This window comes from Mesocricetus auratus, unplaced genomic scaffold, assembly GCF_017639785.1.
Source record: "Mesocricetus auratus isolate SY011 unplaced genomic scaffold, BCM_Maur_2.0 Super-Scaffold_100018, whole genome shotgun sequence".
Taxonomy (NCBI): Eukaryota; Metazoa; Chordata; class Mammalia; order Rodentia; family Cricetidae; genus Mesocricetus; species Mesocricetus auratus.
Window position 1 is genome coordinate 13,632,083 of NW_024429199.1, and position 72,089 is coordinate 13,704,171.

Genomic DNA, 72,089 nt, shown 5'->3' on the forward strand with positions numbered 1-72,089 from the left:
ACCCAACAGAGTGGAGACTCATGAAGCGATTTGAAATAGCTAACAAAATATATTCAAAAATAGAACTAAAGTGATAAACTACAAAAAGAAATGAAGGGGCCCTTTAGAAGTACGTTGCCATCCTTAACACTGAAGATGTTGCTGTAACTGACCTTACATAGAGGCATGCATTTATTTTATTTAACAAACTGGTTCCATGTTTCTTTTAAGTTATCTCCTAAAACATTTCCCACAGAGCCCAAACCAGCCATAATATGGAAAGACAGAAATGCTAAAGCCAGCCTGTGATGGAGGACGGGGCTTATATTTATCGCAGTTTTACTCTTATTTACAGGAAAAGAAAAACAAATGTTTTTAAAGATTGTGTTGTTCTATTTTCTCTTTTTTAAAAAAAGATAAAAATACAGAGTTACTCTTTAAGGGGTTAATAATATGTGAGTGTGGTTAAGACAGCTGGTTACTGCATTTACTTAGACACTCCAGAAACAGTAAAACACAAATCGAGTGTGTAAACAAGGCCTTGAGAAGGAAGCAGGGGCTAGAGAGATGACTCTATAGTTAAGAGCACAGGCTGCTCTTCCAGAGGACCGGGACTTGATTCCCAGAGCTCACATGGTAGCTCATAATCCATAATCATCCAAAACTTCAACTCCTGGGGATCCGAGTCCCTCTTCTGACATGCACTGGCACCTGCACTCTTGAATGTGGACGTGCACGTGCACACGCATGCACACACAGCGAACAATAAAAAAGAAGTAAAGATAAATACGGAGAAATAATAACATTTAAATGAGTTATAGCCGCTTAAGTTTCTTCTTTTTTCTTTAAAGGAGGGAGACCTGTTATTATGGTCAAAAGGAAAAAAGAACTGTACTCAGATTGATGGTGAAAGTTAATGATACCTGTAAATTTTTTTTTAAAGACTCTATTTGCAGGAGTCAGCGCTATGGCCTGGGGCTATCTGTAAAGGAGAGAGGTGGGGGTCACTCTCTTTCTTGAGCTACTGAACTATTCCAAGAAAGAGAGACTCAGACAAGATTGCTTGGGATTAGGCATGAGAACTAATGGCTTTCTTGATTGTTCCAAGGGGTCCTGTGATTGGGCTTGAGGCCAACACACTTTGGCCAACAAAGCCTCTCAATTAAGAACAGTCTGTATGCCAAATTCCTCAAAAAGAGCACGTGAAAGGGCTTCTTTTGACTTTTGGTCAAATCCATTTAAAATCTTTGCCATGGGACCCTAAGTATGTCTGGAATTCCTCATACCTGGGCAGTCCTTTGTTCTTAGCATGCAGTTTCTGGTCAGTAGGGTTACAATGCCCTCAAGTAAATGTGTTCACAATAAAATTCTGCTGTGGATCTGGGTAGAAGCCAGGCATTTGTCTACATTTGTGTCAGCTCTTGGAGGCAGGAAACTTACCTAACACCCCTGTGTGGGTACAGAGCTGGATAGAAGATAAACACTTGCTGAATTTGAAAACAAAAGACAAAACAAAAACAAAATCCCTAAACACTGAAAAACACTAAACAGTGTATTTCTTGAGCATGCAGAACACACAAAACTACAGGTGGTGGAGGTTTTCAGAGACTCCTTTCCAGGCCATCTTCTCAGTTACCCATGGTGAGGACTACAATGCTTGTGCTCTTAGGCGAACAGAAGTTTTTCACCCTGGGAAGCTCAGGCTGATGGCAGTGTGCCTGCTTCATGGCTCTCCTCTAATCCCTCCTGCTTTGAAATGCTTATTTGTACCAGGAAGGCAAGTCTCCTGCTTGGATCTGGTCACAGGGCTGTACAAAGGGCTTTCACTTGAGTGCATGTCATTCTCTCTTCAAGTCTAAGACAAAGGAGAGTTGGCTAACATCTAGTCCTGAAAACATTTTTTTCAGGTCTTACCCGTGTCTTTTCTATAGATTTGAAATGATAACACAGCATTTAGATAATCCAGATGAAGGATTTAGATGCGTTCTCTTTAGAATAATACTCCCCTATTTCAAGTTGGAGGAGTTAGATACAATAAGTGACGTGGCTGAGCCGGTCAAAGCTAGAGGCAGAGCACTCTGGCAATTTCTCTAGCACAAGCACACCACCTAGGTTGCTCTAAGTTCTCCTGTTTAGGGCAAAGCACATCTTCAGGGAAAGGAACTAAAGTTCCTGATATTCTGATGAGGAATTCAGGGATTTGGGAACTAATGAGCACTTCAATGTCAACCATGAAGATCTGGAGAACCGGAAAAAAGAATTTCTCCTAATTGAAATAATATTTGCAAACTCAGACTTCAGAAATAGCAAAAACCTGTGATGCGGGATGAGTTGGAAGAAGGGAGAGTGGCCATGGCAAGAAGACACGTTTATGGTTGTTGGAAATCTTGACATCACCAGACACGCGTGCATACCTTGAGCTAAGAATGTCAATGGCTATACGGAAAGCCCTTTGGTCCTTTAATGTGTAAGTCCTACTCTAGAGTTGTCTGTTCATTCGTTTGTTTTTCGTTTCATCTTAGGACAATTTTTCTAAGCAGTAGGAGAAGAGCTCAAATATGTTTAGGGCCATTGGCCGTTCATGTGACTTTTTTTAAAAGTCATGTTTAAATAAAAAAAAAAAGACTGAAAATTAAGCCGTGCTGAAGCAATACCATTTTCATTCCTTCCTAACAAAAAACAAAACAACAACAACAAAAACTTAACCCACTACCATCACCACCCTGTCAAGTGTTTATCTTGACCCTTGCTCAGCACTCCTCTCTTTGAGCTCCCCCTGGAGGTCAGCATCTTCTATTACCCGGTCTGTCAATCATTGCCTTCTGAGTGAGAGGGGAGACTGGAGCTGAAGTAGGAGTCATCTTAGCCCTCTCAGTGCTAAGAAAAAGGCAATGGAAAGAGAGTAAGAGTGATATTTATGTAAATCCCTCCAGTGTCTAGTTAGATAAGTACTCAGAGCATCCTCTATTTGTCGAACTTCACAGGCACTTCAGAAAATTCAGAGACCCGGAGAAACTAAAGCCCTATAGAAGCAACCACTCTCCCATCCTCGCTGACACTTAAATTCTCTTTTACCAACGCTCCTGCTTTGATCTTTTAAAGTAATTGTGTCACCAGGATTCATTTCAAATTCTCCCCTTTCTTGATTTACATTTCCTCCTTTAAATACTCCCGTTCTTTCTCCTGCTTTCAATTATAGTCAATTTTCCAAGGATTTCTACCTCACAAGCCCTCTGTCTCCATACTGGATTCTTCTGAGTGACAAATCATGCTTCTGATTTTCTTTTGGAATTTTCAGCGAGGATGTTTCAAAGTCGTTTCAAATCCAATACAGCTGAACAGCAATCAAGAGCTCTATTTCTTGGGAAATGAGCATGGGCAACACTGAGAGCTGCTAATCTAGATGACCATTGGGCTGAGACCTCTGGGGATGCTCAAAGCAGAGGTAGATGTGAGGCTTCTGAACAATGTTGTTGGTGAGCAACAGTGAACAAAATCAGTAGCCACACCCACCGCTGCTTTTTTTGGGCCATTTCCTTCAGCCACAATGCTTCCAAGCTGAGTGTACCCTAATGCAACTCGGTCTTAAAGAGCTGGGTTTATGCAGGGTCAGGGTTGATTGTCAAATGGTGCTTTCTTTTTCTCACATTATCTGTCTTTCCCTCCTTTATCTAAGGAGACTGGAGACTGCGGCCAGATGAGCAAACAAGGATCCAGCTCCATTCAACCCACATTAAATTCTCTCTCTCTCTCTCTCTCTCTCTCTCTCTCTCTCTCTCTCTCTCTCTGTCTCTCTCTCTCTCTGTGTCTCTCTCTCTCTCTCTCTCTCTCTCTCTCTCTCTCTCTCTCTCTCTCTCTCGGCTTATATGTAGTTTGTAGATTTCACAGGGAGAGGACTACCCTTGAAAATAAAAAGGGCAATCTTCAATCCCAGTTGAGATTCAGCTCTTGAAAAGCAGGCATTTTCTTTGTTCATTCTGCATCAACTTAAGGCACAGTGTGGCTGCCTCTGCTCTGCCAAGCCGCTGAATGCAGCCTCTCAGCCCTGCCCTGCCACCTCCTAAAAGGGCTGCAGTTGTTGCCACCCCACCCTTTCAGCCTTGCAGGGATTCCCAGCCCAACTGGACACTCTCCTAATCCAAAAGGCAACCTCTTTTGTGCTGACTTCTCAATACAATAGATGCTACTGTCTTTATATCTCACATAGTGTTGCTGTTTAGCCAGAACATGGAGACTTTCCTGCAGGAATCACAGTAGACTCTTCCCTTGTAGAGAATCACAGATAATTAAGAACACGGTTTTGGTTTTTAATGTACAACTGGGTACACCATGAAAATCTTAGCTATGTGGGATTTTTTTTTTCATGAGAAAGAAGCACCCTCTTTACTGGGATAGCCTCAAGGGTGAAGTGAGTTACACTGTGACAGCTTACAAAAAAGGCCATACAGTGGTGAAAATTCAATTAAAAACAAAACAACACAATAGGCTCCATTGAAGAATTCTAAAGTCTTATGTTTCTTTATTGTTTTCTTCACTGTAAGTTACAAAATTTGCATCCTTTTCCATGTTTATGGACTTTAAATAGAAAATATGTCCATTTACAAGACAGCTAATTTAGATATTTAGATTTTTGAATTTAGCATCATGAAAGAAATCTTTTATTATTGCATCTACTGCACTTAATTGAGCAGTACTGTATATTACTTTCATTATTTTTAATTGGAGCGTTATTTTTTGAGTTAGTTTATTAAAGGGACATATGTTTTATTTTGTAATGCTAAAATTCTCTCTCTCTCTCTCTCTCTCTCACACACACACACACACACACACACACACAGTCTAACAGTCTAAATGAATGAAGGAAGTTAGCAAGGTTTGAAGACTGAAGTTTCCCAATTTTTGCTAGTTTACATGCACAGTGTTTGTGTTGGGGAGTACTGAAAAATGTCTTGTGTTTAGAGGTAGAGCAAGGCAGTGTTCCACTTGGCTCAGGCTGTGATGAGTCAATCATTAGGCTTTTGGAACTGCATTGAGAATCTAGTGCCCATCTGTAAAGAACATGTAGAGACCAGGGACTAGCATGACTCCCTCCAAATCTAGATACAATCGGTTGTAATATCGTCATGTACATCACTGTCACCGACTCGCTTGCATTAGACAGCTTTTCATTACTGTGACAAAATACCTGAGACAATCAACTTAAAATACTGAAAAGTTTATTCTGCTCATGATTCCAGAGCCTTCATTTCACAGTTGCTTGGTCTTGTTGCTTCAAGTCTCTGATGTCACTACAGTGTATCACGGTGGGAGAATGTGGGGGAGGACAACGTTTTACCTCATGGCAGCCAGGAGGCAAAGAGACAAAGGAAGAAAGACCACAGCCCTAACAACCCTTCAACAGTGCCTCTCCAAGGATCTAAATTCCTTCTACGGGATCACATCTCCAAAAAAGGTTCTTTTGTTTCCTAATGGCATGGCAGGTAGGAGACTGAACATTTAACATGTAGGTCTTTGGGAGACAATTGAGTTCCAAACTATAGACTTCCATAATCAATCATGTATTCCCTTCCAGTTCTGTTTAGAGAAATAAAATAAAACAAAATGATGTGTTTCTTTAAGGCATTACCCCACTGGGAATTTTTAAAAATCTGTGAGGCTTAGGAATTTACTCTAAAGGAAATTACTAAGAGGATTTGCCTGACTCCAGTGCCAAGAACTAGATAGCCTAATTAGTCACTTCTGCCATGACTGTACCCTAGTCTACAGCATTGATTCTAAGGATCAAGTTTGCACAGTTTGAAGGAGAGTGTTTGTATACCGTTCGTTGTCGCTCTTTTGTTTTTGAGTAGTATCACATTTTTTCGTTATTTTCTTTCAGTCAGAATATAAAACAAAAAGATTATCATGACATTTAAAGACATACATATCCTTGTACTTAACTGATATCTTCCTCATCACCCTGTTCCACTCCCTTGATTTTTTTCCCCTCCCAGGTTGCTGGGTTATTCTTGTACACATACATATACACATAGCCATATCATCATGCTTCAGTAGTGGGAAAAAGTACTGCAGGCAAATGAAACAATATGTGTTATTCCAAGAGATAAAAGAGGTATAGCAACATCTGTGTAAATAGAGAAAAACATTAGGAATCTAATTACTTTGTAACCTAAAATAACTGGGCTCTAAGATTCTGGGAAATTTTAGTCTTTTTCTTTAAATTTAAAGAAGTAGCTTGTCAAGCTAGCACACAAACTAATTGGTTTCAGCGTAACATTTTCATACATACATGTTAATCTACTTTGATTTCATTCTTGCCCTGTTCTCATTTTCTTATGCCATTTTCATCTTCCTTAATTTTTACAAGGAAACCATGCTGCCCTTATTAATTATATAATTGCTTAAGGACACAAGAAGGTGAAAAGAAAACCCATGACATTGGGAAAAATTAACCCTAGGAGAAACATTATTTTCAAAAGTGCCATAGAGCACTGTTCAAAGTAGACACTAGAAGGGAAGGCAGGGTGATGAATGCTCATATCTCTGTGGTCAGTAGAGGAGTCCAAACACAGCAAAGGGTCAGCTGGATATCTGCTGAGGGGGATCCAGAGGAGAGGGTCTGAGAAAGGTTCTCAGCAGGTCCCAGCTACTAGAGAATTTTGTTATCCTCCTTCTTCCTCCTATTTCAAGGGTCTTCTTTTTATTTTGGTTTCTGATTTTTTAAAGTTGTATACTGCTTGGTATTTGCTACGCCCCATAAATCTGCGGTTTTGTGTCTGCTGTTAATTTTGGAAATTTCTCAACCATTATTCATTAATCTTTCTTTTACCCCATTTAGCTTGCCAACTATTCATACATTGCATCTTTTGAAATTACTACATTATTCTTTAATGGTCTGGTTTCTATTTACTGTTATTATTTTGTTCTTCCTAATTCAGGTTGAGAAATTTCTGTTTACTCATTTTGAAGCTCATTGCTTCTTTCCTCAACTATGTTCTAGTATATCAATACATCTGTAGAAAGCATTATTAGGTTCTTCCAAAACTTGGTGAGAACATACATTGCTGAAGACACCAAGTTATAGAACATGAAGAAATTAAGCTGCTACTGATCTGGAAGTTTTATCCCCACTAGCCAACTTCCACAGCACTGGAAGTTGCTATGCACTCCACTAGGGAAGAAAAGTAATCATCAATCATACCCTGCTGTGAAACCTCCAAGCCACAATATTGACTGGCTTGGCAAGACATGTGGACTTCTGTTAATAATGGCTGGATTCAAGTCTGTTCCACAAGATGAAACTCATACCTGGCAAATTACTGACCTAAGAAACTGTAGCTAGACAGGTCACAGACCTTAAGGGAGAACATATGCATATTATTCTGCCAAATGAACATAGTATTAAACTAACTCCTAATTAATGACTAGTTGTTATATGCACAGATCAATATATCTCTCATTCAAAAAGCTTCTGTTTTCAGGAGATTCTGATTAACACAAAGGCCCACAATAGGCTACAGTACTGAGAATAAGAGCTGTAAGAATGCTCAGCCCTAAATGGATTATGTATACCATATCCCAAACTCAGGGATCATTTCAAAAGAGTGACTGGGAAGAGTATAAACGCCAAAGACAGTAGATAACTGCAAGGAAACTTTCTTTTGGATAAAATAGGGAAGTTGTACATATGAATGCACAGTGGTTGTGACAACACACTCAGTATCTATGGAATCCTAAACCAGAGCAAATTCCAGCATGGTAGGTGGATATGCAATCCCACTCCTAGCTGTGGAGCTATTGACAATTGTTAGCTTCTGGGAGATACAGAGACATTCTTCTCTAAGAGTGTGATCCCTGGTATGGTGACATTACTCCAGTGGAAGATCACACATCAAGAATGTTTCCATAGCACAAACTAGCCTTGAAGGATTTTAAAAAAGGGACATAAAGTTGGCTGGGTATAGAAGGGGGTTAGACCTATGAAGAGTTACAAGAGAGAGGGTGAATATAACCAAAACACATTGGGTGAAACTTTCAAAGAACTAATAAAAAATCTTCAAAATTATATATTTTATTATTTTAATTATGTGTGTATGTATGTGTCAGTGCTCATGGAGCTCGGAGTCTTCAGATCTCTCTGGAGTTGTAGTTTTAAGTGTCTGTGTAGTGCTTAATGTGGGTGCTGGGAGCTGAACTTGAGTCCAGCTGGTACATGCTCTTAACCACTGAGCCATCTCTCCAGACCCAGGATTCTAGAATCTTAGGAATAAATCTTTCAACAGGCCTGTGTTGCAAGGCCAGTGTCCCACGAACCTTCTCACTCTTTTCCTTTATCTGTATGAAACATGAAGTCTGAATAGGCAGAAGTTGAAAGAAATGCCCAGAGTGGAAGTAGCAAGGGACTGTACAAATCTTCTTTCCTAGAAGTAGGCCTGCAGCTTCTTTGGAGAGACCTGTTCTTCTCTCCATACCAGAGCCACAAAGAGATTCTGTTTGCTTGTCATAGAAGAATTGAGTGGGTTTGTGGAGGGAGAACCCATGAAGGTGTGGGTGGGTTCACAGAAGGCTATGTCCTTAAGGACATTCTTTTTCATGTTGGGTCACATTAAACCCTCAGCAACCGATTGAAATTACTATTTATGTGTCTAGACTAGCCAACGGCTCCATAAGCTTCCTCTGAGAGGTTTTTTTATTTAGTTGTTGTTGTTGTTTGTTTTTAAGATTCATTTATCTATTATGTATGCAGTGTCCTGTCTGCATGTATGCCTGTAGGTCAGAAGAGGGCACCAGATCTCATTACAGATGGTTGTGAGCCACTGTGTGGTTGCTGTGAATTGAACTCAGGACCCCTGGAAGAGCAGTCAGAGCTCTTAACCTCTGAGCCATCTCTTCGCCCTGACTCTGAGTTTTAATGTCCTGTTAGAGCTGCCTTGCTGTGCAACCTCGTTTGTTTGTGATGTGTCCAGGAACAGTCACTGGTTTTCAGTTTGTTATTTTTTCCTCTAAAAATGACGGAGGCATGTTCTAAACTTTAATGTTGCAGAACCGACTGCAGCATTTTCTTTTATGCTTCATCACCAATGTCACACTCCTAGTTTCACTCTGTGATTCTGAAATACACACATTAAAAGACAAAAGCAATAATGTTGCTTTCTTTCAGGCTTCTTTGTCTCAACTTAGATAATTTTGAAGCTTCTCCAACTGCCCTTGGTGGCCCCCACATTTCCTCAAATTATGGTGATCTAGTTTTCCAGGGATGGTCCCAGTTTATGCCTGTTTTAGAAGTCGGATGATTACAGCATCGCCTTTCACTGTCTCAAAGTGTTCCAGTTTGGCAAAAACTATGTGGCTGTCCTAATTGTAGTAAACCTTGCCTTGAAGCCGTGTCATCTTCAAACGATCTTCATAAAATATGAGCATCTCCCTCTCCTGTAGTGGGCCACTTAAAACTTTTTTCTCAGTCCATATGGTAAAGTCTCAATCTATCATTTTATCAGCATGTCTAAGATCTTCCATCCATAAACCTATAATGTGTGGATTTTAAACATTTGTGTTTTTTACTATGTAAAAGACTAGGGAATGGTGGCAGTATTCTAAAAAATTCTAAATGGAAAGCGAGCACAAGGACACAGTAACAAAGGGCTTTTCATCCTCTGAGAGGTTATCCCTTTGGCATAGAAAACCCCAGCCACTTGAGACTGCTAAACTGTAAATCTGTGAACAGAACAAAAGACTTTAAATGTTCAAAAATATTTGAAGCCCTCATCCTGATATATTTTGGCTTGTGTATATATGGATGCATGCAGGAATCTTTAACTTAAAAACAGGGCAGAAGCTTCATGGATTTAGGAAAGTTTGCTGTTTTATTGGCATGCTCAGTTGATTTTCTTGGAAAGAATAAGCTTGCAACAATACTCAGGGAACATTTTGCAGTGTAGCCAGCATTGACACTCAGTGATTGTAGTGGTTTGAATGGTCTGCTCCCCCTCCCACACCCACAGACTCATGGGCTTGACTGTTTGGACCATAGGGGAGTGCCATTATTAGGAGATGTGATCCCATTGGAGGAGGTATGTCACTGTGGTGCTTTGGGGTCTAATATATGCTCGAGCTATGCCCAGTATGGTACACAGTTGCTTCTGTGGCCTGTGGAGCAAGATGTAGAATTCTCAGCTCCTTCTCCAGCACCATGTCTGCCTGCATGCCACCATGAAGATAATGGTCTAAGCCTCTGAAACTTTAAGCCAGAACCAATTGAACATTTTCTTTTATAAGAGTTGCTGTGGTCATGGTGTCTCTTCACAGCGATAGAGACCCTAAGACAGGGATATACCTCAGGATAGCCATCTCTGACCTTCAGAGATAAACCTCAGAGTAGCCTCAATGATTGTCTGGAGTATAGACCACTCACTCAGTGTAGTGTTGTGTCACTGACAGTCAGATATATACACACTGCAGTGCCCTGTTTATTAAATTCTGAGATATTTTCTGCTAGATAGGAAATTGTGTTAATATGGTGTTAATTACCATGATAAGCACCAAAATTAATGGATTTCTGTACATATGGTGTCTCTCAGAAGTCACATACTACTGTGATTCTAATTGTTTGGGCACAAGACTATGGGAGTCATCTTATTATGCAGTTCATTGGTAGAAGAATATTTTGGATCCAAACATACTCATCTCAGAGAAAGAAGGCTATACAATTCCACTGAGAATATATGAATCTTTTAGATAATGGTTGAGGAGTTTGGGAGAAGCCTGGGGCCTTGACAGGTTAACATTCACAATGGAAGGCCTTGCTGGCCAATTGAGGTTCAGTCTCTCAAAAGCTCAGCAACATGGGAACTGCCTCCCCCCCCCCAGCAAAACTCCCTGCCTCTACCTGCCCTTATGTGGAGAATGTCCCTGAGCCTGAAGGATTGACCTTATCTGAAAGCTGTCTCTAAACCAGATGCCTGATTTATCTTTAGCTCAAAACTTGGCACAGATTCCTGCTAGAAGACTTATGTTAGGAGCTCTGCTCTAGGACCCTACTGCTACATATAAAGCCTTGTGACAGGAGCATGCCACTTAATGCAAATTAGCATTTGTTCCCAGGCTCCCCAATGCTATAGATTACTTGTACTCTGGAATAAAGCTGAGTGGATTTACTGTAGTCTGTCTTTCTGCTTCTCTCCCTCCTGCCTCGTGGACCAATGCAGCCAAAGAGGAGGAAACAGAGTGACACATTCAGGATGAGGCTAAAATCTCATGCAGTATTGATCACTCATTTATACTTTGGAAACTGTCCTTTATTGGGAAATTCTTTGCCAGGAAGCATTGAACATCCTTGACCCACATGAGGAGTTTTACAAGTGGAGAATTCATCAAGGGTCCCTTCTCAGGGTCAAGTGATGCTGTACTATGAGATGACAGCCAGAGCCTTTTCTGTGTCCCCTCTCCAGTGTATATAGACAATTGTCTCAAAGGTGAGACCTCAGGATGCACCATTGATTGTTTTTGCAAGTCCCCTAAACTGGTGTTTACTGAGCCTGCCAACAATTATCGCTTATTTATTTTTCCTCTTCATTTCCCTTTGGGTTTGTCCTGCTTATTGACTAGGCTTCAATCATTTGCCCCACCCAGACAGGAGTCACACCTGACTTAGAATCTAAATGTGTACAATCATCTTTCCATTCCTGGGTGGATCAGGTTAGACAAATGTGCTGATTCTGTTTTGAAAACTCTAGTCAGCCAGTACCCACTCACCTCATCTACTCTGCCTGCCCTTGGTGCTGTGTTATTTGCTTCCTTCCTTCCTTCCTTCCTTCCTTCCTTCCTTCCTTCCTTCCTTCCTTCCTTATTTCCTTCCTTCCTTATTTCCTTCCTTCCTTCCTTTCTTTCGTTTCTTTTTATGTTCAATAGCTCAGGTTAGCCTTGACCTCACAATTCTTCTGTCTTAGTCTACAATCTGTAATTACAGGCATGTGTTATTGCATGTGGCTTATGCCCTCCATTTTAAAGATACTTTGTTGCTGTTGTTTATTACAATTATTTATGTATGGTAAGGACAAAGTTCAGGGGATGACTTCCATAGACAAGATGGTGTGTTATACTACAGATCTCAACAAAAGAATGCAGGGCACTACAGGGACACATGGAGAAATCCTATCTGTGGTCACTACCAGAGTAACAAACTCTGAGCAAGAAACTTGATCACAGTTCTTGTGGGAAATGTGTGAATAAGCCAAACTAGTTTGAAGATTCATAGCAGGTTAAAGTTGTCTGGCATAGACCTTGGGTTATTGGCAAGACAAATCAGAGGAACCTAACCCTCCCTAAGGTCATTGCTTCGAAATGAAACACCATGGAGTGCTATCAATAATGTTAATTCTTCATGGCAAGTCTTTACTACCTGCAGTCTTTAAAGCTTTATTCTCTTTAGATACATTATGAGCAAGCCACGCCGTCACTTGAATGACAGCTACTAGGCCCTTGTCTTGTGCCCAGCTGTTTTAAGTGGGGCACTAGCAATTAAACAGTCAGTACCTCCATCTTTGATGATTTTCCAGTCTGATTGTGTGGGACATCCATAGACATTCTGAGAAGACTCCAGCTGTAGAGGTCACCAAAAGATACCTGAGACTGAACCCAAAACTCCTGCTTGAGCGCATGCTAAAGTTACAACCATTACAGGAAACCTGAAACTGCTTCACAGGACTCTCCTCTCAGTATGACAAACTGGGAGAACCCTAGGTGACCCTGTTCACCCTGCAGCTATTCTCACTCACTCCAGGAAGACTGCAGCTCCTTGGCTTCAAAAGACTGTTATTAGTGTCATACCAGGCTTGTGGCTGACTCCTAAGCATGGATTGTGATTGGTCCATAAGTTCTGTAATTGGTAGAACTGAAAGCTGTGCACGTGACAAGCTATGATTAGCGAAATTATAATTTGAGTACAACATACCATGGACCTTTTCTAGCTATATCAGCAGCTAGCAATCTTGTTAGATTAGTTTGGAAAATTTCTGTCCCAGTGTAGCAACACTTGGCCTCAACAAAGGTGTCTCCCACAACATTACCTATGTATGCATTTGCATGTGTGCCTGTCATGGACAGGCTGGGATAAACTGGTTTCATAAAGACCAGAAGTGTCCCTGTGGCTTTCAACGCCACACCTGCAGAGCATTCCTAGGAATATAGTTGAAAAGTTCCAGAAAGGGATAGGAAGCAAGTGCTGTGAGACGGTGGAAAGCAATGAAGCAGAGGCCAGGAAGTGGGATTTCTAAGCTTCAGCCATTTTAAGAGTTCCTGAGACCCAGTCAGGGTTAAGACCCAAGGGTCCTCACTCTAGAAGCTCAGGCTGTGGTTACTTAACATCCAGAGCAACAAACATCCGACCTGAGTACCTACTGTTGTAAGTCTCAGGCTTTGAAAGCTTGGAGTAACAGGCTTCTAATTCTTAGGGTCAAGAGGTTTGAATTCCCATAGCTTTCTCTAGCCTGAGCACAGAAAGTTGGCATTTACAGTCTGACTTTTAAAGTCTAGAGCCATAAGCCTTTAGTTGTCCAGGTTTTGAGTTCTGGGTTTATAAGTTCAGCCAGTAAGCCTCCAGCACTCATGAGCTCAGAGCTGTCAACACAAAGGGGGCAGTATCCATGATTTTATTTGAACAGAGAGCAAAGATGCTCAGAAAACAGTGTATGAATTTAGGGTGGGTGTACAGGGACCTGCAATGTGTATCTTATACAGTAGACAATCAAGAATGCAGATTCTAAGTTGACTACTGTTTAAAAAGTGGGTCTGTGAGGAGGGAGAATCCTTCTACAGAGAGAGGGCACAGGAGGTCAAAGTGATTAGGCATGTCACAATGTTGTCGGATTAAAGATTCCTGACTTACACATGTAAGTCAGGTGCTGAAGTGTCAGGCTGCCTGAAGCCAGAAACATGGTTATGTTCCAGTCCTTTCTCCTGTCCCTTTGCCATTCATGCTCTCATCAAGAGGCTGTAACAGAGGCTCATGATTCTCTGATGTTGGATAGTGGCTACAAAGAGATTTAGGTTTGAAGTTGGGATACTGCAGCAGGACAAATCTCTTCTTCCAAAGGCTTTATAGCATCCCCAATCTCTAATAACCTGAATTGTATTGAAAGAGCCTTTCTGTCGCTGAGCATTAAGCATTATTTAACCACTGATGCTTCTGAGAGTTGAAAGTTTCACTCATGGACTACGAGAGGTGACACATGCCTATAATTCCAGTTGAGGCAGGAGGATCCTGACTTTGAGGCCAGCCTGAACAGAACAAAGCTACATCACAAACAAACAAAATCACCCATGTTGCTGAGTAATTCAAAATCATTAAACTAACCAGACAAATAATGTTTCATGAATCTAAATATTTAGCAAGATATTTAGGCTTCACATTCACATTTAGAGCAGCGTTTCTCAACCTGTGGGTCAAACAACCCTTTCATAGGGGTCGCATATCAGGTAGTTTCATTAAGATTCATAACAGTAGCAAAATTACAGTTATGAAGAAGCAATGAAATAATTTTATAGTTGGGGTCACCACAAACAACATGAGGAACTGGAGGATCTCAGCATTAGAAAGGTTGATAGCCATTGATTCAGAGAATAAAATGAATATATTTTATGTGTTTGATTATGTGCAAACTCTGTATCAAATGTACTACATAACATATGCAAAGTATATTATTCATACTTTGCATATTAATTTAGGTGACTACTCATTAATTGTTCAAAAAAGCAACAACTTTTGGTAATCTCCAACATTTTATATATAAATAGGCATCGAAAACTGATGAGAGTATCTGATCCTTTTTATAAACTTACCTATGATCACAAATTGTATCTCTTCTGCAATTCATTGGCCATTACCTCCTCAAGTTTTGGGATAGTATAGTCTCTCTCCTCCTCTGGACCTAGAAAAATTACACCCTTCCCAGGTTAGAGCCATAACAAAATTACTGGGGAGAAAGAAGTCCATCTGAAAGGATACATTTCTAGCTGAGCCCTTCATTCAACTTCACAGCCGTAAATGTGAAGTTGGATGAGAGTTAGCTTCTCATTGCTGTCATCAAATACTTGACAAGAAGCAATGTAAGAGAAGACGTGTTTTGCTTGACATGCAGTCTAGTAAATACAGCCCAACAGGGTGGAGAAGGCATGGTGGCAGGGATGTGAGGCCAGTGAGTGTGTTATGTCTGTCTGCAGACAGAAGCAGACACTGAACAGGAAATTTGGCTGAACTAAGAAACCACAAGGCCCGACCATAGTGACCAGTTTCCTCCAGCTAGCCGGGTTCACCCCCGCAGTGAACCAACAATGCAAATATATGGGCCTCTGGGGGAGACATTTCACATTCAAGCCACAAGACTAAGGAAATATTGGCAACTAAAGTGTCATTTCTCAAAGCATATAAAACTCACTTGGAGACATATAAAGCAAGAGAAAAAGTTACTAGAGAATTTAAATCCTTGCTTCCTCTTCCAAATTAGGGAATTGGAAGCAAGTACCAATTCTTAACAGAATAACCTAGGTCATAGTGTCCCGGCATCTTCACACCCATGGACCCAACCTAGATCGCAGTCGGTTCTGGCCACTGAACACACACAGTGTTTGTTCTCCAAACGAAAACTTTTCCTGAATACTTCTGATAATGTCCCTAAACCCAAGGTTTTATCTCGAGCTTCATCATTCAACCTCTTTCTCACTCACCATTTCCCAGCATTGCAGCCACCAGAATTCTGTATGGACTTATGTTTTAAGTTTGCAATGCATCCTGCAAGTTAGACCCATGGGCAGACCTGTCAGTGCAGGAGTCCTGGCTTGGCACATTGTGCATTCCTTAAACGGGTGATGGGAAGCCTTGTCCATGCTGCTTCAGTCCTCCTCTTCTGTTGTTGGCTGAGGCTGTAGCTTCCCAATCAGCAAGTCAGCCATAATGAATGAGTGTATTCCTAAATCACTGGCTCTTATCTGAATTCCAGTCTCACCGTGAGTAACTCTAGATAATAAGTTACATGATAATATGTTCAACATCCTGGCATGACTTGCTGTCTTCCCACACCTTTTAGGTCAAGCACATTGGTTTGTTTTGCAGTTAATTGGGTTTACAGCTTTGCCCTTGCTGTTCCATTGGAGAAGCAGGACTTCCTGCTGTCTGAAGTTAGTCAGTTCACTTGACTGTTGAATTTTCCCCAGGCTTCCCCATTTGATTATTTGATAAAAGTATACCTCCCACACTAGACTATAATTTCTAGATTATCAGTGAACTTGTTCTAGTTTTTAAAAATATCCACTGTATTCCTAATGCTTGGTAGAAAGCTTGGGACATAGTTAAAGCTCAGTAAATATTTGTTAAATAAACAAGTGAAAATGTTAACACCCTTGAGAGTATTGGATCACGTAGTTTGTTTTTCCTTTTTTAAAATTTAAATTAGAAACCAGCTTGTTTTATATGTCAAACCCAGTTCCTTCTCTCTCTCCTCCTCCCCTGCCCCCTTTCATCCACCCCCTATCCAATCCCATTTCTGCTCCCCAAGGAGGGTGAGGACTTCCATGAGGGATCTTCAAAGTCTGTCATATCATTTGGAGCAAGGCCTAGTCCCTCACCCGTGTGTCTAGGCTAAGAGAGTATCCCTCTGTGTGAAATGGGCTCCCAAAACCCATTTGTATATTAGGGATGAATACTGATCCACTGCCAGATGCCCCATAGGTTACCCAGGCCTCCTAACTGATACCCATGTTCAGGGGGTCTGGGGTCTGGATCAGTCCTATGATGGTTTTCCAGATATCAGTCTAGGGTCTATGAGCTCCCTCTTGTACAGGTCAGCTGTTTTTGTGGGTTTCTCCAGCCTGGTCTTGACCCCTTTGCTCATCACTCCTCCTTCTCTGCAACTGGATTCTAGGAGTTTGGCTCAGTGTTTAGCTGTGGTCATCTGGTTCTGCTTCCATCAGCTACTAGATGAAGGTTCTAGGATGGCATACAAGGTAGTCATCAATGTCATTATAGGGGAAGGACATTTAAGGTAGCCTCTCAACCACTGCTCAGATTTTTAGTTGGGGTCATGCTTGTAGGTCTCTGGACATTTCCCTAGTGCTAGATTTCTCTTTAAATCTATAATGGCTCCCTCTATTATGGTATCTCTTTTCTTGCACTCCTCTATTCTTCCCCCCACTCAATCTTCCTGTTCCCTCATGTACTGCTCTCCCTTCCTCTTCTCCCCTTCTCTTTCTCCTAACTCCCTCTCCCCCACCCCCATGCTCCTACTTTGCTCAGGAGATCTTGTCACTTTCCCCTTCTCTGGTGGACCATGTATGTCTATTAGTGGACCATGTAGTTTAACCTCCATCTTAGAATCTATTATGTTATTCAGATTTGCTAAAAAGCTTAAGTAATAAGCTGAGATACTCTTGGGGAAATAATGTAACATGTTAGAATTCATGGGCTTTAGATGAACATTCAATTTCAGAGAAAATGAATTTGAAGACCTTCTGATCTAAATATCCCTGGACAAAAGTAAAAACAAATTCCCGTTGCTTAGAACATTCCTAAGCTCATCTTGATGTGAATATTCAGACTCCTCTTATGAAATCTGTTTAGATAATTTCCTCCGTTCCATGTTGGCAGCAAAACAGAACTGGATTGATTAAAGAACTCAACACAGTTCCTAACTATTGCACAGTCAACAGAAGGTTCATTCTGGGGGCATTTTGGATTTGACCCTTAACATCCACATTTATTATAGAAATTAATTGGTATTTCTTGATTCCACAAATGCACTCAGATCCAAGTTGATACATCAGGAACTCAAAGGATTGAGGCTGTTTCCTCTCTCTTCACTCATAGAATGAAGAATTTTCCTTTCTCTACACAAAAGGTGAAAAATAAGACTTGGAAAGGCCTGATGACAGTATCTTCATTTTTGTGAGTTGTTCTGTAACAACAGAGGTGAAATGCTAGCCCAACTGCAAACTACATATATAATTTCACATTTTCTAGGAGCCACATCTAAAAAGTAACAAGAAATAGTTTTAGTAACTTAAATATTAAAAAACACAGTTTCTGCATACAAACAATAAGAAAACTTTAGATATTTTCTATCTTTTACTGTCTTTGAAACTTAGAGTGTACAAAACATTTATAGTGTATTCCAATACACTATTTCACATCATGCACTCCAATCATGCTCACCTCTCAGTCCCTCCATATCTTCCCCTCACCCTTACAGCATCCCCCCAGACCCCCTGAATCAATGAAAACCAAAGAAAACAAAGAAAGAAACAAACAAAACCCATCTTCTGTGTCTTTCCAACACCTCTTCACTCCTCCTAGTGGCATTGGGAACTGCAGTGTGTTGTGTAGCATACCCATTTGTCCAATCAGTCCCACCCAAAAAATGCTCATTGCAGTGAGCCATTGGCATGCTTCAAGGCCTCTGACATACCATCACCACTGGAGATCAGTCCTGTTTTAAGAACTGAATAGCCACTCATGGGATGAGCATCATACACTAGGCAACATACCTCTAAAATACGCTTTTGTGCTATAGCTTCATACTCATTCTAAAGAGATACTCAGATTTGCTACTACTATTGAAGCTATTAGCATCCCTGTGAAGAAAGACAAGCTGTGAAATTTCTGCTGATTTAGTAGATTTGACAAGGGAGACCCATTTAGAAGCTTCAGTGGTCACCCAGGTCCTGCTCCCAGCTTTGGTACAGTCACTGGGCTCATGCTGTCGTTGCTGCTGTAGTTAGTACTCTATATCTCATTTTTATCCAAGCCTGGTGTTGCCTAGAGGTGGGGAGGAGTCCCCTCCACATCTGTTCAACACAACTAGAAATAATCTAGTCCAAACCGACCTTTTCAGTGCATAGTCCTTTTGTAGTCACTCAGATTTATTTTTGTATTTCCTACTCTGGGTCCTTCATAATATCAGGTAGCATCCGTCTATGTCAGTGGTTTGCGACCTTCCTAAAGCTACATCCCTACAACATGCTCTTCATGTTGTAGTGGCTCCCAACTGTAAAATTATTTCTGTTGCTACTTCATCATTGTAGTTTTGTCGTTTTGCTAATGCTATGCATTATAATATAAATATCTGATACATAGGATGTATTTTTATTGTTACAAATTGACCCGAAGTTGTCCCAGCCCACACATTGAGAACCATTGTTCTAGGCCAAGAACCTACAGACGTTAAGAAAGAGCTATTTTAGATTTAGAATTTTAATAGAGGTGGACAGTGAGTTGGTGAAGAATGAATGAACTGACCCTGTTGTCATGAGGACTGCATACAATTTCTCAGCTTACATTTTTTTGACTTACGAGATTATGCATGTGTGCTCGCACACATATATACCTACCTGAAAGTGTATGCACAAATGTGTAAGTGGATGTCTGCTTGCAGCTGCTTGTGAACTGCCTTACAGGTTGCTGGGATCTGAACTTCAGTTCTCATGATTGTGTAGCAAGTGCTCCTAACCACTGAGATTGTCCCATCCCTTTTGTATTTTAAATTCAACAAATCATAAAGGTTGCACTGTGAATTCTGACCTTAGTCTTGCAAACTGTGTAGCTTAGATCTACTGAACAGATAGATGCCTTAGGCAAGTCTGGATAAAGAGGTGGCTGGTAGTGGACTCCAGCATCTTGTCCCATTCTCTCTGCAATATCTCCATTTTTGTCCTTGGTCATTTTATTTTAGTACTTTTGGGGGAAAGATCCGGCATGAATAAATGGGTTTTGTGCCAAATAGAAAACCACACACCTGAGGGAATTGTCTCTGTTGATTTGTTGGAATCTTTCCCCAGCACTTCCCACATAACATTCTTGTCCTCCCAACTGGGCTGAGATAGCCACTCTTCCCTTAGAGGGTTTGTTACTAAGGATTCAGTCCTTTCTTGTGCAATTGCTCAAAGAAAAGTCTTTTAATACCCCATCGTTTCAGTTCGAATCTATTGTTTCTGTTTATTAAAATAATACGTGCTCATGGTAGGCAGACGAAAAAAATAGGATAAAAAAATAAAGTTGACCACAATGGCAGTACACAGAAACTCTGTTAATATTTTGTTTTATTTCCTTGTAAGTTTTAGTGTGTATATATTTTAAACTTAATTGGAATCACATTTTACATGGTTTGCATTATCGTAACCTCATTTCTATCTCATGAAAGCATAATTGTTATTAGCCTTTAAATTCTTAAGTCATGTATGTTTCATGATTTATTTAGAAGTTGTTCTATTGTTGGAAATGGCAAGCATTTGTGATTTTTCTCCATTAAAAGTTGTATTTTAGTTAGCATTCTTGTACCAAAATGGCACTTCAATGAACATTGTTGGTCATAAATTTTTAACAACTTCACTGAATTTAATTTCTAGGAATGGAATTGCTAAATAAAGTTTCTAAATGTTTACTATGTATCTCCTTATTGAATCTCCTTATTGTTGCCTTTTTGAATCAAATGTAACCTCAACTGGATATGTCAATGTTAACTTAAAGTCACCCTTTCTGATTTTGAGTTCTACTCTTCAAAACAATCTTTTTCAACTACAATTAGTTTTTCTTTTTTCAAAAGACAATTCTCTTTTGTTTTGTAAGGCATCATAGTTTACCACTAAAATCACACACACACACACACACACACACACACACACACACACACACACTATTCTCCCATTTTTGAGAACATAGAGTTCTATAACCAACTGCAATAGAATGGGTGACTTATAAATAATAGACAAGTGTTTCTCACAGTTCTAGAGACTGGCAGCTTAGGATCAGAGTGGCAGCTATGGTCAGGTTCTAGGTGATGACCTACTTTCTATCTGCTGACCTTTGACTTACAGGAAGGAAAGTATGAGAAAGCTTTCGGGGATTCTTCTTACAAGTGCTCCTCCTATAACCTAGTCATTTCCTAAATGGCTCACATCTGAATACCATCATACTGAAGGGTTAGGTGACAACGTGAGCTCTGGAGGGACACTGACCCTCAGTGTGTAACAATTCCTAGTCAAATGTTCTTCTGAGATGTTAAAAATTAAAAACATCATCCACACGAGTACTTGATGTACTTAGACTAACAAGTCTTGGTCTCCCAGACTCATTATGACTGCAAATGAGCTGCTTCTCTTTGTATACAACTACACAGGAATTTGCTAGTAAACACTCTTCTTATCACTTTCCATTCTATCCCAAAGGCCTTTTATCCTATCACGGAGCTTCTATTACATGGAACACTCACATACGTATCTCTCCAGCTCAAGGGGCCAGGGTAGAGATCTTAGGCATGTGTAAAATGACTTTTATCTGTCAGAAGGGAAAAGTCATTGTGTAAGAATAAAGCCCACCACATTTCAAAAGGAACTGTATCAAACTGAACTAAAAAATAATACAAAATTAAGAGAGCCCCATCTGAGCTCTTATGAGTGGGGGAAGATAGAAAGGTTTACTCAACTGCAAACACAGGTCACATTTATGGGAGAGGAAATATAATAAGGATAGCAGAGCCAGGAGCCCAGAAGATGGCCAAGAGCCTTGGAGAAAACTTATTTTGCTCCCACAGGTCCCAATGAAGGGAGCAGAAAGATGCCCTTTCATGTTCTTCTGAAGCATTAGAGATCATGCCTGTTTGAAACTCCATCCGATGTGAATGTATATTGCAGGAACATAGTGCTATGCTATGCTAGGTATTTTGCCATGTGACAGCTAGTTGTGTGCATCAGAATGGGCAACAGGGTGCCTAGATATTTCCTCAAACACTATTCTGAGTATTTCTGGGAGGGCATTTTTGGGATGTGTTAAACATTTAAATTATGGAAGCAGATCTCCATCCTTAATTTATGTGAGACCCATCCAATAACAGAATATCTGAGAGTAGCAACAGGTGCTTTCCCAGGAACAAGAGACACCTGACCTGACTGGCTTAGAGGTTGGACACTTTTGCCCTTGCTTTCAGAGCTGAAATGAGATGGTGGCTCTTCCTAGGCTTCAAGGTTGGCGACTGTCAGGTTGACTATGCCAATGGTTTTCTTTCCCCTCAGGTTTTTCGGCTCAGACTGGAACCACACCAGTAGTTCGTGTCTCCAGCTTGCTAACTGCAGATCTTGGTACATTTCAATCTCTCTAATCACATGAGTCAATTCCTTATAGACTCACTCTTTACAACACCATGTGTATGTGTGTGTGTGTGTGTGTGTGTGTGTGTGTGTGTGTGTGTGTGTGTGCGCGCACGTGCACACACGTACATACAATCTACAGATTCTATTTCTTTGGGGAGTCTACCCAATCCCAATACAGTAGCATATAACTTTACTTTTAGGCCTTATTGAGAAGTTGAATTCAAGGAGCTTTACCCAAGGAACTACATTTGAGGAGTCTCATCTGTATGTAGGCCTGACTCAGAGTATATAGAAACTAAGCCAGACGACGTAGATGGTTTGTCAAGGTCCTAAAATTGATATGTTACTCAGTTGTTGGTTTTTTTTGCCACTGAAACAAAATGATGAGAAACAATTTTAAAAGAGATAATGTGTATTTGCACTCATGGTTTAAGAAGTTTCAATTCATAGTCAATTTTTTTCTAGACCTCTAGTAAGCCAAGTACATCTTGCTGGAAGGTGTGGTAGAGCCCCACCTCCAAAAATTTTCTATCACCTTATCATAATGTCGTCATGTTAAGAGACTTCTGGTAAGCCGGGTGTTGGTGGTGCGTGCCTTTAATCCCAGCACTCTGGATGTAGAGGCAGGCAGATCTCTCTGAGTTTGAGGCCAGCCTGATCTACAGAGCAAGTTCCAGGACAGCCTCCAAAACAATACAGAGAAACCCTGTCTTGAACCCCCCAACCAAAAAAAAAGAAGAACCTTCTGGTAGATTAATCCACTGATTAGGTCATAGTTCTCCTGATCAATCACAAATCCAAGACTGGATCTGACATCTGAGGACCAAACCTTCAGTGCTTTAGCCTCTATACCTAAAAAACTGTGAATGAGTTTTGTGTCTGAAAATAATGTAAATAATATATGGTGGTACTTATCTTACACCAGTTGAGGTATATCCATGTTCCTTCCCCTTGAAGCTAGGTTGAGTTGTGATCTGTGCCCAACCAATGGAAAGCAGCAGGAAATGAATCTCTAGTTTTCAAACCTAAATCAGAGAAGACATGAAGTTCCCACTCCATTTTCCAAAAATATTCTAATTTATAACTCTTTGTGTCAATGCAAGGCTTCCATGCTGTGTGGAAAAAGTCTACCTCTTACCCTTCAGTTTGAGACTCTCCATTGAGTTTAAATATTAGGTATGCCTTGATTGATAACATCTCTTATTTTATTTTATTTTTAAATTTAAATTAGAAACAAGGTTGGTAACATCTCTTACTGTAAGGTTTCTTAAGCATTTATTACCTCTCACCCTACCCATGGCTTCATCTCTCCTTGACTATGTTATTTAGTTCTGAAAAGCAGCCCTTCAACTCCATGTTGTCTTCACAATTTTGTATCCCTTTATTTGAAGCCATTTCTGTTCTTGTGGACTTCAGGTCTCTTATTTGGTGACTTTCCAGGATTTTGGTATTTGATTCAGGACCACAAGCAAGAACAAGACCCATTCACTTTCCTATCAGACACTTGATCCTTAACCTTCACACTTAGCATAAACCAGGATGAAACATACTATCCATCTTCTGGCCATATTTACAGATTACCATGCTATACCATAGCTCTCTATTGTACAAATGTAAGAGGCATATTATATAAAAGTTCATTTTTGAAATATTTACATCATCTCCACAAGACTATCAATAATTCTCATTTCAGTGCTCATTCTTCTTAAATTTCTTTGTTTTCTCTCTCATTTTTAACTTAGACATAAATATTTCCAAATTTTCTTCAATATTCATTTTTGAGTTTACTAATTCCATGATATTCTGATTTGTCAAATTCAAAATTCCATTAAACTATGTATTGTCATGAGGATGTGGCTTACCTGTAGTGCTCCGGCATGTTACTCCTTTGGCAGCTACATGGCGTCTCTCCTGGTCTCACTGCACTCTTCTTCCCAGTCTTCTCTGAGTCTGGTATCCTTGCCTCTACTTCCTTCCTGGCTAATGGCCAATCAGCATTTATTCAGCAACCAGTAAGAGAAACATACATTCACCATATTCAGAAGGACATTCCCCATCACTAGATTTTTAGTCTAATAAAGCTTACAGTTTCTAGATTGTCATATCTTTGTTGCTTGTTTCCCTTGGATTTTGAGTTGACTGCATGATTGGTACAGTTGTTACTTAGCTTTTTAATAACAAATATATTTTGTTATTCATTTTTTAATTAATAAGGTTTTAGGAGAAAAACATGATATTCTAAAAGATGTACATATTATTGAGTAACTAAAGCACGACAGTTGACACAGACATCATCTCTCATACTTGATTTAGTTCTTGTGAGAACACCATATACTCTCTTTGCAACTTTCAAGAACACAATAAACTTTTATGATTATGATGACCCCATTGTACAATAAATGCCTTGAAGCTGTTCCTGTGTGAGAATGAGGGACTGAACTCAGGTCATAAGATTTGGCTAGGAAAACTTTTATCAGGATCCTCAACACATGAAAAATTCTTGAAGGATGAATGCTTTCTTTCCAAAACAACCTTTTAATTTTTGAGATACTTTTAGGTTTATAAAAATATCTTCCATAATACATATGTATATTATATATTATGTTACCAAAATGCATTTGTCATAGCACAAAACCAACTCTAGCAAGTTACTAGTGACTATGATGAAATCTCAGACTTTAGTCAGATGTCACAATTGGTTTTGCTGTTGTTGTTATTGTTGTTTTACTAAGGTCCTTCTTCTGCCCTGAAATTCTACCCAGAATTCCACATTGCATTTAATTGGTCTGTCCCCTTACACTTCTCTGTTATGTGACAGTCCCTTAGCTAGCAAGCTCTTGGCATATTTAGGAAGGCTGCCTGGTGATTTTTAAAGTGCACCTGGACCACCACTGTTTAATGTTTTCCTCACTATTAGACTGGAGATGACCTATGGCTGTTGATCTGCTTCATCATCCAAGCATAGTAGTGTTGCTCAGTTTTCTCCACTGCAAATTTCCTCCTCTTCACACCCTCCTCTCTTTGTAAGCAAGTAAGTAAGTAATCCCACCTTAGGACTTGGATAGCGGTTAAGTGATGCCTACTCGAAAATTGATGTTTTTCCACATTTAATTGTATTTGGAGGCTTCCTTAATTCACATTTGACGTGAGAGCTTTCATCCATTCAGCTTTTGGTTAACTTGTGTCATTTTTAGTATTCTGCTTTTATGACAGAATATGTGCTCTTGTTTGTCTTTTACCAAAGGGATTTCTAATTAATTTTATTGACTATCATCTAAGGGTTGCTGCTTGCTTCTGACATGTTCATCATTGGAAATGCAGACCCCAGGACAGCTCATCAGCACTGAGTATTAGGGAGCTGTTCTTTGCAATGGTGGAGTGTTCAGTGGTCCACTGCCTGAGAGATGAATTACTGATGGGATCGGCTTAGCGCTCATGACACTGTACTGAAAGAGGACACTTTAAGCCTCGATTGGCACAGTGAGTCATTCCTAAGCTGAAAATGTGACCTAAAAAGAAATCTCTCATTTGGTAACAGCATAATCTTTTTGGTTCAAATTTTAATAGCTACCATTTGTGTACTTGGCATTATCCCGGACTCTTTTTGTGGAACATCTTATTTTATCTTCCCAACATTCTTTGAGGGTAAGCCTTGTTCCCATTTTACAGAGTAGAAGTCACGATGTGAAGTTAAAAGGAGAGAGGGGGTCCTACCTTACATGAACTAAGCCACTGAGGATTAGTACTAGCATAGGAGAATCCTATGGAGACACAAGCCCAAGCAGAACACACATTTTTCACGTAAGGAAGTAGCTCTAACATTCTGATAAACATGATTTACATTTCATAAGAATGAAAGCATGAAAACCATGCTATTATATCATGAACATAAGGCTGCCTCTGTTGGCATTCGAACATCATGCTTTTGGCCATGAATTACTCAGTCTAGAGGAATGGACTCAAGTGGAGTATTATTTTTCAGCCAGGAAATTACAAGTTTTGAAATACTTAACAAGATTCATAGATATTTAACTTGTTCCTGACACATGAATAAGATTTTTTCATTTTTAAAAGAGCCTATTTGCATAAATTTTAATAGATAACTAAGACAGGTCAGAAAATTACCAAATACAAACTTGACATGTTAAGACATATTGTCTTGAGATGGATAATAAAGGACAACATGAAATTATAAAAGAAAAAAATCCCCCACACCTAACTACAATATATATTTTCATTTTTGAAAGAAAGGTTAAATTTTGAAGACTAAATAAATGTGCTTTTAAGGGAACAGGACATATTCTTAATAGTTCCATTAGTGTTTTCAGAGCGCAAAGTTTGGAAAAATGAAAGCTTACCATACTATTTTCCAGAACTTGATATTCAGCATTCAGATTGCGCTCACATTTTAGCCTATAAAATATACTTGAAGCAAAATTGTTTCAGTCTTTTAAAAGCCAAACTTTATCTGCAATCTTATATCCTGTAGGGTCATTGTATTTCAGACTTAAGTGAGAGTATCTTGAAATCTGATAGTTGTTAAAACAGTATTTACTGAAAGATTGGACATCCTGCCACATTGTATAACAAGGTAACATTTCTAACGTTATGCCAAGTTCCCTGCACACATTCTGTCTCTGTGCACAGTATATAGTCAGCAGCCATTGGCCGCGGTGAGCTGTTTTAAAGCCCAGTGCACTGAATTTTAAGAATTTGTGCTTCTATTTGTTAGGGTGGGTAAGAAAGTAGTTTATTTGATTGCTGGACACAATGTTAAGCTTGGTTTTATGTTTTTATTGTATCCCAAATTGGAACAAATCAGAAAAGATAAACCTTTATGAGACTACAGTTTTTTTTGTAAGACACTTGCTAGTAAAATTGTTCTCTGCTTTCATTTATTTTTATTTTTAGTTTAAAAGCTACAGCCAAGCCAGGAAGAGGAAGACAGGACAAGAAACCTCAAGTCAAGGTAAACATTACTGCAGCAGAGGTCAGCAGTATGAAATAAACCATACAGCAGTGCATGGTGCCTGAGATCTGGGATACTGCACTCTGTCCTTCCCTGTCCTTCTTGCCCCAACTTTCTTGTGGATATTCCTGCTGTGAAATAGATTCTATCAAAGGAAACACTTTTTATACTTGTCTTCCAAATATGTGCTTCATATGGAATGTGTTTCTTTTTCTCATTTCCAGCTGATAAAATATGAAAGCCATTTGGGTCTTGCGTTAATTGATAAAAAGTCAAGGGCTTAAATTTGACAGTCACTTCCACTTGACCTTATTCTGTGATAACAGAACCTCTTAGGTTTTAAACACACAGGAAAGTGCTGGTGCTGTGAAAGCCAGTTCTGATGCTTATGACTGTAATCTCAGCACCCAGGAGACTGAGGCTGAAGTATTATTGTGAGTTCACAGCCAGCCTAGGCTAGAGAATGAAACTTTTTCAAGAAAAAGAATATATATATACATATATATTCATAAACAAATTATATATAATGTATAAATTATGTATCTCACTGTGAAGGTTTAAAAAGATTGTTGAATTATATCCTAATTTTCAGCTGAGTGAAAGGTATTTCAAAAGTTTTAAAAAGCTATTCATTTGACATTTTTCTTTCTAGAAGCAGACGGCCAAAGTGGTTATTAAGCACTTATGCTAGTTTTGTATTTTTGAAACTGGCTACAAAAATGTAGAGGATGTTTAAAAGGAGTAAAACACAACATTTAAAATAGTTTTTTCTAGACTATTCTGAGAAAAGGTTAATAGTCCGAAAGACCAAGAAAACTACACATACTAATGATCATAAAGCACCATACATATCTTCAGTTAAAAATTATTTCAGTGAATAAATCCCGTGAATAGATTACCTAATATAGACAATTGTTCTGCAATCCACTACAGGGACAAGAATGTAGGAACTGAATGAAAATAGCCATTGATGAGCAATTGTAAATAAAAGTAGGATACACAAACCATTGGGAATACAAGGTATTCCATCATTAACATTACTATAATTTTTTTCTAAGATATTTCTTTTTGTAACTCTGGCTCTCCTAGAAATCACTTGGTGGACTATCATGACCACTAACTCATGGAGATCCTCCTGCCTCTGCCTTCTGAGTGCTGGGATGAGTCAGCACTGTCCAGATTAATATTATAATTTAGTCATGTTGCTCCTATTCAAAACTAAAAGAGTACCTTCTCAACTGGTCACTTTCTTCTTCTCTTTCAAGGTCTGCACTGGATTTAAGACATCTCACACTACGTAAGTAAGTACTCAATGCAGGTGAGTCCCTTCTCCAGAAATCCTGGTTTAGCTGGAGCAGGAAAAATGCACAAATTAACATCTTACCACATAGTATCGCTATGAGCTCTAATTCAACTAGTCAACCAGATTGTTAAATTCCAAGAAACATTAGTTACTCATCAATTTAGAGCAAATTATATAACCTAATTACTATCTATATCCCAGTTCAATGTGTATCTTCACACTCAAGCACTTGGCAACATTTGTGGGCACAGCACATTAGTTTAAGAAAAAATAAGGTAGAAAAAGAAGAAAAAAAAGGTTGTTCACCCAGATGTAAGTATAGCTTAAAAAAGTGCAATCCAGCAATCCTTTCCAAACCAGAGTGGTGAAGTTGTCCTTTCATTTGCTAAGTGACCACAAACAGACCTATCAAGAGATGATGCCAGGTTAAGTAGTGCACTATAAAGCTCAGCTCACCTCTGAGGGGACACAAGCCATAATGTTTTGGGTGCCAAAGGTGAGACTTGTTTGATGAGGTTCATGAGTCTTACGCTCCCTTCTGTCTTAATTTTCCTTAATTTTCCAGGATAGTGCTTTTGAAGCAGAGCCATTAATAGCGAGTCTGTTTAAAGCCATCTCCCTTTGCCCAACGCTGCCTCTGGATTCTTCTAGTCTGTCTACTGACACTCGCTGTTGTGGTTAGACAGATGGTACAGAAAGGTGGACACAGGCTCTTACCTGAAAATCAGCAAGCCAAAACTTGTCAGGATGGATTCTCATTCATTAACATGTTCATTCATCCCTACATTTATTAATATCTTTTCATATTTACTCACTATGTTCAAAAGAACTTTTAAATATCCAAAATGCTTTATACATTTTGTTTTACTCTCTTTTAAGTGTAAAAGGAGTTTCAAAAAATTGTTTTAAGAGAACTTTTAAAAACATTAAGATAACTTTTAAAGGAAAAGCTACCAGGGCATAGTAAGTAGTTGGGTGTAAGTGGAGATAAAGAGGAAACCTATGTCAGTTTTAGTGGTAAAAAAAAAGAATACAAAATTTTACTTCACAAGTATCTGCTTGTGTCAGCAACCGACTTCACATTCTTTCGCTCTGTCCTGGGCCTCCTAGGTTCTTTCCATCTCAGCCATTGTTACAGTAATTTTTTTTCATTCTGCTTGAGCATGCTGTGTCTACGTGTACAATTTGACCTAACTTTTCTTCACAATTGATGATTTCAAATAAAAGGCTAAACCTACTTACTGCATATGGTACTCCTTTTAACCACTCAGTTATCATAAATGGTTATTTGACTCCACACCACAAAAGATGCCCTTGAAAGGATAGGTAGCTGGGTAAGCTAAACATCTTCAGAGATCAGGTGAAATGTATTGAAATATTGAATAATCAAGTGAAATTTGATGCATATGTCCTTTCCTGTAGTGTTTTTGTGTATGACTATTATGCTTTGTGTCATGTTTATAATACAAGGTAATACTTGGTTTTCATAATAATGAGAAAATATGATGAAAAAGAATAGTTTTTTAAAATTGCAAAACCAAGAAAATGAAGGATGCTGTTCTATTTCCATGGCACATCTTGTGTTTTTATAAAGTATATTAAAGCAGATATTTCATATATAAAAACATGGGATTGATTTGTAGACAAAGGACAAGGACTAGTTTTTATTTTTTTATACCTGAAAAAAATTCCACATTTGAACTCATTAGTGAAAAGCCCACCTTTGTCAGCTAACAATTGACTAGAGTAGACTGAACTATGTTAAGTAATTTACAGAAAGAAAACACTGGCGACTCTTTTGCTGTCTTTCCTTGAAAATGTGTTCTGGAAAGATGATTGTCTGAGTCTTCTTCCATCCCTCATGTTTTTGAAGAAGAGGGAATGGAAAATATCCCCTTTTGATGATGGATTTACAAACAAATATTAACTGGATAGATCTTATTTCCCCAGCTTTGTTATTTTCAGACGTCATAGTCTTTTTATTCTGGTCTGCTCTGTGCCTAAGATCTTGGAAAATGGAATGAGAAAATTATGTTTTTAATAGTCTCTGCTCTCATCTTGTTTCTAAACCTTCATTTCTCTCTGAAAACATTAAAGCTATGAAGACAAGAAGAGTTGGGAAGACACAGGGACTTGACCTTAGTTTCAATAAAAGTAAACTTGTGATTTCATAATTGCAATTTATTAGCCACTTCCAGGGTGCTTTAGTGACACCCACTTTAGCTAATGTCATCTTCTAACACTGAAATTATCCAACCATTCCAACTGCTCTCTATGTCAACAGGGTAAACAAACTCAAACAAACAGACTCCCTACAAATACATAACTATGGAAACAAACAAAGTCATTGGAAAGCAAAATGGTAGTGTCCTAGGATCCTGGGCCAGGGCTGATTGATTAGCCTGGCCCCACTGCTGCACATCTTAGATGACTGAGTTCTTCCAGAGCCTAAAGACGTCCTAGGTTTGTGAATACATATAGTGTTATAGTGACTGTGTTACATGTAAAATGCATTTGGCACAACATGAAACCATAATCTAAAAGGAATTCATGAATCTCAGGACTGTGAACAAATTGGGATAGTATAAATGAATTATATTTTTAAAAAGAAAACAATGTTTATGCATGCACACAAATATAAGTTTGCATTACATTAGAAAATAGGTCCCCCCACCCAGTGGCATGACAAAAAGACCTACTTTCCTTTTTGTAGACTAACTTAAAATATAATTTTAAAGAATGCAAGAATCTTATTTTTATCAACAATTGTATCTTATTTGTTTGCTAATAATACAGTATATGTGATTATCCAGAAACAGAGATTCATAATCTTTAAGTGTCCATTTCTTTGGCAAAATATACTTTTCTAATGGAATAAATTGTTTGGGGACAGGAAATGAAGTCAGTAAAGTGCTTGCCCCTCAAGAATGAAGGTTGAGTTTAATTCCTACACTCCACACAAAAAGTGAGTGTTAGTATGTGCTTATCATACCAGGATCGGGAAGGTAGAGACAATCTAGCTTATGTAGCAATCACCAGGCCCCAGTGAGAAACCCTGTATCAAAACAAGGCAGACCATGCCCGAGGAACAAGTCCTGAGGTTGAATTCTTGCTTTCATACTCATGTGCACAATGTGATGTGCACTGACACACTCTTGAGCACACAAATGCACATACACACACACACACATGAAAAACACATAAAATATTTATAATGAAAATAAGACAGTAGTTAAGAGCACTTGGCATTCTTGCAGAGAACTTAAGTCTCATTCCTAGTACCCATGAGAGGTGGCTCACAATTACCTGTAACTCCAACTCCAGGGGATCCATCACCCTCTTGTGGCCTCCATGGGCACATTACACACACACACACACACACACACACACACACACACACACACACACTTAAATAAATCTCTTTTTTTCTAAAAATCTCAGTGATCTTTCTTCTCAGTATAAGCTCTTTTATCTTATATGGAACTCTATATAAAACATACGTCTTCTCCTACAATAATTTTAGAAGACTAATCAACAAGAAATAGTCCTTAGAGTGGAATAATTACAAAAAAGTATTAATTTAAAAATTAAAATACCTGGACATGGAGACTAGCCTCAGTGGTTAAGAACACTTGCTCCTCTTTCAGATGAAGCCAATTTGGTTGCCAGGACTCATATAGCAACTCACAACCACCTGTAACTCTCATTCTAGAGGGGTCTAGTGCTCTCTTCTCACCTCTGCAGGCACTGTATCAAACACACATGTGGGGACACCAGACCTTGAACAGAAACCTACTTCCCCATCAGCCTGGGAGTAAGCAGCTGTAAGACAATGTTTACTAAAAACTTGTTTACTAAAAACAATACCAAGCCCGGGGCAATAAGTTCCTGAAAAGAGCTGGCCCACGGAAACTGCCCTGACCTCGACCTTGTCCAAAGACTAACTGCCTCTTCTGACACACCCAAATCAGTTTTCTGGTGTCAGAGCAGAACCAGCCAGGGGAAGGAGAGAGCAGAAGCTTTTCTGGAGGGAGGCCTTTCTTGGGAAGTTTTCTTAAGCATTTTTTGGGGCCTGCTTAAAGTTTTCTTTACACCGTTGAACGAGTCTCTGTGTTGTCAATCCCAGACACCCTCCGTACATTTTCGGACACAGGCTGTGCAGCGGACGCGGCACACACATACATGCACATAGGTGAAAAATCATATGCATAGAATAAAAATAAACAAAATCTTTCTAAAAATTAAAATAAAATGTCTACTGGAAAGAACGTGAATAGAGACACAGACAGATAAAACAGTAAATTAAGCATTCATTACTGAAAAATCAGAGAAGAATAAATAGTAAGAAAAGAAAACAAATCAAAATATCTTATGACTTATGGCCTAGAGATCAATAATAATAGTATATTTCGGACTGTTCATGAAGTTTTCCATGTATGTATAAGTAATGTATAGTTATAGCAACTCCTAGAATAAAACAATGCTACATTTATTAGTGCAATAAACTAAAAGACTCACATTTGATACAGTATTTCTAAGACCTTTTGGTGAAAGAGTTTTTAAAAATTTCTAGTTAAGGCTAGTGAATAGTTCAATGGACAAGATCACTTGCTACCAAGCCAAATTACCTGAGTTCAATAAATAGGTCCAAGTGATGGAAGGAAAGAATTAACTTCCATACATTGTCCTCTTACTGTCTGTGGTATGTACAAAATAAGTACATGTAATTTAAAAATTGCAGTACTTTAAAGATTCTCTGGTCAATTTGGATGATAGGAGTTCATCATGGCTGTCTTCTGGGTTTATCTCAGACTTGACCCTTGTGCACTGTCCTCAGAACAGCTACCATCCCATTCTCCCTGGTCTCTGACTTTCTCTGACATGATGTTCTACTATCCAGGAGAACTCAAATGTGTCTTATTCTGGTGAAGGGTCAGAAACTTTTTCACAAAGAAACATATAATTAACAAGGGAAGCTGCATGAGTCAAGAAATAAAACCACTGAAATATGTTGGCGTTTATAATTAAGGTAGAACAAAAGGTTCCTGCATGCTTTTTTAGCTGATGAAATTTAAATCTAATAAAAACTGCAGTTGAGTACTACGGTACTAAAATTATTTTTGAGCAAGTACATAATAATGATTTTAATATGCCTCCTAATGACAAAAACATTGGTTCAGAAAACGAGGATAACATTTTTCTTAATTGTGATTCAAAGTTAGTGTTCTCATCAGCAAAGTCAATTACAACTGTTCATGTTATCTGTGATGGGACTTTATCTATTTCATCTCTAAAAATGTCTTTTCACACATTGCTGAATGCTAGTACCAATTCACCAGCACGTGATTCTAATCATACTTAAAACTTGAAATACGTCAAAAAAATTCAACAGGATTCTTTTTTGATATCTGGCTTTTAATGTGTGTTGCATGTCACATTGATCACTTTCAACTTAATATTAGTTTGAAGCTTCTCAATTATACAGTTCAATGGATTTTCCAACATAAAATTGTCTTTTCTTCTCACATGGAAATCTGAATATTGTAGCTTGAACTCTTAAGTTTATACATATATATATGTGTGTGTGTGTATACATATATATATTCATGTTGGAATGAAAATCTTAACTCTTATTTTAATTTTATTATTAACACAATTTAGCTAAGATTATGTATATGAGTACATATGAGTGTATGCATACATGTGCCTTGAGAGGTCAGAAGAGGGTGTTGGATGCCATGAAACTGATGTGGGTACTGAGAATTGAACCTGGGTCCTCTACAAGAACAGACAGTTTTCTTAACCACCAAACTGTCTCTCCAGCCTTGGTCTTGTCCTAATTTTTTCATGCTCATGATACGAAAGGAAGCATTACTCATTATATTGTACTGCAGCATGTTTCACATGTAAACTCTGTATTGTCTTGTAATGTTAAATTGAATTTATGGAGAAAAATTTGAAAGCTCAGTAAGTTTGTGGAATGAAGTCATTTCTGCTTCACACCTTCTCCCCACCTTTAGTTCTCAGTATATAGGACACTGTTTCAGGGAGTAGAAAATAAGCACTCTCCATTTTGTTTGAAAATACCCTCTTCCTACATGTCTTACAAGCTGTTTATAGGCCATGACTTTTCAGTAATAGCAAACTGAGAATCGGACCCATAAAAGAATAACAAATGAATAACGTCACCAGCATCTTCTGCTTCATTGAAAGCAAAGAAAATCATTAACTACAATCCTATAGAGCTGGAGAGATAGCTTAACAGTCAAGAGCACTAACTGCTCTTACAAAAGATGCAGGTTCAGATCCTAACATTCTGTTATGCAGTTTACAGTTGCCTGTAATTCTGACTCCCGGGCATCTAATGCTCTCTTCCAGCCTCCAAGGGCATTAGCCACACTCGTGGTGCATACAAGCAAAACGTTCATACACATAAAACAAAAATTAAAAATAATTTCCTGCATTTGAAATGAATTTTTACTGCTTCAAATCTAGTATCATACAGATAATTAGCTACCCATAAGTAGATTTCCTTGCTGTGCAATAAACAAATGAGAAACTCGGATACTTAGCCTGCTTTTTATTTTCCCTTGCCAGTGAGGCAATTCTCCTGTGCTGAGATGGATGTGCAAAGAAAACCATGCACATGCTCTGTCTGGTGGTAGCGATGGACATGATGTTCTTTTGGCACAGCCGCAGCACCATCGAGTCATAAATGTGACCTTTCACCCTCCAGTTCCAGTGACAAAGTAACCAGCACTCTATGTGTGTCATGAAAACACACCTTTCAATGCCTGATCTTTTCCTCTTTCTATTTGTATGTTACATGTTGGTCATGCGCCAGTAGTTTGTAAAACTCATCAGGTGTTCTGACATGTACAGCATCTAAAGAGTCACTCACTGAGTTATGACTGCATCATTTGTGGGAGGTGTGTGTGTGTGTGTGTGAGAGAGAGAGAGAGAGAGAGAGACAGAGACAGAGACAGAGAGAGACAGAGAGAGAGAGAGAGAGAGAGGGTCTCTAGCAAGAATTTGCCAGTTTTTGTAATATAGCACAAAGCAAGAGTGTGTCACACACACAGTTGAGTGTGGTAAGCGACACACAAAATGAACACAAAATACAGCAGAGCATGATTCCCATTTTAGTGCTAAGACTTGAATTTCTTGTAATTTTCTTGTGTAATGAAATTTTTTCTCAATATGTGTTTTTATTTAAATTAGAAACATGCTTGCTTCACATGTCCATCCCAGTTCCCTCTCCCACCCCTCCACCCTTGCCACTCTACCAATCCATCAACCCCCCCCACCCAAACCCCCTCACCATTCCCAGGGAAGGTGAGGCCCTCCATGGGGGATCTCCAGAGTCTATCACTTCATCTGGGGCAGGAAAGAGAATCCCTCATTGTGGGATGAGCACCCAAAGTCCATTTGTACGCCAGGGATACATACTGATCTACTACCCAAGGCCCCATAGATTGCCTAGGCCTCCTCACTGACACCCACACTCAGGGGGTCTGGATCAGTTCCATGCTGGTCTCCCAGCCATCAGTCTGGGGTCCTAGAGCTCCCCCTTGTTCAGATCACCTGTTTCTGTGGGTTTCACCAGCCCAGTCTTGACCCTTTTGCTCATCAGACCTCTCTCTCTGTGACTGGATTCCAGGAGTTCAGTTCAGTGTTTAGTTGTGGGTGTCTGCCTCTGCTTCCATCAGTCACTGGATGAAGGTTCTGTTCGCCAGACTCTCTAGCAGTGAGATTGTAGACTAGTACTCCCCTGATCTATGTCTAAAATCCATGTTCGTCTTTTTGTGACTGGGTTACCTCAATCAGAATGGTTTCTTCTAGTGCTGTTCATTTGCCTGAAAATTTCAAGATTCCATTGTTATTGGTTTTTTTTTCTTCTGCTAAATAGTACTCCATTGTGTACTCTATCCACTCTTTAGTTGAGGGGCATCTAGTTGCTTCCAGGTTCTGGCTATTACAAATAATGCTGCTATGAATATAGTGAAACAGACATCCTTGATGTATGAATGTTCATCTTTTGGGTATATGCCTAAGAATGGAGTTGCTGGATCTTGTGGTAGATTGATTCCCATTTTCCTGAGGAATCTCCACACTGATTTCCAAAGTGTCTGTAGGAGTTTGCACTCCCACCAGCAGTGGAGGAGTGTTCTCCTTTCTCCACATCCTCTCCAGCATAAAACATTGATGTTTTTGATAAAATGCCCACTTCCAGGGAGGAAAAGGCCAAGGAACTAGGTGGAGGTACTAGTTATCAGACAGAGAGCAAAGGCTAAGTCAAGTGGCTATGTAAGACCCCTTTGAGAAAACACCTTACTTACTGGTGTGAAAGGCTCACAGTCTCCTAAGAGATTGACAGTGCTATTTGCTTTCCTGAAACGCAGACTAATGATGAACAATGAAACAGCCTTCTGGTTCACACATACACAAGTGCATGCATGTTTGCAAGTGTTGGAACTTGTGATTTGGTTTGGTGATATTAGTGGGCCTTTTGTTTGTTTGTTTTGTTTTCGTTTTGTGGTTTAACAGAATGGCCCTACTAAATGGTCTGCTGTGTAAAGAGGGAAGTTTAACTCTGGTCAATAAACTATAGTTAAGACAGTATTTTCTTATGGTCATGTGATGGAAATGTGTCTCAGCTTCCTAATCCATACTTTTAAGTCAGGGCTGCCTTTGCAGTGTAGGACAGAACCAAAAAGAGAAACTTTCACCTGCTCATAGGCACAGTGCCATCAACCGTAGCAGGGAAGGACAGAAAGGAAGCACAGAGGGATTTCTTTGAGGACACTTGATTTAAGGAAATGGTGAGAGTATGGGGGGAATTCTGTGGGGACTGGAGTAAACCGTTATAAATGACCCACGATTCTGGCTGGAAGGAGTTCCAGTTTCCCTTCCTCCTCATGCAGTTACCACCCAGAAGTTTGCCCACCTCATTTAGCCTTTGCATGTTAGCTTGTTTAATACTGTGGCACCTGGGAATGTATAGTGGCAGACAGTGTTAGACAGAGAAAGGACAAGACAGATTACCAGAATTCCTTGCCCCAGAAAGCAGAGGAATTCAGATTGTAGTTGGGGGGGGTATTCAATTATTTGAGTATCTTCATCTTTACTCTAGGGTTTTCTTTGTGATTCTGCAACTCTATATGAGCAGGAAATTACAGGAATCTGCTCCAGAAATTTGAAGATTTACATTTTATTTCATAGCCTTACATCAGTAGTTCTCATAGTGAGATTCAGTCTCTACATGCTCTGGAGACTTGGATAGTTCAAACTGTGTTCATCATCTAAGATAAATTTGCCTTCCCCCGCCCACTTCTATCCCATCATGAGTGTACATCACTTCCCAACTGCATGGTCTATGATATCACTACAGATGTCTGCTGTATCGAACAAAAGACCCCCAGATGTTTTCTATTAATCCTGATGTTCATGTGATCTGATAAAACATAAAACAATGCCACTCCCTAGGTTTATGTTTGCATTGGGAAATATGGCCATTTTTCATAAATAGATTACTTATACTGTGAATCAAATTATTGTCTGCCACATCAAATTTATGTGGTCTTCATATTTCTTGTAATACTTTAATTTTATATTAAAATTTTAAAAGTGTTTCAAATATCTTTTGAGATTATGATATGATTACCTCATTTGCTCCTTCCTGCTTTTCCCTCCGAACCTTCCCATGTATCCCCACCTTGCTGTCTTTCAAGCTCATGGCCTATTTTTCTCTAATTGTTGTTACATGTGTGTGTGTTTGTAAATACATCAATAAAACTACTCGGTCTGTAAAATGTTACTTGTGTGTGTGTTTTCAGGGCTGACCGTTTGGTGTTGGATGCCCAGTTGGTGTGCTCTTCGCTGGGTAAGACTATGTCTCCTGCTCTCTGTAGTCCTTAGCTGCCTATAGTTCTCTATCTAGGGTTGAGGCCCTGAGCTTTTCTCTTTCAGTCTATTGGTATCATACTTGTTCAAGCCATGTTTAGACAGACATGTTGGTGAGACTTCACGGTTATATCTTCTGACATTCCTAGGAGACACGACCTCACAGCAAAACTCTCTAATCTTCTGGCTCTTCTAATCTTTCCTTCTCCAAGTCCACAATGAAACGAATGGAAGTCTTCATGCCATGCAAACTTGTTAAGAAGTATAGCATCTTATATACTATTTTCAGGAGAGAAATGGGACAATGTCAGTAGAAATAATCACACCAGAGGACCAAGTCAATGGGAAGCTAAACAAATAATATTGTATAAGGGGATTACTAGATATCTCAAAAATACTATAGAAAAAGATTATATCAGCAAGTAACAGTAGAAAGAGTTGGCTATTCAGGTTCCAAAGCCCCAGAGATCCCCAAAGCCCTGGCCCCAGGCCATTACTACACCTGCCACTCATGTTCCTGGTTTTAGAGAAGGAGCTGTATTCCCTACATAATAGGGCCTCAGCAAAAAGCTCCAAGTCCCTGGCCCAGGCTATTACTGGCTCTACCAAGCATGTTCCTGCTTTGGAGAATGAGCCATGTTTCTTTTCCATACATCAGGGCCTTAGGGAAAGTCTTGGAATCAGTCAATCCCTCTCTACTCCATGGTAAGATATTAATGGCTCAGTCTTGTGGAGGCACTCACAGCTGCCATGAGTTTGGGAATAGAATAACCATACCATGTTCCAGAGACAACAGCCCACAGCCCTCTATCCCTTCTCCCAATTTTGACATTCTTTGTGTCCCCTTTCCACATGTAAATTTCCCATGCAGTATCCAGTCTTTTTATAAAATCATTACATTGAAAGGAACAAGGGTTGTCCACATTTTCCTTTCATAACATTGCTTTCTGTGTTAATGAAAACAGTCACCACTGTTCAAGACCAACGTGCCACGATTTTCTGTCTTCATTGAGAGGCTGTTGTGACCTTGTGGAGAGTTGTTTGAAAGTCTACCTTCCTGCTGTTTTGTGCCTGTAGATGGGAATGGTATAAAAGACATAATAAAAATGGGCAGTGCCATTTGTACGACCTCATTTTTCCAAATTATAGGGTAAGTTTTTGGCATATAAGATGAAACATATTAACAAATATCTATAAGCTTTTAGTATAATTAAATTAAAAGCAACAACAGCTGTCAAATTCATAAATATAGTTCCCTGTCATTGTAGTGACTAATTTATACTAAATACCTACTCTACATCTCTTTTTGAGTTCAAATGGTTTTCTCTCTTCTCTGTATAAATCTATGAATCATGAAGCTGAAGCATAGTGTCTATATGGTCCTTCACATGAATCTTTGATTTCCTGACTCAGGTCTTCAGTCTTTCTATAGAAAACATCTCAGCATAGCTAATTTATTCCACATTCTACTGCTTTGAAATTCCACAAGGGTTTCCTGTGTTTTGTTGGCCTCTACTTTCTTCTGTTTTCCTCCCCCCAGTTCTTCTGTTCAGTAATATCAAATGGCTGTGAGGACATTTGATATTTCCAAAGAGAGAATTTTCTTGTTGAGGAAAAAAAATTTGGAAACAGGAAATCATTTTTAGTTGACCACATTTGGAGTCCTGAAACTAAAAGGTTTGGAAAGTTTTGTTACTTTTTGATGTGAGCACAATGCAGGCTCCCATACTTAGTCTGGAAGTCTTCTTTGGAGTCACTCATTTTGAAACTGATGCTTATAATGTTTTTCAGAATGTAGTCTTGTGTGTGTGTGTGTGTGTGTGTGTGTGTGTGTAAGAGAGAGAGAGAGAGAGACAGAGACAGAGAGACAATAAAGCACTCTATTCATGTATTGAGTCTGTCTATGCATATCCTTCTGTAAAATGAGCCATGGATGCAAAAGATTAGAACTATAAATTATACATAAATAAAATTAGAGTAATAATTCACAGTGATATGTAAGATAAAGAAAGTTATTCTGACACTTCTCAAAAATTATTTTTTATTAGAAAAAACTTTATTTTGGTTTTTCGAGACAGGGTTTCTCTGTATTGTTTTGGAGGCTGTCCTGGAATTGGCTCTGTAGACCAGGCTGGCCTTGAACTCAGAGAGATCCGCCTGCCTCTGTCTCCTTAGTGCTGGGATTAAAGGCATGTGCCACCGATACCCGGCTATTAGAAGTTTTTAATTAACATACTGGGATGGCTCACTGCTTTTTGTTGTTGTCTTGTCAACCTGACACAAGACAGAGTCATCCAGGAAGAAGGACCCTGTATTAAGGAGTCACTTTCATCTGACTAGTCAGTAGAAAAGTCTATGGGGCATGATTAACAGCTGATGTGAGAGCTCCAAGACCACAGTGGGCAGTGGCACCCTTGGTCATTCAATCTTGGATTGTATAAGAAAGCAGGTGGTGGTAGTACACACCTTTAACCCCAGCACTGGGAAGGTAGAGACAGGTGGATCTCTGTAAGTTCAAGACCAACTTGGTCTACAAAGTGAGTTCCAGGAAGTATGGTTCACATGAAGAATAATTCCCACCTACTCTGGCCAGTTGAGTTTGGACTTGCCTAAGAAAGAATGGTAACTCTACACCAGATGCCAGGAGCTTAAGCATCCCAGCATCAGTGGTGCTCAGGAGAGCTTGCCCTAAGGAGCCTGAAGCTAAAGAGTATAACCAGCTTCTGGGCTATGAAATGCACTGAAGAGAAGGATGAGCTCTCTGCCATTACACAAGTCAAACTTTCAGTCCTACAGGAAGCTCTGACATGAGGGCTGGTTGGAAGACTTCTCTGAGACATGCTTCTTCTCCATTGAAATTTCCTGTCATGGAGGTCTAAAGTACTAATCTAATTAATCTTTATCAATAAAAAAATTGGGAGTCAGATATCAGGATAAGAACCTGAAATATCAGAGAAGCAGGGAGCAACCACCTGTCACTTCCTACCTTTCCTCCACCCAAAAAGGTCAAGATCCGCTCTCTGGATACTCTTACTACTTCCTGTCTCCTCTCAATCTATAGTCCTCTAAACCTCTACGGTTAATTTAAGTCAGGGGCTAGCTCTGCCTTCTGATTCCAAGAAAGCTTTGTCAGAACACAATCAAAATTTCACACCACAAAAGTCCTATCTCTAGCATTCTCTATGGTGTCCAAAGTGAGTAAGATGTGTTAGAAGCCAGGATGATGGCACTGACCATTTGAGCCTCATGGGAATGGAGGGTCAATCAGCATTTTGAAGGTTATTAGAAACTTCTCTACTGGGAGATGAGTGTGGTTGGAGCCACGTTGAGAATGGAGGGACATCTGAAAAGCAAAGGAAGGGAAACTTTTGTATCCTTTGCCAACTGCAGTTGTAAAGTGTAAACCCCAGTGCACAGCTCCCAGCCCTCTGCTGTGTTGTGAAGTTTATAAGGAATAGATGTGGAACTGAAGAAACAAGTTGTGGACGCAAGGGAAGATGAGTCATCTTTGTGAATGCAAGTTAGAGGCTTTTGTGGCATCACCTTGAGCTCAGTATAACTACTATATTGTATCCTTTTTGGTTCAGTTTCGAAGACCCGGAATTTTAGTTCTCAGCTTGTAGGGTTGGAGGTATGAACTGACCCCCCTGAGTCTTAATCCACACAAATGTGGGTTATCTCAGCCTCAGGGATTTAACCACAGGAGAATTTTTAAGCACTTACTACCGAATGCTCAATAAATTACACTGGGCTAATTACAAAGGGGAAATGCCTAAACCAAATCCAGAGTTTGAATGTCATAATGTTTTCTTGTAGGGTTCCCTTGGTCGGAAACTCTGCTGATGGTCACTTTTTCCATGTCATGAGAAGCACCTCCATTCAGAAAAGACCCATCGATGTAGAGGTTGTTTTAATCAGAGTACAGTAAGATTCAAGTCAGGATTAGCTGACGCTCACCCAGTGCTCTAGCATCTGTGACTTTCTGTCATAGGCCACAGTTCTTCTCAACAAAGTTAGAAGGATAGCTAGTGCTGTCTGGTAAACTGGCAATTGCACCCAACACTGTGGTCAGGTGAAACGGTATCTTCATTTGGATCACTGCTTACCAAAGAGCTTAGGTTGTCTGCTTCAAATTACAGCCTCAGAGTTTCCTTGGTTTGTGCTAGAGACGTCTCTTCCACGTCCAGTGTTCTCAGTGCCAACTTAACTGCCTAACCTCTTTATTCTGAGCAACTACTTTTCAGCGAAATACCCAGTGCCCTTACATTTGAAAATAGTGAGCTTAAGATAGTGGGGGCTGCCTGGTTACTAGAAGTGTAACACAGAAAAATGAGGTCAGATAAAATAAAATTGGTACCTCTAAAACCTCAAGAGATGGTGTCTAATTTCCCCCATGATAGTCAAGGAAGGCTCTGATCTTAGCCTCCATGTGCTGAAATGCCTTTGCTAATGCCTTTAGGATGCTGTCTTTCTTTAAAAGCTGATTGTCACAGAATCCTCTTGTTTTTCATTAATGAAAATTTAGAAGACATAGACTGTAAACAGGAAATTAAAGCCTCTACAGTCTTATATTCTTCAACAGTTTTGTGGATACAATTATATTTGTCTCTCTGGCAAAAATCTATATTCTTCCCCATGAGTCTGTGTTTTTCCTACAGTTATCTGTTAAGCCAATCCTGAGAGAGCATGCCTTCGATTTTCCAATTACTACATTTTTTTGCCTCCCCCACAGTGTGTGAATCAAGAACTACCTTTCACAAATGAGAAAACTGAAGCAGAGATAAGCTGAGCAAAGACTGAAAGTCATATATCTAACACTGGAGGATTGATAGTCACAGTCAGGTCTGTGTGACTTTAATGACCACTTTAACTTCTACCTCCAACACTGTAAAGGAGGTCTCGAGCATAAAATGCTTGAGGAACCATTCTCTACAAGGATGTCAACTGTCTATTCATTTATTTGTTTGTTATGAAGCTAAGGATGCACTGGATCCTCCTGCCTCTACTTCCTGAGTGCTATAATTACAGATGTGTTCTCTCATATTATGCAGCTGCAAATCAAACCCAGAGTCTTGCTTACACTAGGCAATCATCTTACCAACCGAGTTACATCCCCAGACTCCAGTCTTTGGTGACTGAGTCTTGCTATATATACCATCCAGGCTAACCTAAAATTCCCCATATAGTTCAGAATGGCCTCAAATGTGTTATCCTCCTTCTTCAGTCTTTCCATTGCTGGAATTATAGGCATGCCCTGTTTAATAACCACATTTTAAAGAGGAAAAACAAAATCGCAATTGCTATATATCATGAAGTCACTTAACCTGCAAGCCTATAGCTAAAACCAGACCACTGGAACTTAGATAGTATCCCAATCAAATGTTGCCTTTCACCGTTAGTGACATCTGGCAGCCCTGATTGGGCACATGCATCCATTTCTTGTGTGTGCAGAAGTAAGCAGATGTGCAGACACTGTCAAACTCAGAGAAGCTTGTCCTAAACTTGACATTCAAATTCTCAGGGGAAATATTGTCATTGGACTTGTATGCAGCTCTCAGAAGAGATCAGAGGGTTTCAATGATTTTGTTAAACATATGGGCAAGAAATAAGAAACAGGCTGTAATTCAAGTGTATTTATGATAATTTCAAATGAACTGGAATCCTTGTCTGCAAGTTTTCCTGGCTACAGGATTATGGATTATAATGGACAATTTTGCTTGGGTAGAAGACTTCACCTGTTTCAGTAACTTGTTTTGCTCGCTGTCTTTTCTGCCTTTGCTCCCCTGAAAAGCTGAGGTGAACACAGATCTGTTGACTTTTGTGAGGGACAGTGAGCCATGGCAAGAATCTAGGACTGCACTGCCTCGTAGTTTCATTTAGCAGATGTTAGTTATTTTTCAAGTATAATGGATTAATTACAGAAATCTGTAACTTGTGGGTTTATTTTTTTCTTAGTGTTAGGTTTTACATATATTTCTCACCTTGCTATATAGAAGCTACATTTTTGTCTTTTTTTTTTTTTTGAGACAGGGTTTCTCTGTGGCTTTAGAGGCTGTCCTGGAACTCCCTTGGTAGTCCAGGCTGGTCTCGAACACACAGAGATCCGCCTTTCGGATCAGAAGATAGAAGCTACATTTTTAAAAGCTCTCAAAGCATAACTACTTTAAAAACATCGTTCTTTGATTTTCATGCCATCCTTCCTTATGCTAAGTTCTTGTCCCTCTTACATATGAAGTGTTCTCATGTTCTCCTTTTTCAGAAGTTGTAGTATTTTCAATTATGAGTCATAACTCTACTGCTTACTAGCCTTGTGGCTTTGATATCAAAGTATTAAAACATATTTTTGTTTACTCTGTCATTTCAGGGCCTGATCCAGACAGCTGTAAATCACCATGCTTAAAACTGCAGAACAAAACAAGCAACTAAAATCATCGAGTACAGAAAGGGGAAAAAAAAAGATGAAGTCATATGAGTACTGGAGAATCAGCAGATGGCTCCAAATCCTGCTGTCCCTTAGCTGGCCTGTGACCTTGGCCAAGTCACTTGTGCACAAAGTTCCCAACATCTGTCAGGCCTTTCTCTCCCGGTCTTGTAACATAAGGCATTGTTTGTGAAAACCTCCTGTAAAGTCTCTAGTTGCATAGAGGGTGTCCATTAGACCCTTCACGCTGCGGGATCAGGAAAAACAAACAAAAGCCCTGTTATGTACACAGCATCCATGTGCACAGGCTTTCTCAAAGCTATTTCCTGAATTCCTTCCTAAGCAGGCACACATCAGTCTTTGCTCTGGTGTCCAGAGGAGGAATCAGAATGAGAAAACCATGCCCACTACCTCAATGAACCATGGATAGAGAGAGTCCACGTGGGAAGAGCAGTCTGGCCATGCTCCTGTGTTGGTGTCAGGAGAGGATGGGGAGGGATGCGCAGAGCCTTCCTGTGGAGAAGCAGAGGGAGGCAGAACTGGCGGGACAGATAGTACGAAGGGAATGCCTGCCAAATGACGCGCTGTGTTAGCACATCCTACTTCAAGGAAGGCCGCAGAAGGATTGGGAGCGTGAGGAAGGTTTGGTAAGAACTCTGAAGTCTGTCTTCCGACCAACCCAGTTCTAATCCAAATTGGCCTTTTTAGCCAATGTTTTCTTAGGCAACACTTACTGGACACGCATGGCGCAGTGGAAAAAGTGTGGGCCTGGAGTCAAGGGAGGAACTGTGGAATGTGGGGCCTGTTTCTGGACCTGCCATCGAGCCAGCGTAGCAGGCAAAGCCTTCTGTCCAGCCTGGCTCTTTCCCAGCGCTTCTGGAGCCCTTTCTGCCACATTTTTGCTTCGCTGAATTCTTGTCGATGCTCCCTCAGGTTAAGAACACGAAAATAGATTAAAAGGTGTTTCCGTCCAAAAATCTTCAAAGGGGTTTGAAATTGTCTTGTCTGCTATTAATTCTTTCCCCTGCTCTTTTATTGCTCAATCTCCCTTGCCTGGTCATGTGGTTTCTCAGCTTTGAGTGTGCTGGACCAGAGGCCCATGATTACATTCTAAGTAACCGCTTCCTGTCCGTGTTCCTCAACTGAAAGCCTTTTCTTGCTAGCAAATTCCAAGTCCTGCTTCATACTTTTTCACCCTAGGTAAGCTCTTAGGCTTTAAAAAATACTTTCAGCCAAGCTTTTATGTGGAGAGTTTGAAAATAATTTTTCTGTCTCTTGAAATTTGTGTTAAAGACGTTTTAGGGCATGACAAAATTTTTAATTCTAAAACTATCAGTGGATTTCATTCTCTTTTATTTTTCCAATAGCCCCTTATTGACAATAATACTTCTCTTCCCTTCCTTTCCACCCCTTACCTCTTTTATATTATGTCAAGGAATACAACTACCCCCTCCAGTTTCCCAAAATGAAAAAGTTAAAGCAAACTGGAGTTTTCACATATTCTAGGCATTGATCTCAACTTCTGGGTAGTATCAGGAACTTGTCATCCCAGACACACTTGCAGAGTTGGGACAATGTTCAGGTTTTTGTTTTGTTTCATTTCTTTTTGAGACATGGTTTCCCTGTGTAGCTTTGAAGTCTGTCCTGGAACTCACTCTGTAGACCAGGTTGGTCTGGAACTCACAGAGATTCACCTGCCTATGCCTGTTGAGTCCTGGGATTAAAGGCATGCACCACCACAGCTAGGTTCACAACCAAAAATATAAGAGACAACGTTGTTTAAACCACACTTCACACAATCTAAGGAGCACATGAAGGAGGAAGCTACTCCAACTCTGGAGCTGATGCCCATCATCTTCTTTGAAGTAAATTGGTACTGCCAGGAACAGATGTGTCTCATTGTCATGAACAACCCCTTTTTAACAAAACATCTTAAATGCCATATTCTGTGGGTCTTTGAGTGTTTGAAAATCATCTGTCTAAAACATACCCTTTTAACCTTGAAAACAAACCTAATGTGACTACAAACTTGATTATAGATTAACTACTAACCTCATTTCTTAATTATACATTGCAATTTTAAATGAGCCGCTTAAGCACAATACCCCAAACAAGAGCAGAAACATACATAGTGTAAGAAAAGTAACTAAGTTTGTGTCAATATACCAAAATCAATGTCAATGCAAAACATTTGAAATTAATAGCTGTCTTTTACCCCACATTCCTATATTCCCCTGAACGAAGACAACACACCAACGACCACCCACCCCATTGCTTGGAAAATGGGGGCACTGTGTTCTCCAGACTGCTTCCTGTTGTCTGTGAGTGAAGCCCTGAGAAAAAGTCAGATATTTGACAAGTCCTGGTGAGACCAGCAGTAACCTATGCTGATAGATATCGCCTGTCAAGTTTCAGGAGGTTTTCCTGGTCACACCTGATCCATATTAACCTGGAAGGAAACCACAGCCTCTCACTTCCTGTGGGAACAAAAGCAAAACCTCTTCTCCAAAGCATTTTGACTTCCATTTGACAACTACACTTTTTTACTTCCGCCTTGAAGTTAAGGCATTCCTAAAGTATATAGGCTGGTTCATTTCAGGTGTCCCTCTTTCTGTCTATACCCATATTCTTTCTTTCTTAAGCCTATGCACATTATAAAATACACTGGAATCTGATTAGAGGCTTTTCCCATCTGGATCTGTCTTTACTTCATATCTCTTAGCCTTTTTTGATCATGTGAGCAAACTTTGCACTACTAAGCTACAGCTGGGTCCTCTGTGTGGCCTTATCAGCTGGCTCTGTCCTGCCAAGTCTAAAGCTCACAGCCCAGTCAGAGGTACTTTTGACCAGGAACTACATCCAAACCCCCAACTCTGGAATGCCAGTGCCCTGTACTGTAGCAGGCATTTTTTAACTTAATTTTTTGTTTGTATTTATCATGAAAAGATTGCTCAAGGGTTCCTTGTCTAGCAGAAAATCTGTATCCTCTTTTTATCAGCTTCTTTGGGCTCTACATGGAAATTCTGGCCCATGTTGGGTGCCAAAATATGATGTTGTTGTTGTTTTCTGCTCTTTTGACTCTTTTAGGGGCCCATCACCCAGCTCCTAAATAAATACACAAAGGCTTATTCTTTCTTATGAAGGCTGGGCATTAGCTAGGCTTATCTCTAGCCTGTTTTTCTTAAATTATCCCATCTACCTTTTACTTCTGGGCTTTAATCTTTATTCTATATACCTTTATTTACTTCTTACTCTATGGCTTTCTGTGTAGCTGGGTGGCTGGCTCCTGGAGTCTTCCTCTCCTCCTCCTTTTGCTCCCTGATCGTCTCTTCCCAAATTTCTCTCTTTATTTATTTTCTCTGACTGCCAGTCCCACCTATCCTTTCTCCTGCATGGCTATTGGCCATTCAGCTCTTTAGTGGACTAATCAGTTGTTTTCAACAGGCAAAGTAACACAGCTCCACAGAGTTAAACAGATGCAACATAACAGAATGTAACACATCTTTACATCATTAAACAAATATTCCACAGCATAAACAAATGTAACACATCTCAACTAATATTCACAACACAGGACTGAGAACACAGCTCTGTGAAACAACTGTGGATAAGGCACTTTTGATGGCCATGCCTTGTGGCTAATCTGCTGACTGACGTAAAACTATTTAGGAGGAATACCTTGAAGTATGCTTCCAGACAGATTTAATTGAGGAGGCATAATTCACCCTGAAAAATGGCTGGTAGTTGATGGGGGATGTCCTTCTGTATATATGTTTCTCTTATTGGTTGATGAATAAAACATTGTTTGGCAAAAGACAGGAAGATAGGCAGGATGAGGAGATGAGCAGAATTCTGAAACAGGTAGGTAGAGAAGACCGTGAAACAGTTGCCATGTAAGGACTGGGAAGAAAAGACACACCAGGTGTTCTCTGGTAAGATAACACCATGTGGAAATACAAGGATTAATAGAAATGGGTTAATAATTAAGATAGAACTAGCCAATAAGAAGCCCTAGCCACCAGCCAACAATTTTATAATTAATATAGTGTCACTGTGTGTTTATTTGGGGTTGAGGTGGCTGCAAGACCAGGCTGGTGGGAAAGAACCTCCGCAACAGGCAGCATCTCTCAGGTTGAGATGCTTGACTTAATTAAAAAAGGAGAAAATTAGCATTAGAAGAATATTATTAGCATTCCTCCCCTCTCTGCTTCCTATTCTGCTAAGATGTGACCCAACATCTGCTGCCATGAATGGGATCTGGTCCTGTTGTCATGTTTTCCCATAGTAACTAGATTCCTGAAGTATGAGTAAAGCAAACCTTTCCCTTATAAAGGTATTCTTGTCAGACATTTGGTTACAACAACCACAACAAAATAACAATATACTATGGTACTGGAGTGTGCTATAATGATATGGGGGTCATAAATGGATATAGTAGAGTCAAGTGCAAAGTTTCTTTCTCATACTTACTTGAATACATGTTATCTAGCAATACCATTTGAGAAATAAAGATGGTATAAATACCGTTAGTAACTTGAGTCTTTCAATCCTTATATAATTTGACTTTTGGAGTTATATAGGAACCAGATAAAGTCTATGACATGTAAGGACATCATGGTTATTCAAATTACCTCTTGTTGCTCTGAATAAAATCCTAACAGAAATGCAGCATCTGTGACTATTAGCTTCTCTGACAGCATGATATAGAATCATTTAACTACATACAGCCTCAGAGAATACAGAACTATGAACACACAGTTAAGAATGTTACACAGAAAACCAGAAAGTCTCCCAAGAACTTTGAAATACCTTACTCTCCTATCATCACAGAGTAGATATAGCTGACAAGTTAGCTCCAGGGTTGATTATAAGGGTTGAACAATTATAGCTCTGATTAAATATTGGAGCTGTTAAAATTCTTCTACTAAGAAACAGTCATTATTAAGAAGCTGTGCTGTCTTGTCTCACTGGATCAGAGTTTCTTAAAGCCATGGTTGAAGCTACAGACAATGACTCTTGAGATTCCTTTAATTCTTTCTTGACTTACAAGCCAATAGTGATCTTCTTCAAACCTATACCCACAGGCTCCTGAGAGTTACAATATCCTGGACATAAGAGAAGAAATTAATTTTTAAGTTAACCCACTGGAGGAAAAAAACTTGAACTATGAGGATATGGAATTGGGTAGTGGAATCGGCAGTTAGGACTTGTTACCCTACTGGTTATCTATAGAAAGAAATTGTGGATACTAAATTTTGCAGAGCTCCATCATTCTTTCTATTCCTTTTCTCCATTGCTTTCTTGTATGAGGATTAATTGTACTAGCTTCAGGCAGGAATGGGACTCAGTTGATCCTGTCCCACAGAGGAATGAGAGCTGATCAATCAGATATTTCTTGAATGCAAGCACAGGTTTTTCACCCAGGTAAAGCAACCGGTGGTAGAGTGTCTTTGTTAGGTCTACTACTGCTACAATGAAACATCATGATTCAAAGCAAACTGAGGAGGAAATTGCTTATTAGGCTTATACTTACATATTGTAGTCCCTCATTGGAAGAAGTGAGAACAGGAACTCAAACAGTACAGGAACCTGGAGGCAGGAGCTAATGCAGAGGCCATGGAAGGATGCTGTTTACAGGTTTGCTCAGACTGTTTTGTGTATTGAACCCAGGACGACCAGCTGGGGCTTCCCTCAACAATCACTAATTAAGAAAATTCTTTACAGACTTGCCTACAGTCTTATCTTAAGAAGGTCTTTTCTTGTTTTTTCATATAAAGTTGATTATTGTTCTTTCAAGGTATATTGATGGGGATTGCATTGAATCTGTACCTTGCTTTTGGCAAGATTGCAATTTTTACTATGCTAATCCTACCTATCAAAGAGCATGGGAGATATTTCCATTTTCTGGTGTCTTCTTGAATTTCTTTCTTTGAAGACTCAAAATTCATGTTATACAGGTTTTTCACTTGTTTGGTTAGCATTAACCCAAGATATTTTGTGTTGTTTGTGGCTATTGTAAAGAATGATGTTTTTCTGATTTATTTCTCAGCCTAAGACCCATGATAGCCAAAATAGCCCTGTATAATAAAAGAACTTCAGGAGGCATCACCATCCTTGACTTCAAGCTCTATTATAGAGCTATAGGCCTGAAAACAGCTTGGTATTGGCACAAAAATAGACAGGTAGACCAATGGAATCAATTGAAAATCCTGATATTAACCCACACACATACAAAAAGCTGATTTTTGACTAAGAAGATAATATTATACAATGGAAAAAAGAAAGCATCTTCAACAAATGGTGCTGGCATAACTGGATACTGTCATGTAGAAAATTACAGATAGAATCAGGTCTATCACCAAGCACAAAACTTAAGTCCAAATGGATCAAAGACCTCAACATAATCCCAGCCACACTAAACCTCTTAGCAGAGAAAGTGGGAGGTGTCCTTGAACGAATTGGTGTAGGAGACTTCTTCCTGAACATAACACCAGTAGCACAGACACTGAGATAGACAATTAATAAATGGGACCTCCTGAAACTGAGAAACTTCTGTAAGGCAAACGACACAGTCCACAAGACAAAAACGTAGCCCACCAAAAGGGAAAAGATATTCACTAACCCCACATATGACAGAGGGTTGATCTCCAAAATTTACAAAGAACTCAAGAAGTAAGTCTCCAAAACACCAAAGAATCCAATTATAAAGTAGGGTACAAAACTAAATAGAGAATTCTCAATATAGGGGTCTAAAATGGTTGATAGACACTTAAGAAAGTGCTCAGAATCCTTAGCCATCAGGTAAATGCAAAGCAAAACAACTCTGAGATACCATCTTACTCCTGTCAGAATGGCTAAAATCAGAAACACCTATGACAGTTATGCTGGAGAGGATGTGGAGAAAGGGGAACACTCCCTCGACTGCTGGTGGGAGTGCAAACTTGTACAGCCACTTTGGAGATAAGGTTGGAGATTCCTCAGGAAAATGGGAATCAGTCTACCACAAGATCCAGCAATTCTACTCTTACTCATATACCCAAAAGATGCACATTCATACAACAAAGACATCTGTTCCACTACATTCATAGCAGCATTTGCTATTTGCAATAGCCAGAACCTGGAAGCATCCTAGATGCCTCTCAGCTGGAGTAGATAGAGAAAATGTGGTACATTTACACAATGAATACTCCTCAGCGGGGGAAAAAAAAACAACGGAATCTTGAAATTTGTAGGCAAATGGATGGCACTAGAAGAAACCATCCTGAGTGACGTAACCCAGTCACAAAAAGAGAAACATAGTATGTATTCACTCATATATGGATTTTAGACATGGATCAGAGGAGTGCCAACTACAATCCCACTGCCAGAGAGTCTGGGAAACAGGGAGGACCCTAAGAGAGATATGCAAGATACCCCAGAGAAGAGGAATGGGGCAGGATCTCCTGAGTGGACTGGGAGCATGGGTGGAGGGGTGAGGAAGCTGGGGAAAAGAGATGGGGAGAAAAGGAAGGGAGAAAAAGGCATGGGGGAGCAGGAAGGTTTGAGTCTGGGGAAGAATAGAGTATGATGAGAGACACTGTAATAGAGGGAGTTATTATAGGTTTGAGGAGAGATCTGGCACTAATGAGATTTCGAGAGATCTACAATGATGATACCATCTGGCAATCTAAGCAATAGTGGAGAGGCTACCTTAAATTCCCTTCCCCGATAATGAGATTGACGACTACCTTGTATGCCATCCTAGAGCCTTCATTCAGTGACAGATGGAAGCAGAGGCAGACACCCACAGCTAAGCACTGAACTGAACTCCTGGAATCCAGTGACAGAGAGGGAGGACTGATGAGCAAAGGGGTCATGACAGGGTAGTGAAACCCACAGAAGCAACTGACCTGAACAAGGGGGAGCTCATGGTCACAAGACTGATGACTGAGAGGCCAACATGGGACTGATCCATACCTCCTGAATGTGGGTTTCAGTGAGGAGACCTACGCAATCTTTGGGGCCTCGCGTAATAGAGCAGTATTTACCCCTGGCATACAAATGGACTTTAGGAGCCCATTCCACATGGAGGGATGCTCTCTCAGCCGGGACACATGAGGGAGGGCCGGGATGATATGATAGACTTCGGAGATTCTCCATGAAGGGCCTCACCCTCCCTGGAGAGTGGAGTGGGGATTGAGTGGGGGGCTGGGAGAGTTGATAGGAGGCAGGGGAGGGAGAGGGAGCTGGGATTGACATGTAAAGCAAGGTTGTTTCTATTTTAAATATATATAAAAGAAGGTCTTTTCTTAATTTGGTCCCTTGTTCTCAGATAACTTTAGCTTGTGTCAAGTTGACATAAAACTATTCAGCTCAGAGGATAAAGACCTAATTTGTCTGCACAGCAAAACTCCCTCCACACCCATGACTTCTAAGGAGGACCCTAGCAGAGCTTGAAAGTAGGGAAAAGTGACACCAAGGGGCTTGGTGAGGTTATCTGGGGCTGCCTTTGCTCCATGGAGAATGTCTGTCTCTCCAGTTAGCCTCTGTTTTTGCCTGTTTCCGCCATTTACCTCTAGCACAGGGTGGGAGAGGAGATAGGACTCTCTTTATTGCTGTTAGTGCTCTGGGTCCCTGTATTTTTCTAGCAGTTTCCTAAATTCCATTCACATCTTGACCATTTGTCTCTTTGTAAATGACCCCTCCTTAAGTTCTCTGAAGTGCCTGAACCATCTGTTTCCCGTGAGGAAGGTCTCCCACTGACATTTAGATGGCTGATAACAGACATGCCAAAACCAACTTTAGAACACTCGGAGGCAAACTTGGCAAGCTTCATGATTAGAAAAAAATTTTTTTAAAGTTCACTAAGAATTTTCCTTTATTGTGTATCTTTTGTAGGAAAGATATCACTGGGTCATCTAAGAGAACACAGGTTTTGGCCTCCAGTCATTTATGAAATGGCACTGCGCTACTGCTGACATTTCACTAGTGTGGCTATAGAAGCCAGCCATGGAAAAATGGGGTCTAAAGCAATGCTTTAGAGGTGGTGCCTTCAGCTGCTTCGATTTCCAAACTGTCTAACACTACACATGTGCCAGTGAAGATGGCAACTTCTTGAAACCTTAGAAAGGCCTAACTAAACCATCACTTGATCAGTGTAAACCCACTTCCCATAATAATCTTTCATGTCCCCTCTTCTCCTCATCTTATATTCATGCACTCACTCCATGTCAGCTTGACATTCTATAAATTGTATACTTTGAGAATTTTCAACATGATGGTGAATTTTTATAGGTCCACCTGCTGTTACTTGTTGCACCTGCTGTGCGGCCTGCATCCGAGAATGTAGCGAGGTGGTCGGGATAGATGACACAGAGACCGGTGGTTGCTTTAAGAAAACTTTATGCTTCCCAAGTCAGCTTAGGAGGAGACCCCAGTCCGCTTAGGAGAGCTCTCAGGAGAAGTCTCTGGCGAAATCTCTGGAGAAGTCTCTCCAAGAAAAAAGAGCTTCCCTTTTTAAGGACTTTTGCCATCCATTTACATACCATTCTTTCCACTTCTCACCCTCCTGGCTGGTGGTTTAATCTCCGGCCCCAGAATCCCGGAGACACCACAGGGGGCAGGGACAGGAAGAGGCATCTAGCCGTAGGAGGTATGAAAGGCATGGTATTTCAGTGAGCCAGCCCTTATCTGAGCCCTATCAAGCTTTAAAGCACTGAATTGTTTTCAGTAAACATTACATAGATGCCTGCTCCCAGGCCGAAGGGGAAGTGGGTTTCTGCTCAAGGTCTGGTGTCCCCACAGTTACTTTATTTTTCCGGTGGCTAGTGACAATAAGAGCATGTAAATCACTGGGAATTAAATTCTCTGTCTAGTCATACATCTACTTATGAGCTAGTGAACTCTACCAAACTATGGAAACATAGACCCAGTAAGTAAAATCTATTAGGTTCACTGGCTCTTACCTAAAAACTGAAAAAAAAAACAAGCAAAAATAAAAGAAATTTCTCATGTTAGACACAGTTAGCAGTTCATCTTTTATCACCTCTTAGCTTTCACAAGTGTTAGTTTAGGTACTGGTGGTAAAAGAAAAAGATAAAGCAAAATAATGCATATATCTTTTTCTGAAGTGTCTTGAAGATCTAGGAACTGTTGTTTGTTAGCTTAGCAGCTACACCTGAATCTACTGATATTTTAACTACCATCTGCAGTCCTTAGCCCCTGAAGTCAGTGCCCTGACACTCAGGATGTGGCCTGGTGGGACTTCTGGTCCAGTCAGCATGGGCTTTGCCACTACTGCCAAATGTAGTTTTTAACTAAGTCTCTATTATTCTATTTGCCAATAAAGACTTGGGAGTCAGATGTTGGGGTGAAAACCTGCTAGCTCAGAGAGGTCAAGGAGCAAACAGCTGGTCTTCCTTTTTGGCTGGAGACGCAGCAAGAGAAGTGTCTCCCCCACCTTCCCAAACAAAAAAGGACCACCAAACACCAAGTCCCTCTCTACTCCTTCCTGGGTGTCACCCTATCTATCTTCCTGACTCCTCCATACTCACTATGGCTGATTCCTGCCATCTAGTTTTCTGGCTTTGCCCCCTGATTCAAGGGTGATTTTATTAACACAATCTTCGGGTTTCACAGTGCCATCAAATATCCCACAACAGGGAACATCATATAGGAGAACAGTTTTGGAAGAAAGAGTTATGTAGGTCACTGAAGTGAATGGGAATATATGTTTTAGGGACAAACAAAGATGCAAATATCTACAACGGAGTGAAGCATTTAGAGCCCTGCTGAGGTTACTTCACACCCAGAAAATAGAGGGAGTGTGGAAAGATGACGAGTAAGGAGAAGTTCACAGGAATCAGATCACAAGCCTAGAGCAGGCTAAGACTGCACAGGGACTGTGACACACGGATCACAGCATGAATGCTAAGTGACTTGAAAAAGAAGTGTGATGTTTTCTGTAGTTGAAAATCCAGGGTGACACTGGTTACATGGTGATGTAAACCTGGTGTTTCCTAGATTTTTCAAGGTTTACTCTCCATGTGCTCTGCCCAGTATTGGGTTTTGGAAATGCCACAGATGAGCAAAATAATGTCTGCCTTCATCAGACTCCCATATGAATACCACAAGGTCTGGAGAAAGAAAAATAGCTTATATCTGGGCTGGAAAGAAGGCTTAATAGTCAAGAGCATTAGCTGCTTTTCCAGAGGACGTGGCTCAATTTCCAGCCCTCATATGGTACTCACAACCTCTGTAATCCAGTCCCAGTGGATCCAGCACCCTCTTCTGGACAACTTGGGTACAAGACATGCACATTACGCACAGACGTACATGCAGAAGAAAAAAAAACATATGCACAGATAATTTAAAACAAGAGTGTTTCTACTTGGGGATTGGAGGCACAAATTGTGAGATTTATCCTGATTAAAATGTTTTGGGTCATTCATTATCTCACACTTAAACCAATGAGCACCCATCTCCTACCCCATGGTAAAATTTCCCACCAGAAACTTATGTCAATATCTCAAAACTTAAGAATTTTACAAGGAAAGCAAGACTTCCTTCTCTTTTAACTCCATACACATCACAGAAAGTTCTTTTAAAGGGAGGTTCACTTGTCTCCACTGTAGTGCTTGATCGTTGTTAATGTTGTAAGTGATGGCAAGAGGACAATGTCCCATGAACTAAGTTCAATCCCATTGTGTGAGCATGCTCCAGTGGTCTGACATTAAAAGTTGGTCCTCTAGGTAGAAAGTTTGCTTTCAGAAAATCTGAGTCCGGTTCCCATCTCACTATTTTCTTTCTCTGAATATCATTTTATTTTAAACTTATGAGTACAAGTATGTACAGGGCAATTAAAGGATGCAAACCGTAAGATTTTGTGCAAAAATGATAAATAATAGAACTCAGACTCAATATTAAACCATACTAAGTATTTTTCTCACGCTTGGCTTTTTTGAAATAGTGTTTTTTTTACATTGTATTGTGTCCGGGTTTTAATGAAACGTGTATTGCTGTGAATAGAGCACTACTCCCTTGTAACAGAAGTCAGATCACTTTTACTTTAATGCGAATCACCCATACACTGAACACTCATGTACTCTAGGCCTTGAGTTAGTCATTTTTAATTTGCATAGCCACCAATGGATTTGGTGAATTTTCAGAGGTTTTCAATTCATTGTATTCTCATCACTGTTTTATTATCTTATATGAAAGACAGGAGAAGCTGTGGCAAACTTCTGCCCATCTTTGGAATCTGATAGAGAATTTGCGAGGATTCATTTGCTTTTTTATGCAGTTAGCTTTGTATTCTCATTGCATTCTCATGTGTTCTGCCAGTAGAAGAAAGGACTGTGGCTTGTATATTTATTTTCACATCACCGACAGGACAAGTTCCTTTTAAAGGAATAACAGAGCCCAAGTTTAGTGACTTGAGTTGGCAGTCAGGAACACTGCCCATTCTGCTAACGACAACTACCCTTGGTAGAGTTGGATGCCACCTTACTCCTCTGTGCCTCAGTTTCTTTCTTTCTTTTTTTAAAGAGATGAAACAGGTCTTAAATGCCACCAAAAGACAAGAGAGCCATAGCCTATAATTAGTCACACACCGTCCCCCAGCACAATTCTATTTGGAATGTGTGGAATATGCTGATATACCAGCAGATCAGTTTCCCCCTGCTACTGACCTTCCACTTCCTAGCTAGGTTAGATTTCTGTATTCCTCGGCCTCTTTGTGTTAGCAAAGCTACAGAACTGGTTTTGTTACATGAGCTCTGACCACTCTTCCCGAGTGGCGCTGTCTCTTCAGGCTAACCCGTTCTGGAGAGGTTGCATTTTGAAACTCTTCTGGGTGGGAGACAGAGGGGTTGGTAACTGCGTCGTTTCTTTAGCACACGGCCCCTTCCCCCACGCCCATGTTTTTACTGAGCTGATCTTTGGCAGGAGGTTGTGATTATAAAGTCATAAAACAGAGTGGTCTATAGAGAGCACCTAACCAGGCCCACCTGTAAAATGCTACTCAGCTGAGGACAAGCGGCACTATGCTATTTGACCTGGCAGGAATTCAAATTTGGGAGGGTAAATGAGGCTGCTTTTGTTGCTCACTGTGCCTGGAAGAAAGAGAACTTGTCATTGAGGAGGAGGGGAGAGAAGGGAGGAATGAGTTAAGCTCTCAGTATCTTTCGTTCTCTTTTTCACTTCTTTGCAAACGCACACACCATCTTGAAAAGCATGTGGAAAATTGGCCTTTCCAGTGAATGGAAACGAACTGGCAGACAACGAAACGGATAGCAGAGGAATGCTGCTGGATGCCCTCTTGCTCTTCGCGGCTTGTCAGAGGAGAAACACGTGAAGATGCAACGCTTTAAGATGCATTTTACCTACAACTCTGGTCTCCTGTTTCCACGCTTCTGATTGCCTGGAGACTTTGTTTATGCAGTGAGGTTCTTTACGGCGGGATTTTTCTGGAAGTTAAGAATGAAAAGGAAGACTTCAAAAGCAGTATGGGAAAAACAACTGTTCAAGTGTTCCACTTCAAAAAGTTTGTTCACTTTGGGGCTTTTCTTAGGGGTGGAGTTAGGGGTAGATTTAAAAAGCCAGAAAACTGACAACGTTCTCTGTACCTGGAGTTCTGCCTCTGAAGTTGATTGCTATTCTGTTCTGTGTTTTTATTTTCAAAAGATACTTATGATTTTAAAGAAAACTGTTTTTATATTTTTTCTGAGGCCTCTTTCCTTACCTGCCCCATCTCTCTTAATCCTTCCAGTGTGCACAATACTAGCATACTTAAGAGTACTTTTTAAAAATTATTTAGAACATGAGTTAAAAAGAAATCCAGAAGTTCCCATTACATCACACAAGTCAAGAATAATTTTTATCTTCTAAACTAGATTTATTACATGGCTGACTGCTGTGTTTGATTTTGGTGTTTAGAAAATACATATCACAGCATAATTAACAGACACCAAGAGGTTAATGACTGAAGCAGCAGGTGATTAAGAAAGCTCCAGAAACTCCTTTGCAATGTGCTTCCAAATCACTTCTCATTTGAATCAGTCCAATGTGTTTAGCTTTCAGAGAGCAGCTTAGAGCCCTGCCAAGTTCAAGCTGGCATTCTAAGAGCACATTGAATCTTTTTAACCAAGTTTCTTTTCTTCTTTCCTTTCTTTCTTCCTTTATTTCCTTCTTTCTTTCTTCTTTCTTTTTCTCCGTTCTTCCTTTTCTGTTTTGCTCTTACAGTTGGTCAGAAATTTGCAAAGTAAGGCAGAACAACTACCTCAAGGTGGGAAAGAGCCTGCCTATGTTGTAAATTTTTGATGCTGGTTCTCAAAGCTAGTACTCTATTTTGAACACTCATACTTCATGCAAAGATAGGCAAGCAACTCTATGACATGCTTCTGCTCCCATTTTCTTGAAAATGTTTGGGTCACAGTAGTCAATCCATGTACTACAGATCAGGGCAATAAAACTCTCCAGGAAACTAATACTGAAAACAGAATTGATAATCACATTGTCCCAGGAGTTTGCCTTCAAGATCACTGAAGAAAAGAGCGAAACCCCTGCTTTCCCTTTTACTATTTCTATCTTAATTTTTTAATGACTTTGTTTATAAAGTTAAAAAGAAGCATGTTAAATATAGGAAGTTATCTACCTTCTGCAAACATTAGTGCCAAATTGGGAACTCTTTTCAAAAATATACCCTTTCCATAACACGCTATGTATCCTTCAGGAATCCTAAGGGCCAATTAACTGTGTCCTTTTTCTCTAAGTAGCAAGAAGCCAGGCAGTATCTTCAGCATCCCCCCTGAAAATCTCCCTAGGGAGGCTACCAATTCACTGGTTACATTTGTCACTTTCCATGTTAGAGTAGGCAAAGATGTTGCTAAGTTTCTGCTATTACATAACAAGAGTCCCTTTCTTCCAGTATCCAGTAACATTCCGTCCCTTTCCTCCAAGCTGTCCTGGCAGCCTCCTCAAAGGTGGCCAGGTCTCCAATGACAGTGTTCTCAGGAATCTTTGAGCTCTCATTAGCACTCTGCATAGTCCCTCTAGCTGCTTTCTATTGTGTTGTCCCCAAAGGCAGTGACACATTTGAGACTGGTTGGGAAAACACCCTACTTCCAAGCTCAGAAACTTTGGAACCATTATGTATTATTATCACCACAGAAACCCAATGATGCAGAGGGCTGGAGAGATGGCTCAGCGGGAAAACTGCTTGCTGAAAAAGCATGAGAACTGTCTCTGAATGCTCCCAAGCTACCTAAAAGCAGAGGAGGCAGAGTGCAGCCAGCTGCACCACAAGTGCTGGAGGAGATGGGGGACACTGTGACTGTTTTCAGTAAAATACCCTGAATCAAACACAAAACCAATGGCCCAAAATTGTAGTATTCTTCCTAAGTTTTATGTGTCAGGATTTTGGAGATGATTTCCTGGGTGGGTCTGGCCTGAGGTCCTTCCTAAGTAAGAGTTTAGCTAGGAAGTGTGTGATCTGAAGAGGTAACTAACTGTGCCCAGTGCCTCTGCTGTCTTGGTGGCTCAGACACCTGCCAGGCAGGGCCTGTTAGCTTTTGGAAGAAGGTCTCAGTTTACTTGATGGGTTTTTCTTTGGGACAGCCAATTTTCTGTGGGTTTCTCACAGCCCATAAGCAGGGCAACTTCTTTTGTTCTAAATGATCTTCTGAAGGATGTTTGCGTAGCAAATGGCCTTGGTAGATAGGAGTAGTCCCGGCCAGAGGTAGTCCTCCTCCAGAGCAAAGAGGTAGTCCTCCTCCAGAGCAAAGAGGTAGTCCTCCTCCAGAGCAAAGAGTTAGTTTTTTTTTCCTTGTGTTTCTGATATAAAAAAAAATAAAACTCCTAGATCAGACCACCTACAGTCCTCTGCTGTACCAACTGAGCTATCAAAGGGAGTTAGAAAATAACTCCTTAAAGTGAAAATAGATCAAGTTTATAGCCTATTATAAGAACAAGAGGCCGGCTGTTGGTGGCGCACGCCTTTAATCCCAGCACTTGGGAGGCAGAGGCAGGCAGATCTCTGTGAGCTTGAGGCCAGCCTGGACTACAGAGTGAGTTCCAGGACAGCCTCCAAAGCAATGCAGAGAAACCCTGTCTTGAAAAACCAAAAAAAAAAAAAACAAAAACAACAACAAAAAACCCCAACAGATTCCCTAAACTCGAGGTTTACCTCCTTTGATACAAGCTACAACATGAGCATTCTTCCCTTAGTTCTCTTGCTCTGCACGCTAGGAAGAGGGGTTCAAGTTAACTAGCATTTGCTTATCTGCTGTTTTCTTTTGTCATTGTTCTCATTAATAAATGTTTGTCGCACCTGCTGTGCGGCCTGCATCCTAGAATGTAGCGAGGTGGTCCGGATAGATGACACAGAGACTGGTCGGTTGCTTTAAGAAAACTTTATCCTTCCCCGAGACCGGTTGGTTGCTTTAAGAAAACTTTATCCTTCCCCAGTCAGCTTAGGAGGAGACCCCCAAGTCCGCTTAGGAGAGAGAAGTCTCTCAGGAGAAGTCTCTCCAAGAAAAAAGAGCGTCCCTTTTTAAGGACTTCTGTCATCCATCTACATACAATTCTTTTCCAGACTTCTTACCATCCTGGCTGGTGGTTTAATCTCCGGCCCCAGAATCCGGGAGACACAGCAGGGGAACAGGAAGAGGCATCTAGCCATAGGGGGTGTCAAAGTCATGGTCTTTCAGTGAGCTAGCCCTTATCTGAGCCCTATCAAGAACTTTAAGCACTGAATTGTTTTCAGTAAACATTACACAGCTGCCTGCTCCCAGGCCGAAGGGGAAGTGGGTTTCTGCTCAAGGTCTGGTGTCCCCACAAATGTTCTCTGCTATCATCCATGAAACCATGGCAGGCTTACAGGTCTTTCACAGTCCTTGACAGGCAGCTGACTGCACCAGAAGGAGTGACCCAACAGGCCAAAGTGAAAGTTCCCTGAAATGACATACCCTCCTTCCCACTGTGTGGTGTTTTCTTGGTAGCTTTGAAGCAGTACAAAGAAGGGATGACACAAAGTTGGGAAGAGTAAAAAGGACCACTGAATATCATCTGAGAAACTATTTATCACAGCTCTCACAAAGACTGTAAAAGGCTGAGGATGGGGTTATAACAGTGTCCTAGTTTGTGTTCTGTTTATAACCATGACCAAAAGCACCTTGGGAAGGAAAGGGTTCATTTCACAGTACAGTTTACAGTTCATCAGGAAGGGAAGTCAAGGCAGGAATTCAAGGTAGGAACTTTGAATCAGGAACTGAGGCAGAGGCCAGGGAGGAAAGCTGCTTACTGGCTTGCACTCCATGGTTTGTTCATTCACCTTTCTTATACAATCAAGGATCACATGACCAGGGCTATCAATGCCCATGGTGTCTGCACCCTCACACATCTATCATTAACCAAGAAAATTTCCCATAGACTTGCCTAGAGGTCAATAGAGACTGGTATAGTGTTTGCTATGTAGCCCAGGCTGGCCTCAGACCTGTGTCAAGCCTCCTGCCTCATGGACAGATGGCTGTAAGTCTACCTCGAAATGTTCTGATTTTCCCAGTTCCTTTCTTTCAGTTATTTGAATTACCTGAGTTGCTTCCACCCTCCTCCCTTCCCACCTGTGGAAAGCCAAATGAGTGTGTGAAAATTTGGCTACAAATTCCACAAAATTTAGGCTTTTGTTTTCATTCCACAATGTTCAGATTATTTTGATAAACTGAAAATAGGAGATCACCAAGTTAACTTTTTGCCAACTCCTCACATACTAGAATCATCTGGGGAGAAGGAGAAATTGCCTCCATCAGATTGACCTGGGCTACATAGCAAGATTCTGTCTCAAAAGGAAGAAACGAAAACTCAATGTTTCTTTTAAATCAGCCTTTTTTGTTTAAAGGTAAATAATGCTTCAATACTATAAGATTCATAACCTGACTTAAAAATGATTTGTGCTAATCTTTGGATTTCTTACTGTTGCGTTTATGGAACTAATTGGTTTTGTATTATGTGGAAGAGTACAAGAATTTACACAGTTCTTTTCATGAAAGGACTGGGTTTCAGTTGATCAGCATACTCTGTTTAATTCATGTTTATATTTCAAGATCTATTTTTTGAATGAAAGAAGGAAAATGTTTCACACAAACAAAGCCTCTAATCATAAGCAATTCCTTCCTCTAATACTTAGCCACAGAACTATAATCTGTTTATATGAGGAAGGTAGATAGTGTACTGGAGTGGGCCTGTTGAGAAATGTAAAAATAAATACTCAGACATTTCACTCTCCTTCACATACAATTTAAAGAACATTCAAGGTAAACTTTGGGACAAACAATTATTTACCTATGCACAACCACACAGTACGATAATGATGATAGTCAATGCAATAGGGAATACAGTATATTTATTTACCAGAGAGAGAGAATCATACAAGCTGGGAGTCAGAAGTGTGGCCGGCTTCCAAAAGAGGAGGTCCTTTTTCCTTTCGCATCCTTTTATCTCTACCTGTGCTAATTTACTTGTCCCCACCCTCATGGGCAGATAACTTTGTGGGGTTTACTCCTACAATTCCCCTTTCAGTCTAAATAGAAGATTTAAATTTGATACAAACTCAAACAAAAACAACATATATACAAAGAAGTAAGTTATAATCTACTTATATCCTAAGCTAAACATGTCCATTCCACCTAATTTCTAAACTTATCTGAAAGGGATGCCCAAGTCTGAATACCTCCTTCCAATCCCAACACTAAAATAATTGAAAACTAACACTAACTATCCTCTAATATAAATAGTAGGGAGAGGGGGCACAGAATTCTCAAATTTACTTCCTGCTGAAGTGGGACGATGACAATCTGGACCTGTGGGAAGAAATTGTTAGTGCTGTTTTTTGAGTGCTAAGGAAGGAACAACTGCTAAAGTACACTTGATTATAAATGCTGCTGAATTAATCCAACTTCTATCTTTTAAAAATGCCTTGACTTCAAAATTTAAGTATAAGGATATGTTACTTTGGAAAAGAGTTTTTGTTTAAGTTTCTACAGAAAATGGAAACCTGTGGATTCCTTCTAGGCTTCTGTGGTTTGATGAACCAAGACCCCTGGAAGCAGTGGGCCAGGTGTTCCAACAATTGAGACAGCTAAGATGATGCAGCCTTACAGACCCCAAAAATAAGGACTTATACAGGTTTCTGAGTTTTGTCATGATCCCCATGGTGTGAACAGCGCCCCCTTCCAGCACGAAGCAGTTTGGAATGAGCGACAACCAAATCCCCATATTGTTTATAAATCTTTGTTTTCATTTGAATGGGGTTACTTATAATTGTTTAATGATCACAACCAATCTCTTTTTAAAGGAAAAAGGGGTTATGGTACGGAAATGAGTACTTTGTATGGGCATGGTTTTTCATTTATTGATACAAATTCAAGGTCAATTTTGTGATATGTATATTTCTCCTCTTGATTAAGGATTGTGCTTATAGTGATCTTTTAATACATAATGCATAATTGAATACAGACTATACATAGTTACTTATAATAGTCAGAACTTATATTTAGGTAAGTTAGGTTTTATAAATATATAGAGATGTATTTGAGATAGATAGATAGATAGGTAGATAGTCTTCAAACCTTTCAAAGACCTTCAGAAAATGGCATTTAAAATGGTTCAGGGTTTTTCTTGACAATGAGAAATTTCTGCTCCTGGCATCACCAATTATGTCTGAGAGGAAGATGGGCATCAAATAAACTCCTTATGGAGTTTGCTTTCAACATGGCAAGATTAGCCATTTGGGCAAGAAATTGCTCTTACCTAGACTGCTTGACTGTTGCTGTATAAACTGGACATGCAAGACCCACAGGAAAGTGACTGCTGAACTCAAACAGTCCTTCATGGTTCCTGATTCATGGAAGAGTCTACGAGACTTTCTGTAGGACACAGAAAAATGAATGACAGACTGCCATTCCAGATGGACAGTTTGAAATTTCCTGGTTTGCTGAGAAGTCTTCCAGACACATTGTGGCCTATGGGCTGAAGATGGATGCTCTAACATTACAGAGAAACTTCAGGTGACTGCCCAGGCAGCAAGATGTCTCTGTCAATCCTAGTGTTTATATATTATCCTTCTGTGGTTTTTGATAGAGTTGAAGGCAGATAGTTATAATTATAGTTTTCCTTAGTTATGATAAGAGATAAGCTACATATAGGACTTTGGACTCACAAGGATGGGATAGATGATATTTTCTTTAAATCTTGCTGAATGTTGATAGACAAAATGTCGTAACTGTGTTCTTGCTTGATAGCTGTTCTGTTATATATAATTTGACTGTGTTAAAGTTAAAACCTTTCTTTTTGTTTAGACAGAAAAGAGGAGTTGATAGGGAAGTCCTGTGTATATGTCAATAAAGTACTGTTGGCCAATAGGGAAGCAAGATAGGTGGGACTAGGAGTCCAGGAGGGACACAGGGAGTCACAATGTAGCTGCCATAGGGGTAAGAAGTCCAGACACTTTTCTCCGGCAAGAGAAATACTTAGATTAACAATTATGGGGTAAATACTTAAGTCAGAGCTAGCCAGTAAGAAACAAGCAAGGCCAACAGCTTCATAATTAATACAATGTCTTGTGTGTTATTTGGGGACTACAAAGTGGCAGAGCCCAGGCTACTGGTAGGGAAAAACCAAAGCGGCTGGCAAGGGAAAGGATTCATCCAACAGTACCACATTTTTATGAAGTTTTTAAGGTGAGAGAAAATAGACTGGAGTGATATATTCACAACCACACATTACCACACTTTTATGAAGTTTTAAGATGAGAGAAAATAGACTGGAGTGATGGGCTCCCTTCCGTCTATATGTGACTGAGTCACATTATTCATTAAATCCTGCCCTGCTTGGTTTATATCAATTCAGCTTGCACATGGGCTTCTTTTGAAGCTAAGTGGCTGAAATTCATCAAAAACAAAACAAAACAAAACAAAAACCAGTCATGGACTCTACAGAAATAATTTCCCAAATCCTATGCAATTACTGTATTTCCTGGTCTTTGAGTATAATGAGGTTAAAGCATTAATTATGAACACATCCCATTTTTTTTGCCTCCCATGGTTAAACTGTTTAATTAAAGGCCCCGAAGACTTCTGGAGAAACAGTCAGTATATGGCATGATCATCTCCCTCTTATTCTCTCTGCTTTGTGCTTCTTCAACATTTGGAATGCAATTCGTTTATTATAGGAGAGTTTGGTACTCCCTGCTTTACCAGAAGTGGTCAAAAGAAGTCAGCAGTAGCCGAGTTTTGTAGATCCCTGGAGGGATTGCTTTCTGACACATGCCAACAGCCACTCAATGTACAGTTTTTGTTGAGTTAGTGCTAAGGTTGGGTGCTTAGAGACAACTGAGGGGTCAGTAAGTTTTCCGGAGAAAGTCTAGGTGAGACAGGGATACTCCAATCCATCACCATAAGAAACAAGGGAGAAAAAAACAACTATGTTAAGGTCCTTAGTAACAGCACATAATGAATAAGGGACGGTTACATGCTCAGCAGTAGTTGGCTAACACAATATGGAATCCTTGTTTTTGGTTTGCTCTTTGTTTTTGTTTGGTTATTTATTTATTCATTTATTTTGGTCTTTTAGCGTTTGTTTTGATTTTTTGTTTTTGTTTTTGAAAGAGTGGGTGGGTAAGGAGGTGGGGTGGAACTAGGAGGAGTTGGGGAAGGAAGAAGAATATGATCCTAATATATTGGCTGGAAAGACATTAAGCCAGTAAATAAAAAAACAAAACAAACTACAGATATTTACCATGGAATGTTCACTATTTGTCCCACAAGCAAAAGTCTACTGTCGATTATGTGTTAAGCTGATTAAATAAATCCACTTCTAAAGCAAACAAAACAGACAGTGACAACATTATTTCTTAATGGAAGTAATTAAGAAAATATGCACCAGTCTCATGGGATTAGGTTGAGCTAGAAAGGAGTCAGACATACAAAACTGGGCTAAAAGGCAAAGAGAGAGTAGGTAGGTAGGGGACTGAAGGTGAGAGAGGAACCAGCTGGATACATTGGAGTAAAGCTGAAGTAGGGAAGCTGGACTTTAAATTTTACAGATAGAAAGGGACCAGTGAGTTTTTATTTTGTTTTATTTCTTTTTAAGCAGTGTTCTGACATAAGCTGAAGTTTGCCTAAAAATCTGAGGCCAACAGAGTGGAGACAGTGAGGACCTTTGTTCTTCATGAGGGATTTATTACATCTTTTTAAATGTTTTATCCCAAGACAAGGAAGACATTCTTAAAGGGATTTTAGTTAAGTAATTAGTTATATAGACTTCTATTTTAATTAACTGGCTTAGGCTATAGATGCAAAGTTTGGGTCAGAGGAAATAATAGAAGCCAGGAGACAGGTAAGAGCACTTAACCCTGAGCAGCTAACACAGTTGGCCCTCTTTGACTAGTAATCTTTTTCTGTCTTCATTCGAAGGCTTCCTGGCAGCATCCCTTTGAGATGGATTTACTATACCCATCCCTTGTGAGATTAGCTGACAAATGGCCACTCAGTACTGCAAAGGAAGGAGGTTGAGTGAGGGTACATCAGCATAGGTATTTTAGGTTCTTCCAAATGTACTTTAGAAATTGAGTGTGTATGTGTGTGTGCATGTGTATGCTTGTGTGGTTTGTGTCTGTCTCTGTGTGTGTAGTCTGTCTGTCTGTCTCTCTATGTGTGTGTGTGTGTGTGTGTGTGTGTGTGTGTCTGTGTGTCTGTGTGTCTGTGTGTGTATGTGTCTGTGTCCGTATCTGTGTCTGTTTCGTAAAGAGAAACCTTTTCCTTTGAGAAGAGCCTTCCCGCCAGCCTGGTTCTAGAGCCGCAACAGTCCCAAATAAACACACAGGAGGCTATATTAATTTTGAAGCTGTTGGCCTTGCTTGTTTCTTACTACCTAGCTTTGACTTAAGTAATTACCCCATAATTGTTAATCTAAGTATTTCTCTTACCGGAGAATAGTTCCAGGCTTCCTACCCCATGGCGGTTACATCTCGACTCTCTTGTGTTTTTCCTACCCAGAGTCCTTCTGGACTCCTAGTCCCTCCTATCTAGATTCCCTATTGGCCAGACAGTGCTTTATTGCAAATGCACAGGACTTCCCCAACACAGTACTACAAAGGAAGGAGGTTGAGTGAGGGTACATCAGCATAGGTATTTTAGGTTCTTCCAAATGTACTTTAGAAATTGAGTGTGTATGTGTGTGTGTATGTGTATGCTTGTGTGGTTTGTGTATGTCTCTGTGTGTGTGGTCTGTCTGTCTGTCTGTTTCTCTATATGTGCATGTGTGTGTATGTGTGTGTGTGTGTGTGTGTGTGTGTGTCTGTGTCTGTGTCTGTGTCTGTATCTGTGTCTGTGTCTATGTACTTGAGCATGAGCCCATCTCAGTACTGGATTCAAAACTGAAGCCAGATATATATATATATATATATATATATATATATATATATATATATATGTGTGTGTGTGTGTGTGTGTGTGTGTGTGTGTGTGTGTGTGTGTGTGTGTGTGTGAATCAGGTTGGCCCATGACTGCAAGTAAGAGACAAAGAGAATGAGAACTATGGTTTAGACTCACCTGTTCCCACAAACAGGAGTACTGAAATTTTTGCATCTATGAGAATGGAAGAGGATTACAGCAAATATTTAATTTACTGTTTGACTAAGGCAATGGGAAAATATATAGGCTTCCTTCTCACCAATTGTCTTTTTTGTTGTTGTTTTTATTTTATTTTTTATGTCAAGAGAGAAGGGGGAGGAAAATAGAGAGAGAGAATGAGAGAGAGAGAGAGAGAGAGAGAGAGAGAGAGAGAGAGAGAGAGAGAGAGAGAGAACTACACAGCGCTGTACAGATGTGGAAGTCAAAGGGCACCTTGTTGGAATCTTGGAGATTGAACATAGGTCATCAGGTTTGGTGGCAAGTACCTTTACTAACCGAGCTATCTTATTGGCCCTGTAATTTTATTTTTGATTGACAAATATTAAACATATATCTTTGCAGGGAATAAGGCTCTATTCTAATGTTCCGATTTGATCATTTTCCATTTTCTCTCTCATTACAAGCAAACAGGGTCTATAGTCAAACTTCTACTCATTACAATGGCCAGTGAGTAGTGGGGTTTTATACGTTTGAGTCAGGATGATGCCAGTTGAGCCAAATGCAATTATTTCCTGTTGGAAGTAACAATATGTCTTATGGAGAAGGAGAGATAATGGGGATTCTCTGCTGGCCTTTTCCTAGGCTGCTGTATTGACTAAGTGCTGATTAGATAAGCACTTCCAGTGGGGTGCATAGCACACATCACAAATTAACTACCAGGGGTGGGGAACCACATCTGGAAAGTGGAGGCCTTTGCTCAAGGCTATGTAGCAAGCTGGTGTGGGGTCCTGCCATGGGTGATCAGTTGTGAAGCTGCACAAATTTACATTGTGAGAAGGAGAGATTAAGCTTAAAACACCATACGCAAGCATGATGGGTGACACAGAGAGGAAAGCTCACCTCCAAAGTCCCGTGAGGAAGCACTGTTTTCAGGATTCGCTTCTTATACTTTATGCTAATGCTCTACATATGAAGGTATTTACTATGTTCGGTATGTGAAAAGTATTTGCTTTCTTAAAATGAAAGTTGTGACCATTCACGGTACTTAGATTCCTCAATGGTTAGTAGTGATTGTTAACTTGATGGGATTAATAACCACTATCGGAACTAATCTATAGGGCTATCTGTGAAGGATTTATGTAGATCAGGTCACATGGAGGTGGGAAGAGCAACTGAAAATGTAGGAAGCATAAGCCTAAAGCCTGAGTTCCTAGACTAAATGAAACAGAGAAAATAATGTATTGTCAGCACTCACCACGCCTCTGCTGTCTGTAGATGCAATGTGACCATCTGGCCCAAGCTCCAGCTACCACCTTCCCCATCATCCTCGACTGTACCTTTAACCATGACCCAAAGGAAACCCTTTTCTTGGGTTGTTTTGTACTGTGTTTTGTCACAGTACAAGTAATGAATACAGGACCATGAAGATATTTAACTATAAGAAAAAACAGTTTAGAAAACTATAAAAGGAGGAAAAATGACACCACTGTTCTTTAGAGGCTGTTAGGAAGTTGTGTTATTTAAAAATTCATATGCATGTCACTGAATAACATCAAATCTCACATAAAAATAACTTTGGGCAATAGATATGGGTCAGTGAAGGAATTAGCTGTAATCCCCCACACCGTAAAGCAAATTTTCAATTGTTTACAGTTCAAAGTAAAAATAAAGTTATACAGCCAGAGAAAAAATTTAAAATAGTCCAGTATTTTCTTATATTGATTTCCTGGCACTTAGTCATTAATTTAATGGACTCAAAATGTGTCTATGCAATGCCATACAACATAGAAATTCATAGTTTAAGAAGAAAGAGAAATAAGTCCTACCTAAGTGTTGAAAAGCATTGCTAGATATTGCTGTCAAACTATTCCTCCATTTCATCATATGTGAGAAGACATATAGTGTGCTTTCTCTAGAGGTTTTTAAATATATTTATAGACACATTCTTAAAGTTCCTATATAATTATTTCAAGCTTTGAATTTTGGTTCCATTTTTTCCTACGTTAAAATTTAAAACTAATTCTCTCCTATATTTTATAGTATGTTATGATTTCCATTTTATACTTCTATAAACTCTCTACAACTGGTAGAACAGAATGGGGTGAACTTTAAGTTTTGAGTATTGTACAATATTTTCTATATTTAAATATTAAAGTATGCAATATACCCTATTATTGGGAATTTATACTGTTTGTTACCTCTATGAATACTATTAAGGATTTTTCTGAACTTTAAATTTGCTTCTAGCATGGCTATGTAGAGTGACAAGTCATTTTTTTATGCTTGGTAGAATTGGCCTCATCATTAACCCTGTCTCATTCATTGTGCTCAGTGGAACCAACAGAGCCCTGGTTGCTGGAAAACAATGCTCTTACTCTCCTGTCTTTCAGGTAGTTCAAGAGGCAAACGTATCGCCAACAGTGTGTGTCTTCATTTAAGAAATATTTATTGAGGGGACAGGGAAATGACTCAGTGTGTCAGCTTACAAAGTATGTGTGTGCCTTTCAAAAAGGAGAATAACTCTTGAAAAAAAAAAGCTAGCAATAGTTATGATAGTTGTGTGTGCTTGTAATTCTGGAACTGGGAAAAAAGACAGGTAGTGTTGTGCCCAAATTCTGAACCCCAAATTTAACGAGCTAAACCCATTAGCTCGGGCCCTTCACCCTGCCACCATAGCAGACAGCTGGAGAAGAGACCCTGAGCAACCTCGAGGCAGGGATCTTAAGGGACAGCTTAAGGGGAGTGTCTAGGGGTATGAAACAGTCTCAGGATTGGTGTGGCTCTAATTTTGGGACGACCTGCCCTGTGTTGATTGGTCAACTGGTTGTAATGGCCCACAGGCCCTCCCAGGGCGGTTGCTATGTTCTGCACAACGCTGTTGTGCACTGTCGGTAAAGCACACCCAGAGCTGTAAAAAAGCACAGTCCTGCCAACTAACTTCTGAATGGCTCCTTGCCACGAGGAGGGCATCTGACCTTAGTGACCAGGACAGGAGCTGCAAGGTCATGCAAGCACACGTTAGCCTGGCATGGCTGCTAAAACGGAGAGGCTGGTCACTACAGTAGATCCCTGCGGCTCCCTAGCCACGTAGCCTGGCGTATTTGGAGAGATACTGCCTAAATCACCAAGGCGAGTCTTGAGGAAAAATACCTGAAGCTGTCCTGTGACCTTCAAATGCAAGAGCAAACAAATACAAATACACAGACATGGGATGGGACTGGGGTCTGCTTTTTGAGAACTCCACTGTGTCAGGGGCTATTGTAAGTGTGGCAGCGACAGCAATGACTGGAGCAGACACTTGTTTTTATTTTGTTTTTTTTTTGTTTTGTTTTGTTTATTTTGTTTTTGTCCTCATGGGCAAACACAGGCATATAACATCAACTGATAAGTGACAGATGTTGGGGGGAAATCTCAGTGGAAGAAGCTGAGAAGTGACACTTGATACAATACTCTTCTAAGGCTGAGACAAGAATGCCTCATGCTAAGGGGTAGAACACAGACTTTGGTTCTGAGCAAAGACTTGTAACTTCAACACCCTCTCACTATCATGGTTCATGTCTTCCATTTTCAAGTTTCTTAGTCGGAACCTCTTCCAAATGTTTCTGGCTCCCTCTTTGCTCTTTCCTCAACCATTTACTCTGATTATTTTTCTCTCCCTCGCATTGTCTCCCATTTCTATACTCTCATTTACTTTTATGCATGTAAACATGCTGGTCTCTCACATCTTAGAAAACTAATTAACACAAATCTAGAACACACCTTCTTTATCTTTTAATTTCCTAG

General features: G+C 39.9%; 1 long non-coding RNA gene across 1 annotated transcript; it reads right to left on the minus strand.

Annotated features, from left to right (window-relative positions):
* Positions 1–37,593: 37,593 nt before the first annotated feature.
* LOC110341466 lies at positions 37,594–50,344 on the minus strand. The gene is made up of 4 exons (XR_002383420.1): positions 50,237–50,344; positions 41,517–41,625; positions 39,181–39,353; positions 37,594–38,561 (listed from the first exon to the last, which is right to left on the minus strand). It is a non-coding gene; the product is annotated as an uncharacterized LOC110341466 (long non-coding RNA).
* Between the last annotated feature and the right edge of the window lie 21,745 nt (positions 50,345–72,089).